This window comes from Polistes fuscatus, unplaced genomic scaffold, assembly GCF_010416935.1.
Source record: "Polistes fuscatus isolate 324 unplaced genomic scaffold, CU_Pfus_HIC Scaffold91, whole genome shotgun sequence".
NCBI lineage: Eukaryota > Metazoa > Arthropoda > Insecta > Hymenoptera > Vespidae > Polistes > Polistes fuscatus.
The window spans coordinates 620-72,708 of NW_025113175.1; the positions used below are offsets into that span (position 1 = coordinate 620).

At 30.7% G+C, this 72,089-nt stretch overlaps 4 protein-coding genes and 1 pseudogene across 4 annotated transcripts; all 5 read left to right on the forward strand.

Moving 5' to 3' along the window:
• The first annotated feature begins 12,231 nt into the window (after window positions 1–12,231).
• Window positions 12,232–13,677, forward strand: LOC122525839 (fatty acid synthase-like). Its single transcript, XM_043648827.1, has 5 exons — window positions 12,232–12,387; window positions 12,619–12,784; window positions 12,869–13,122; window positions 13,203–13,434; window positions 13,607–13,677. Exons 1-5 carry the CDS (start codon window positions 12,232–12,234, stop codon window positions 13,675–13,677), a joined length of 879 nt encoding a protein of 292 aa, XP_043504762.1.
• Window positions 13,678–14,448: 771 nt separating this feature from the next.
• Window positions 14,449–15,682, forward strand: LOC122525840 (annotated as a pseudogene).
• A 14,722-nt stretch (window positions 15,683–30,404) lies between these two features.
• On the forward strand, window positions 30,405–34,534 carry LOC122525841 (fatty acid synthase-like). Its single transcript, XM_043648828.1, has 5 exons — window positions 30,405–30,470; window positions 30,647–30,873; window positions 31,422–31,545; window positions 31,949–32,332; window positions 32,895–34,534. Exons 2-5 carry the CDS (start codon window positions 30,670–30,672, stop codon window positions 34,532–34,534), a joined length of 2,352 nt encoding a protein of 783 aa, XP_043504763.1. The 5' UTR covers window positions 30,405–30,470; window positions 30,647–30,669.
• A 26-nt stretch (window positions 34,535–34,560) lies between these two features.
• LOC122525838 (fatty acid synthase-like) lies at window positions 34,561–36,024 on the forward strand. Its single transcript, XM_043648826.1, has 3 exons — window positions 34,561–34,727; window positions 34,807–35,544; window positions 35,731–36,024. The coding sequence occupies exons 1-3, from the start codon at window positions 34,617–34,619 to the stop codon at window positions 35,797–35,799; spliced, it is 918 nt and encodes a 305-aa protein (XP_043504761.1). The 5' UTR covers window positions 34,561–34,616; the 3' UTR covers window positions 35,800–36,024.
• Window positions 36,025–63,135: 27,111 nt separating this feature from the next.
• On the forward strand, window positions 63,136–65,786 carry LOC122525842 (cytochrome P450 4C1-like). The gene is made up of 12 exons (XM_043648829.1): window positions 63,136–63,286; window positions 63,378–63,490; window positions 63,606–63,696; window positions 63,767–63,958; window positions 64,031–64,124; window positions 64,214–64,316; window positions 64,404–64,518; window positions 64,590–64,705; window positions 64,955–65,023; window positions 65,118–65,286; window positions 65,359–65,538; window positions 65,601–65,786. Exons 1-12 carry the CDS (start codon window positions 63,136–63,138, stop codon window positions 65,759–65,761), a joined length of 1,554 nt encoding a protein of 517 aa, XP_043504764.1. The 3' UTR covers window positions 65,762–65,786.
• Window positions 65,787–72,089: the final 6,303 nt, after the last annotated feature.

Genomic DNA, 72,089 nt, shown 5'->3' on the forward strand with positions numbered 1-72,089 from the left:
GCGGAGATTTAATTTTTGGCAAAAGCAAAATTATTGATTGCTTCCACTGTTGAGGAATTGAAATAACAATATTGAATTATTGAATAAGTCTCAATTGAGGGCACATAATAATTAGTAAAAGCTTGTAATATTTAATAGATAAACCATTTGGACCCACAGCAGTAGTAATAATCATTTTTAAGTTCCGTCTAATATCAGCCTCATTTATTTAACCAGTTTTTATATACATATCTTCCTGTGACGTCCTAGAAGAGGACTGCCAATGAGTAAAAACAATTTTATAATTCTCCGATCCGATACCGACTTTCTTGCTGTCTTCTCGGCAAAGAGAATAAATGCCCTATTTTGGGTCAGCCTGTAGAGCCAGTACTTTACCCGGGATCTGGGCCGGAAGTGGAACTTAACCGTTGTAATAGTAAGAGATGATAGGTATACGGAATCAGGTGTGGAAAGGAGCTTCGTTGGTTGATTCGAAAACAATTCACTGAAAGTAACAAATGAAAATAAAACTTTTATAAATGTAATGATTAAGAACAATTATCGAAAATTAACAAAAACTCGGTTACAAACGAAGCAAACTTAGTAATAGATGTCGAACTAAAAAAAAAGTATTGAGGTGGACTAAGCAAAATTTTCCGGTAGACTAACTTCTATTTTATCTTTTTTCTCTGTTCCTCTTGTAATTCCTCTCTATATTTTTTTTAGTTCAAAGTACTTATATTAGATATTGTAGTTAGCTACAGATCACGTGAGCGACGTGCGATCACGTACTTTGCATGATTGGATCAGGTGATCGACGTGCGATCACGTACTTTGCACGCTTGTATCACGTGATCGGGGTGTTCTCTTTTATTTTCTTATATTACTCTTATAATTTATATGTATTATATATGTTACAATGAGAGTTGAGAACACCTACATATCACCCGTTCGACGCGCGATCACGTGCTCTGCATGCTTGGATCACGTGATCGACGTGTTTACGACTACGTACGCAACGGAAATGGATCACATGATCGGCGTGTTTACAAGTACATAGCGCAAAAAGAATGTATCACGTGATCAGCGTGTTCTCTTTTATTTTCTTATATTAGTCTTAAAATATATATATTTTTATTTGTTACAATGAAAGTTGAGAACACTTGCCTATCGAACAAAGTCGTCGTTAAGACGTAATACAGGTTTATTCACGAACGACTATCGCTTAATTACTACTTTATTAAAATTTATTTTTATACAATTATTAACATATATAATACTAAATTATTTATATATATTATTATTTTATTATTATTTTATTATTCTTTATTAATATTAAAACGATGATCGTTCCTGGAAATGCTTATAAAGTTTACAAATCGGGTAAAAGTCGTCACTAGGACGTGACACCTCCCCCCTTACAGAGAAGCAGGGAATTTTGTTTTTGTTAATTATCGGAAAACATTTTCGTTTATTCCCGTAATTGTTTGCTAATTAATTCAGTGTAAAGAAATATTTTTATAAATTTGTCTAAATTTTATTCGAAAAGTTTGTGACGAGAAAAAAAAAATTTATAAAATAAACATTCTTATGTTTCGACATCAATATGTCAAGTATATATTTATAAAATAGTACGAACTTCTCGATTTATTAATCCAAGTAATCCCTCGAATTGCTGATAGACGCATTTCTTTTATATATTATTAATCAATATTATTATATTAATGTAATAATCTTATACGATATATAACTATTATTTAAAGATATTTATGAATATTATGTAAGATAAAACATGTCACACACACACATTTATATATATAAGAATATTTATAAAAATTAACAAAAGCAAAATGTACTGATATATTATTAGTCGATTATAAGTATATGCTAGAACTTATGTAATAAAGTATAATATAATTATAGAATTATACAATAGTAAACGAAAAACTCAAATATTATTGTTCTTTATTATCAATAGAAACTTTTAAACGAAATATATATCGCAATATGATTCACAATGAAATAGTATAGCATTAATAATAAATACTACTTGCCAATTTCTTTAATATGCATGATTCGCTACGAAAAGTGCAGCACCGCCGGCAGCACATGTGACACCTCCCGCGTACTTGCTAAGTGCCGATTCGCTGTTGGCCTTAGTCCTCTTGATAAGTTCTTCCTGTCCTGCTGTTACTTGATAGGTTTTGCCTGCCCAAGCGCGAAGAACGAAAGCCTGAAGAGCACGACTGTAACTAAAGGTCAATGACCAAGGTTTCTTATCTAGGAACTTGTTGACAACGAGCAAGATCGTGATCACCATCGGGAAGGATTTCGGGCTCAGCAATTGGTACGATTCTTGCGCTCTGAGAAATTGAAGCGTAACGAGCGAGAAAATTTGCGTTTTCTAAAATAGCGAGCTTGCTAGGCGTATCCTTTGTAATTTTAAGAACTCATCTCCACTTAGCGAGATTGCAGCCATCCTTTTTGTATTAGATGCAACGTGCTTGGAGGTCGTCTAATCCCTGAGTCGTAAATTCATCGTTTGTAGCAAAGAGTAGCACGACACCCTTATCAACTTTGATGCCAGGAATGATGTTCCGTTGTTTCAAAAATTCCACGAATGGCGTACCGTCATTAGCCTTCTGATATAGAGAGATTTGTATTTATAGAATGTAAAGCATAGCGGATAATGTAGTTTTTAATGTAAAAAATATTTAAAAAAAAATTGACTTTTATTTCTGCAGAAACTCAATGCAGTTATATTTAATAAAATATAAATCCTTATTAAAACCGTATGAAAAATATATCTTAAATATATATGTTACCGTCAAAGCCGGAAATCCGCCATTGGTAGCATTTCCTAGGCACAGGCAACAATGCAAAGCGCTTTTAGACAAAGTCGGAAACCTGAGAATTGTTACAGCTTTTCCACAGCATTGAACATAATATTTTGGTATTCTATAGAATATCAAATTACTATTTAAGCAACGTTAAAAAGAATGCATTATCGGTTACAGGCACAGCAACATACGGAAAAAACAACCCATTACTCGCACCCATACACACCACCACAGAGGCGATCGGCTGATAAAGCGAGCTAAAAGGAAGTATTATAAAGGGAGCTACTTCTATTGATTTTTTGGCTTGTAAGCCAGTCAAAAAGGTCCAAATTTCTGAATTTTAGGTAAGAATTCGAAAATTTGATCTAAGGGTAAATAGACGACGCTTAACCGAACGGTGCTTATTCTTTTGCAATAAAATGTGTAGTTTCTGAAAAAATGGTAAAAAAGGGTAAAAATGGCCTATTTTTTAGAATCTAAGAATTTAATCGAAAAAAAATTTAAACAAAAGTTGTAGAGAATTAACATATACATAAAAAATGTTCTAAAGGTTATTTTCGTATCTGCAAAAATAAGCGAGAAATATAAAAAAAATAATTGTAGAGTGGTGCGCAAAGTCCCGCCTTTCCGATGACTTTTACACGCGAGGGGGCTAGTGTGCGTGCGAGCGTCCGTGTGTACTAATACACAAACGAAGGATCTTCAGTAATCTTTGGGTCTTTCGGCCTTAAATGCAAGTGCGACTGAAAGAAGAAACCGATGTTTCTCCCTTTCTATATGTTTAGGCGATAGCGAGTATTTTTGTCTTAGCCGTCGATTGTTGAGCGTTCTGTATACGAGTGCGAGTTAGACAAAATACCGATATTTCTCTCTTTTTATTTTTTTTTCTCTGTAGCGAGCATTTTACGTTTTAGCCATCGAGTGTAGAGCGTTCTATATATCTATATATATCGGCGTATAAGCGTGGCGTTTTTAAATCGAATCTTAATGCTTATGGCACGCTGTTTCTTTATTTATTGTCAAAATAATGAACCTTAAATAAAAAAAACAATAATTTATTTTAACAGAAACTACTATTATTTAGTCGAGAGTAAGAATAATGAATTAATTTGTGTCTCGACACATTAAATTAAATAAAATAATTATTTCTTATAAATATTTTGCCTCACAAAAATTAATTTGTATATCAAAATAAATACGTATTTTTTTAGACGGAATTTAAAATTTAAATTTTTTTCTTAATAAATTATGTATTTTATAAATTTTAAATTACTGATTTTTTGTTTTGTAAAAATTTATTTGTGTATTAAATTGATTACATATTTGAAAAACAAGAATTTTATATCTACACATAAAATTAATTCAAGATATACAGGAAAAGATATTCTAAAAACATGGAATTTTTTTTGGGCTAGACATTTTAATTTTTAATTCATTTTTATTGTTCTAAGAAAACAGTAATGCATTCTTACTCATCTTCAAAGTCTTAAGAATTGTACGAAAAAAATTGGATACTCGTCCCGTGGTGCACTAGCGTATTATTATTATATTATCGTATTATTTTCGCTAGTTATTATCGTTCGATTCTTCGTAGGGTAGTTATATTTTGTATAAATTTTTCTATCCTTAACAAGGAGACGGTCAGTGGGTCCTGCCTCAGATTTTTTTCAAATTTTGTGCTAACGATATAAATTTTATTAAGAAGTCAACATTATTACGAGAGTAATAAAATTACTAATTAGACATTAAATAATATCCAATAAATAACAAAAATTAATTTTTAACGTGCCAAAACGATACATTTTTTAGGATGATGTTTACAAAATGAATTTTTAATTTAAGTAATAAATCTTCCTTTATTTGTGCAAGATGTGAAAAAATTTATTGTTTTTAATTTTTTTGTAATTACTTAAATTTTGTGTGTGTATATAATTGGAAATTAGGAAATGAAAAATTATTTATATAACCTAAGGATGGAAAAAACTTAAAAAAAAAAACTCCCCTACGAAGAATCGAACGTTAATAACCGGCACGAGAATCCAGGAAGATAAACTTACGTTAGCGTACCACTTGACGAGTATTCAATTTTTTTCGTACAATTCTTATAACTTAGAAGCTGAAAAAATATGCATTGTTGTTTTCATAGAACATACTAAAAATGAATTAAAATTATATATGTCTAGCCAAAAAACAAAAATTCTATGTTTTTAGAATATTCTTTCTTGTATATTTTGAGTTAATTATATGTGTAGATGTAAGATTCTTTCTTTTCAAATATGTATTCAATATGATAAACTAATAAATTTTGACGAAACTAAAAATCAGTATTTTAAAATTTATATAGGAATAATTAAATAGGAAAAATATTTAAATTGTAAATTTCGTTTTAAAGACAGTACGTATTCAATTTGATATACAAATAAATTTTTGTAAGGCAAAAAATTTATATTAATAAATTCTTATAAATTTTATTTATTATCATTATTAATTTTTTTTGAAGTTATACTTATTTTGGCGCGTTAGGGAAAATGTAATGGGGAGTGATTAGGTTTTGAGCGTCTGGAAAAACGACACCATGAAGTTTGTCGGTATTTACGACGCGCGGCAAAACGATTTTAAGTTTACGGCATGAAGTTGTCTCTCTTCTTCTTCCCCTTTTCTTCTCAAGCGGGTCACCCTTCCAAATACTAATCGTACTCAGCGCTGCTTTACTTAAATGATCGAGCGAGAACTAATGCTGTAACTGCGTTATGGCCGTTGACGCATAAAGTAATTCGATATATCTCCCTTATATTTAATGTGGACTGATTTTTATATTTTTATATTTTTGAAGTTATTCTTTTTATTCTTTCTTATATATAATATATCAATCGATTTAAAATATTATTCATTTCTTTTTTAAAGTTATTTAGTTAACTTAATAGAAAAAAATAATTAGTAGCTTATCTACTCATATTTTCAATCCTCCTCCTTTTTACCTGGTCACGCTATAAATATATATATATTTATATAAAAAATATAAATAACTTTAATAAATAAATGAGAATAAAAATATAAAAGTAAAAGAAAAATAATCTTCTTTCATTAAAAAATATTATCGATCATCAAGCAGAGAAGAGGAACATGTTTCTTTATCAACTATATTCTATGTAAAAATAAAATTAATAATAATAATACTAATAATTTAATAATAATAACATTAATTAATAAACTAGAAAAATTAAAAACTAACAAGGAAAATTAATAATGATAATAATAATAATAATATGTTATCATTGTGATATGTAATCTGTAATTAATTATAAAAATATGGAGAATTTAGCATGAAATAATGGATACGTATTGGGCAACATGAATTTATTTTAATGTTTCTAAGTTATACTTCTTTTTCAATACTAAATAACGAGCGTAGCCTGACGAGGATTTCCTTCAGAATTCGAGAGACACTCAACGTAATTACAATTTATGTACTATTTATAAAGATTATAGATTCTTAGCGTATATTCGAAATACGCGGCGCAATCATTTCGAAAATATTGAAAATAAGGAAATTTTCTTAACGTCCCTCCCAACTTTTTAAACCGTTGCTAAGCACTCCCTGCAGGGCCTATTAAACAAAGCACTCGTCCCATTCTTCCACTGGACGCCTAAGACGACACGTCTTAGATAAGCAGCAAAGAAATTACAAAGAAAGCGACGAACAAATCGATTTAAGCTAGAAGCGAAATAAGAAAAGTATAAGTATTCCTTATACTTATATAAACGAGGTGAACCTTTTTGTTGAATCCGTATACAGGCGAAGCGAGCAAGAGGTGAAATACGTTTTTAATTTTTTGTTTAAACTGCAACTTCTTATTATATTTAATTTATCAAACAGAGCTTTTATACTACTAGGCTTGTTGCCTGATGAGCTAATATAGTATTATACTATGCATTGATTTACCCAGTATTTTTCTTTTTTCTTATTTGTTGTTATATTTTAATATTTTTTTAATAATTGTATTTTATTTAAATTGTATTTAATATCTCTATTTTGTTAAAGTTTTTATTGAAGTTATATTTTATGTTATTTACAAATGTAGAGTATATATTGGCATTAGGGAAAATTGTAGTTATTTCATATTAAATACAATGAAGATGAAGAAGTAAATGTTGTGTGGCTTCAGTTTCCAGATTCACTAAAGATTTTCCAGAAAATCGTACAAAAAGTTGCAGGACACGTTGCGATTTAAATTAATAAAACAATAGTGCTGATCGGACGTAGATCTTCAACTATTCTCCTTAGCAACAATAAAAAAATTAAGATTAAGCGTTCACATTTATCTATAGTTTAAATTATATTATTTATTATTAATTATTGAAAATTTATTTATTTTTTTTTTATTATTTTTATTATTTTATTTTTGAAGTTATTATTAAACTATAATCTCTTGCAGCTTTTTATTGACCAGGATCAGTATACATTTAAATTTCTATTTTAGTTTTTAATATGCCTGAAACTAATGCAGAGAAATGTAGAGATTATCGTCTTCGTAGGAAAAGGAATAAGGAAAATAAGAAAAATAATAAGGAAAATAAGGAAAACATAATGCACGCTAATGCCAAACGTTGTAGGGTTCTTGGCTGCGAAGAAAAATTATTCAAAAAGGTTATGAATTGCCTGCGAATGAAATTTTATGTACTCCGTTAACTTCTAATTTACTTTGCGAACCATCGGCTAAGCCTGTGATTACCGGTAAAAATCTAAATAATTTAAATGTCCCAGAAAAAACAAATATTATTGCTAATTATTTATTTTTTTTGTTTGGTTTTTAAGTTTTAAAGTTATTTGAAGTTACTTACATTTATTTTATTTAACATTTATTTTACATTTATTTCTTCAAGAAATCCAATTGTCTGCGAATGGAACATTATGTACCCCATCGACTTGGAATTTATTAAAGACTTCTTAACCATTGGCTCAGCCTATGATTAACGGTACAAATTTATACAATTTAAAATTCACAGCAATAACTAATAGTACTGCTAATTATTATTTTTGAACTTATACTTTTTTCTGGTACGTTTGGGAATTTGGTCTTAATTTTTTACTTTTACTTCTTCAAGATGCATCGTTGTCTACTGCAAAAGATTACTATCACAACTATATTACTGTGCAAGCTGATGTGCATATGGAAAATTCTTCTTTGCCGTGTCATCATCGTATAACATCAAAAAAAATTACATTGACCAGTTAAGTGCGTTCGACGTGTATACACGTCCTGGCGGGATTTAGTATATGCGGCAACGAGCTTTCGAGTTCCCAACACCACTTAGAAATAATACCACATACATTTTAATTGGTAAAGTATTTTAACTAAAAAGCATATTGCTATTTTACTTACTATTGCATGTTACAATAGCAGGATAAATAGATTGATTGAAATTCATCTTTATTCTTAGATTAAAATCAGCAAATTGTTCCAATTGAACGCGTTACTGATGTCCAGCGAAACCAGGACATCAGCACGACGCCTCTCTGCGCACTCTAGTATATAGTTCTTCACTATCACATAAGCGCTTACCGTCGAACGACGAACACGGATTCGATGGTCTTGACCAAAGTCCTCTTAGCCTCCCGCAGTGCCTCAAGTTATAGGTCGATCCTTGGTTTTTTCCCACTGAACCTAGCTCTAAGATAGAGCCTTCAAGCCGCGGTAGCCATAGCCTTCAACATCGCGACATCGCGTGACCACCAATCTACCCTGAAATTCCTGTCCTGGGATTGTTTACCGCAATTAATCTTTTGATAAAATACCTAAAACTTTTTAGGCGTTTTGTTCGCGATTATGTAACTGTCTTCTAAATGTCTAACAGGATTCACCACCGCTTTTGTCAGGACCCGCACAATTTCAGCAAGCTGCCTCAGGTCCTACTCTTCGTCACACGTAGCTAGCGCTAGTCGCTGCTCAATGCACGACCTTGCCTGGCTTGCTGAAATCTTCCTAGCCGTGAAAGTTGTAGAAGTAGTGGTATTTAAGAGAGGAGGGTTTCTCGCTCTCTTTCATATCTTCTTTCTGAGAAGCGCAATCTCTTTTAAAAGGCTTTTATTCTTCCCTGCGATGCTTCTATTTTCAGCCCGAAGCTGGGCTATAGCCTCCGCACTCTTAGCGTCTCCGAAACCTCTAGCCCCAAGGTGCTCGTACAGGACTTTCATCACCTCGAAAACCTCGAAGTGATAACGCTTCATACGACCTGAGATCTCCCTTTTGAGTTTAGCCGATCGCCCTCTTTCGGACTCGGCAACCAGCGTATATTCCCTGGCCCGTTCGAGTAGCCTGCTTATTTCCATGCCCATGCATGAGTCTTCTCAAAGCCTTGTTTCTCCGGGCTCGTTAAGTCCACAACCTCTCTCTCTAAAGAATAGGTTGGGCCTCGCCCACTTAAATAACCTCCCCAAAATTGGTGAAGCCGAGCCGCAGAGCTTTACTCTCTCTGCGGCCCTGGCAACCCTTTGCCACTTCTTCAGGTGACGTTCTTCTCTTCCTGTCGCATTTGTTACATCGCAGGCCAGGTTGCCTACCTACGATCTATTGCCTGTAGCATTTACCAGAGCCGAGGCAAGGTCACTTACCCCAAGCTCATGACAGTTTCTTGCTGTCGACGATTGCACCTACCACCAATTAAAACCGTCGTGGCGTGGCTTTCCCTCTCGCGTTAACTCTAATCTGGAATGCATTTTTTAAATAATAAGAAAATGCTATTCTCCAAATTTTATTTTTCTTGGCACTTTCTATAGTGAATGCCATAACCTCAAAACCGTCACAATTGTCTGCAATTATTTCTTTTATAATAATAATAGTAAATAATAAAATATCCAGACGACAGCCTTGGTAAAATGCTCATAACGTTGGTCTAAATTTTGTACTTATGTTACCTAAGTGACTATACATGGACTGTCGCCAAACTTAATTAGTTTCCCTCTAATTTTTACCAGGTATGAGAGATTGACTCAATGAAATTTGGATTTTTGTAAATTACATGCAATTTGCTGACCACTCGCTCTCAGACTATTACAATTTTATGTAACAATAATTTTCTAACGAATTTCTATTGAATCATAATCACACAAGATAGTGTAATAAAAGAAGTAATAGAAACTGTTTGGGAATAAGCGTTCCCAATGGACGGCGACACCCGACAGTTGTCGCGCGATGAAGACACGCCTCGTTCCCTAGCGACTATTGAAGACTCGCCGTAACGCCGGCTTCTCCGGAAGCCATTGCAATCGAAGTTTTTTTACGCGTACAACGTGCACACCTGAAAGGAATCTCAGTTTGCTCATTGTCGATCTTATACCATTTGTTTGACCACTTAAGTGATTAATACAGTCTCTCAAAGCCTTACTCAGGAGATTATTACAATCCAGAACTTCTCTTAAGCTTTCTCACTTACGGTAACACGTGACAACTACCTGTTTTTAACGAAAATATTTAAAATTAAACCTGCCTATTGTAAAGTGCTCGGCGTCCATATCACTTTTCTTTTTATTTTCACAACAAAAATATATAACATATATAAATCCTACGAGAGAAACACGTGCGATTAAAAAATTTGTCTAACACTGTTTGCAGAATATAAGACTTAAACAATTTGAAATTAACGTCGTGAGTTCGGTTAAATTAATGTACGAATGAGTGAGATAGGAAAGGATAGATAAATCAATCAACACAATTTTACGCGATATAAAACACTTGCCTAGGCATAAAAACTCTCACGGAGTTGAGAGAAAAGCCAGGGCAAGCAAAGGCTTTATTCAAACAAATAGTACAATGTAAATAGTACTCTGTTGACAAGTTAAAGAAAGAATACAAGCACTAATTTCGTTGCGAAGGACCTCTTTTTTTCTTTACGCTAGAGATCTCTCTTACCTTTGTTTCCACCGCAACTATTCATGATACCCCACTATCTACTTAGACACGTTATCAGTCTTACAAAGGCGCGTCATCCTCGTCGCCAACAACCTCAACTTGCGTGTAGCCCGTACCGATGCAACTCTATCCTACACTGGTAGACCGGCAAGCACTGTAAAGAGAAACCACTACTCGCGGTAAAAAGAAATGTTTTGTCCGTGCATAACCCTTGAATCTTAGTAAATAGCACTGTTGTGTCCTTGCACAAGACCTTCAAACTTAGTAAAGAGCGCGGTTGTTTCCATGCACAACCGCTTCAAACTTGGTAAATAGCGCGGTTGTGACCATGCACTACCCTTTCAAACTTACACGTCGGTAGCTCGGAAGCCAACCACAAAGAACAACACAGCTCTCACTTATAAAAGGCCAATATGGCGTCACTTTCCTTTTCCAGAAACGAAAACTTACTCTCGCTATCCAGATCTGGTCTGTCGGGTGCGCCCTCGAGACCAAGGCTCCACGCACAAATCTCCCCTCCAACATATTGCAAGACGCATTCGCATGTACCTGTCATGCTAAGGCGGTCCTACATGTATCTCATAACTCAACTAAGGCAGTCGTGACCGATCCTATTTAGGGTGTAATTCTAACCAATTTAATATCTCAACGCCGTCGCTATATAACCTATTCGGCGCGCAATACAAATCGGTCAAATGCAATAATTTCACCGAACAAGCACAATAATTTAATATTTCAATAAGATAAGAAAAAATTGTATTTCATCTTGAATAATTAAAATTTATCGAAACGCTTATATAATAATGCAAAATAAAGTTATTTCAATCTTACCTGTAATCGAAAAACTTCTTGCTTTTCATTTATGTATCTCGTTTATGTAGTAATTATTTATTAACATAAACAAAGTCAAATAGTGGGAAGGGATAAAAACAAGATTTCTTTAAAAAGAAACTATGTTAATAATATCGATTAACTTCTTCTAATTTAAAAAACTATATAGATTGCGACTATGCAAAATAATAATATTACGCACGGAATAAATAAATAGATAACATACAGGTTTTTGTTTAATTTTGTCTACACGTGTTGAAAGTATCCTTGACAACTGGATAAAGTATGATCTCGATCTTGCTTAAATAGGTTCCCCGTCTGATGATTCTTTCCTAGTTTCTGTTAAATCACGAAAGATACAAGAAGTCGCTGCGAAGTGTTAACTTAATATCACTTCCTGGCTTACAAGATAGGACCCAGCCATATTTTAAAACTATTTTAGCTTGTTTTATAGTTTTGTATATGTTTATAATAACATGGTGTATATAAATAAAGTTAGTACTTCAACAGCAATAATAATAATGTAATTCTATGGTTTTAAATATATAATAAATAAATTTCGTGAGTATAACATGGCAAAAAATTTTTCAGGACCTAAAGCTTACCTTTTGATTAGAAACCTGAATATTTTCCTTGGTGATTTAAAAGGTACATTTTTATTTCACTGTATAATGTCTATATTTATGCAATCTCTATTGGAAGAATTTGTCTTACAATTAGATATAACTCATAACATAACGAAATTATTCGCAAACTATTTTTCGCCGTGGCTATTGTGGCTAGGCCCTAAATTAGTACTAATCTTCGATGATCCTGAAAGTATTGAGGTAAGATTTATCAAATTTACTGCACTTTATAAACGATTTTCCTGTATAAAATTTTCTTTTAATTCTCCTTTTTTTATATAAATTTTTTGTTTCTTTTTTATTTTTTATCAAAAATTTATTTAAAATTACATAAAATTTTTTTTATCCATTAAAAGTAAAAAACATTTTGTATTATTTTTTAGGGAAGCGATAGTGAAGCTAATACACTTTCATTTTTATTTTTAATTTTAGCCACGTTTTCAGATATTCAACGATAGTGGGATATTGGACGATAGTGCAGTGGTCATCTCTGGAATATCAGGAAAATTTCCAAAGAGTAACAATATCAATGATTTAAGGGAAAATCTAATAAATGGAGAAGATTGCGTATCTGCGGATCATACAAGATTTAAATTATGTAAGAATATTCTTAATTTGTTTTTACAGAAATAAAATGTAATAATGTGCGTTATTTTTGATTTATTAAATTATTATTTATTAGGTCATTCGTGCAAAGTATCATCGCGTTTAGGACTCATTTCTAATTTAACGAAATTCGATAACTTTTTTTTTGGAATTAGTGCAATTCAAGCAAAATTTATGGCGCCAGAAATAAAAATGGCATTGGAAGTTACGTTTGAAGCGATCATTGATGCTGGAATAAATCCTGTAGAGTTACGGAACAAGAAAACCAATGTTTACGGAATATTGAGTTTATATGAGTCAGATTGTTATGCAATAAAAGATAAAACTCAAGTAAGTAAATTGAATTATCTAATGGATTTCATTTAAAGGTAAAATCATTCTATGTGCAATTGTTTTTATTTTCATTATAGGAGAATGGATATAGTCTACTGGGATATTGTCGTGGTTTGCTAGCAAACCGGATATCGTTTTGTATGGGTCTAACTGGCTCAAGCTGCACTATCGATTCAACCAGCACATCAAGTTCATTAGCAATTCAAAAAGCGTACGATGCTATAAAAGCTGGAGATTGCGATTACGCGATTGTTAGTGGGGGAATCATAAGTTTACTTCCCCAAACATCTTACCAACTGTATGATTTAGGTAAAATAAGAGTATATTAGGTATAATTAATTCCAATTCTTGCCTGTAAAGAATAAAAGGCAGTTTTTTTTATATTTTTTTCTTTCAATGATAATTAAAATTCCTAGAACATCAAGATAAATATTTTCGTAATGTATAAATAATTTTCTGTTTTATGCATTCCATTATTTAGGTTTATTGTCAACAGACGGGGTAAGTAGATCTTTTGATAAGAAAGCGTCTGGATTCACGAGAAGCGACTAGATAGAACAATTTTCCTTCAAAGAGCCGAAAATGCAAAGCGAGTTTATGCCGAGGTCGTTAATCTTTCTGTTAAGTACACTAAAGCAATTCCAAGAAACAAGTGTCTATTTCCCACAGCCGAATCTCAGGCTCAAATAATGAAACAGAATTCAAACACTGCGGCCTAGAACCAAGCGACGTAACTTACATCGAGGCCGATGGTACAGCAATGAAATCGATGGATCTCGAAGAATTAAAGGCAATAGATCTTGTTTATGGTCAAGATCGAAGTCTTTCTAATCCTCTTTTAATAGGATATGTTAGGTCAAACATTGGTAACGCCCATAATAATAATGCAATAAATTCGATAATCAAGGTAAATTTACTGAAAATACAAAATTAAATATAAAACAACGCAAATTTGGTTTAATATTTTACATTTGTTTATTTTTTATTTCTAGGTACTAATTGCTATGGAGACTGAAGTTATACCTCCGAATCTTCATTATTCTGAGCCTCCAGAAGAGGCCCAATGCCTTCAGGATGGACGCGTAAAAGTAATTACAGAACCAACACCTTGGATGGGTTGTTACGCTGCAGTTAACACAGCCGCTTTAAACGGTTCCTTCTCTCACATTATCCTAAAATGTCATTCAAAAAAGAAGCAAAGGAGAAAACTTTCCCCATATAATATGCCACGACTTTTTTGTAGCTTCTTGTCAAACTCAGGAAATGATATCGTCGATCTTTGATATTGTAAGATATTTATTTTACGACGAACTGATTAGCAAAATGATCGTGAATAATTCTATTTGTGTTTAGTTAAATTCGAGAGGAGCTGATGAATTGCTCAATTAATTACTGATATTACTGAGAAACCATTTTCCAATTCTCTGTATTCTGGGTATACAGTAATTCCAGATTTTGAAGCAGCTGATTAAGAGGAATCGATAGAATGGTTCAAGCTAATTTGTCAGTTCAATCTCGAAGATCTGGTTCGTTTTTTCGGGGATGGGATCACAATGGACCGGAATGGGTACTACAAATTTTACATTTAAATAATTAAAAAAATGTTACATCTCTCTCTCTCTCTCCCTCTCTCTCTCTCTCGTATATATTAAATGTAAAATTCTCTTTTAGGTGAATCATTAATGAAAATACCAATCTTTGCCGAAGCAATAAAAAAATGTGATGTAGTTTTAAGACCTCGAGGTTACGATATTGTGCATATTATATGCGATAAAAATCCAACAATATACGATAATGTTATAAATTGCTTTCTGGGAATAGCAGCAATAAAAGTAATAATATTTCTAATGTTTCCCCTTTAGCAGTGTTTATTGTTTCATTTTTTAAAATTAATAATTTCGATAATTGTTACGTAGATTGGTCTGGTAGATACTCTATATGCTGTTGGTGTGAAACAGAATTACATGATCGGGCATTCTGTTGGTGAGCTGGGTTGTTCTTACGCAGATGGTTGCTTTACTGCTGAGGAAATGATTTTAAGCGCTCTTTCTCGTGGTTTGGCTTCAGTAGAAAGTGATTTGATACACGGAACGATGGCCGCAGTAGGTCTCGGTTACAAACAGTTACGACATTTCTGTCCTGAAAGACATTGATATTGCTTGTCATAATGGATCCGACAGTTCTACTATAAGTGGACCTACCGAGTCCATGAAAGCTTTTGTAAAAGAATTGCAGGTAATGCTTAGAATATATTTTGATAGACATTAAATATATTAAAATTTTGAAACTATACTTATTTTTTCTTTAGAGTAAAGGAATATTTGCTAAAACCGTGCCGACTAGTAATGTTGCTTTTCATAGTCGGTACATTTCTCCAGCTGGTCCAAAGTTGTTAAAATATTTAAATAAAGTCATCTCTCAACCAAAAAATCGCAGTAAACGTTGGCTATGCACGTCTATTTCGAAAAATGAGTGGCATTTAATGAAAGCTCACTTTTCTTCACCAGAATATCATACGAATAATCTCCTTCTCCTGTCTTACTCGAAGAATTATTAACAATGTTACCAAAAAACGCTATAACGATTGAAGTTTATCCCCATGGAATTTTACAGATTTATTTGTTGGAATTAATATTTTAATACCGTTTTTTTAAATTAAATAACCTAATACTTTTCATTTATTAGGCAATTCTAAGAAAATCATTGGACAGCGGTTGCATTAATTTATCATTAACAAAACGAGGCCATAAGGACAATGCACTTTTATTTTATCCACATTAGGAAATCTTTATAATCTTGGATTTCTAATTACGCCAAGAAAAACTCTATCCGAGAGTTCCTTATCCTGTTTCCAGAGAAACCCCATCTATTTCTCCTCTTGTTCGATGGGAACACAGCTCTGATTGGTAAGTACAAAATAGACTTTTTTCAAATGGATTCTATAAACTATTATTGTGTATGTTTGACAGGCACGTGGAAAGTGGTAAATTTTGGGAAACTCAACAAATAGAAGAACTGGTAGATTTGGAATCAGATAAATACAAGTTTTTACGAAATTTAAAATAAACGGCAATGTTATCATTTCTTTAGCTGTCTATTTAAAGTTGGTTGTGAATATGTACTCGAATTTAATAGTGAATAAGGCTAATAACTCTTTTATACTCGAGAACATTATTATAAACAATAAATTACTAGATGTACCTAGAAATTGCAAAATTCATTTAATTATTATGATATTTAAAGGAATAAACAGCAGTCCGGTAAATATAATATTTTAAAACAATTTTGAAATAATGTAAATTTTCAGGTTCAGGAAAATTTGAAGTAAAAACTAAAGAAGAAATTATGATAGCTTCTGGAACTATTCGCTTGACAGAAACACAGAAGGAAGATATTCCAGAAATTATTTTACTAAAAGAAGAAACGAAAATTTTAGACGAAGAAAATATTTACTCTAATCTACTTTTACATGGTTACCAGTATGAAGAATCTTACAATATTATTAGCGGACTTTCTACATCGTGTTCCAATGGAACGCTTAAATGGAGCAGAGACTGGAGGTTATTACTAGAAGGATTAGTTCAAGTCCATATTATTAGCAGTAGGAATAAAAATATGTTGGTACCGAGTAGGATACAGAAACTCGTCATCGACATGGAACAATTAACAGAAAAAATGAAAGAAAACTATGGTAAGAATTTGAAACTTAATATTAACTTACTCGTGATTAATAAGATACAATATAGACTAAAATACTCTTCAAATTCTTTACCACGTAAATAAAAACTGAATAAAATGTGTATAATCTTAAGAGAATTTTTTGACTAAAAATAAATAAATTTTAATTTTCTTTATTTACAATCAAAGAATAAAAAATTAAAATTATTATTATTTATTCAATTATGCTTTGATAATACATTATTTATGACTGTATCTTTAAAAATAATAATCTGCAGCAATTTTTTAACGTATAAGTACTAACATTTACAATTAGGAAATGTTACAATTATAATATGCTCGAACATCAAACTTGTTTTATTATTAAAAATCATTTTAATGATCACTTATTTAAATATCGTGATTATAAATTATTTGACAAAAAATAATGTATTGTATCATAGTTTAACAAACTATATGAACTATACTGATTTTTTTTCGTAGCTTTACCGATGAAGTTTGAAAAACGGGCAAACGTAATTGCTTGCCCCGGAATTGCTATGAGTGGAATCCAATTTAAAAAATAAAATTTAAAAACTGGAATTGGAAAATTGTCGCGGATGAACTTCGGTTTATCCAGAATATCAATAAAACAAAGATGGATATCGACGACGTATTAAACGCAGTACTAGGATTAATTTCCAAAAATATTAGCATCAACAGTGAAGAAAAGATATTGTTAACGAATGAGTCAAAAAAGAAAATGAGAATATTTTGGATTTTCTCGAGAATATCATAAAAAGGACGAGGACCAATTTCAATATAAATTAACTGCTAGAGAGTTGCTTTATAAGACAATTCATGAAAATTATATTTTAACGATTATAAATAACGCGCATTATACCGATGTAAGAAGATTTATTAGTACTCTCGGTAAAGAATCATTTTTATTGACAATCATTGAAACAAAAGAGGAAGATAATGCGATTTCTGTATTAACAAGTGTGGGATTAAACATCGTCCTGAAAATAAAAATTGCTCTCTGTCGTACAGCTCTTCTTTTACATAAAGAAAGAAATTTGGGAAAAACTGTTGTCGTTAATAACCACGAAAACTGTTTAGATCGGTTAAAAATCTGCTTACAAGACAAAAATATGACAATGTTATATTTGTGGTAAACACTATTATCGATAATGATATATTTGAGATACTTCGAGATATAAAAGGAGAACCTGCGTATAAAAAACTTCAAATTTTTGATCTACAAGATGCTAAGGCACCGAAATTCTCACTTCAAACTGAATTCTATGAATCACAAATAAAACTTAATCTTCGTGAAAATGTATTAGCCCCAAACGGGGTATGGGGCACATACAGATGGATGTTATTGCGAATAAAATCTACTTCTTCTATGCGTTGGCAAGCGAAAATTAATAAATCAGGATTATTAGTATGGATGGAAAAATTATCATTTATTAAAGAAAAACATAATAGGATGGTGAAGGTAAAATGTTCTGCATTTGACTTAGGTGCATACGAATATTGGTTAAAAAATGATGTCAGCCTAGAATCACAGATATCTATTACAGAATATTCAGGGACAGATGAGAAAGGTCCTAGAGTAATGGGACTACTTGATAATTTCACTATAAGTAATAAAATTTCAGCCGATCCAGATTTTACTTTGATTATTCCAGACACTTGGAGCTTCGAAGATGATTCAACAATTCCCCAAGCCTATTTGGCAGCTTTCTGCATTTTGCATTCGGATACTTGGAGGTTTAAACGAATTAAAACTGTATTAGTACATTATGGTGCTAGCGACGTAGGACAGGCTCTCATAAATTTATCCTTATCTTATAATTTTGATGTTTACACTACTTACGAAACGGAAGCAGAAAAACGAGTTATCGAGTCGATGCGACCACGTTTACCACAGTCTAATATTATGAAAGTTAAAGACTATAGAATTAATATTATGAATATTACGAAAGGCAAAGGTTTTGATTTTGTAGTTGCAAACAATTCCATCTTAGACGATATGGAAAGTTGTTTTGACATTGTTAAAAATATAAAACATTTGGTAATTATTTACAATTTTAAAGAGCCTAATTACAATCCATTACCACTATCTAATTTAATACGGTTCATAAATGTATATAGTTACTGTTTACAAGAACTTATCAAGTTATTACAAAAAAAAGCATCAGCGGAATTGATGATAAAAGCTCTACAGGCGGGTACAATAAAACCAATTATATCACGAAGAATTATGATTCAGGGTGCAACAGAAGAAAGAAAAATTGAGGCTTGTGAACGTTACGGAAAAGTAATTAAATATATATAAAGTTTATGAAATATTACGTTCGATTTGTTGACAATTATGATAAGAATGTATTTTTTTACAGGTTTTGGTCAACTTGCAAGAAGAAAAAATATTCTCTAATTTCATTCCGCAACTTTCCTTTCATAGCGATAAATGCTACCTTATTATCGACGGTCTTAATATCTTTGGTAAAGTACTGATCGAATGGATGATCGAACAAGGAGTTAGAAAATTAATCATTGTTTCTAATATGTCAATAGAAGGTCACGAAAACTCGGTCCTTAAATGGCAAGAAAATGGCGAAACAATCATTGTCCGACATGAAGTGAACTTAAGCAAAGCCGCAAGCTATGACAAATTACTGCAAGAAGCTTTGACAATAGGTGTACTCGATTGTATATTCGATTTATTGAGAACGAAAATAAATTTGTCAAGTTCTTCGTCAAAGTATTTCAAAGTTACTGAATTACTCGATAAACATAGCAGAAAGCTATGTCCATCACATGTGAAATTCTTTATTTTCTCTTCGCTCAACTTGGACGAAGATAGCTTAAGAGACTATAATATAGAAAAATTATGCACAAAAAGAAAAGAATCTTTTCTTCATGGATTATTTATTTTATTGCCTTATTTTGTAGAAAATACACTAACTGAGACTAAACTCAAAAATGTATATTACACAAAAATGTCATTGTTATTAAAACGACTAAATGCTATACTGTGCTCAGACTCTTTACTAATCGCTGTTCGCCATATAATAGCAGATAATTCCGTAAATGGCAAAGAGAAAAATATTCTCGCTGAGGAAACCGACAAGGAGGTAATTTCTAAATTATTTTTATTTCATTAATCTCATTATCAAATTTTTATTCTGATTAGCTTACGATAGTATTAATATTATAATAACTATAATTAATACTATTACTATTATTATTATTATTTTTATTATGCGTAAGTTTTATATGTCATTAATCATGATTGTGTTTAAAATTATTTAGCAACGCATTGATGAAGGAGATCAACAAGAAGAGAAAATACGCCAGTTCGAAAAATATCTTTATAATTACGAATAAAAAATTACTTAAAATTTTATAGGAATTTTGTAAGTTGCGTTAAGTATATCTTTCCTACGTTTAATCAGTCTCTTCCTTGTTTGTTATTTATATATATTTTGAAATTTATTTTGTAGAAGGATACTAAAAGGATTTACTTACTGTTAAATGAACGATATAGGAGTACTTTCAAGATTAACGAAAAAAATTAATTTGTTTTTCGACGTTCATTGCTCTTTTTGCCCCTTTCTTGACTTAAATTGTTCACTTTTTTCACGAAATACATTTTCCACTGACTTATACGTATATACTTACAACAATGTTTAAATCCAAACAGATTATTAGAGATTAATTACTCTCGAAATGCAGAAGAGAAAATTCAGTCACGCAACATAATACTATGAAAGATGCCTCTAAACATTATATCTACAATTATTGATCAGTTTGATTATTTTCATACTTTTACATTCTTACTTTCAAGGTCGTTTTTTTTTATTTGCTACGCTCAATATTCTATTCATCAAATAAGAAAGGTTTATTATTAAAACTAAATGACTAGATCAAAAACATCTTCCAGACCTGCTTAACACTCTCGCCTAAGAGTATAAAAATAGTTAACATAACCTAAACATCCTCGAAATCATGTTTTTCCTATTTCTTTCTAAAAATATAAATTGTTAAACAAAGGATCAGTTCTCTCATAAACAAATGCAGACTCTAAAAATTCTTAGACTTAATTTTCATCTTAACTAAACTTTCGAAAAATGTTTTCAACCTCTTTTTTTAATTTTGAAACAAACGAGCATTGTATACGTAATGTATCAGTTTAGAGAAAAATATAGTTTACATACTCTAAAAACTTATTCATTATTATATAAAAAAGTAACTGGTCTAGGAAAAAGAAGTTAGAATAAGTCTAGAAGAAAGATCAAGAAACGAAGCGAGTAACTTTTAATTTTCTGTTGAATTCTGTACTTCAGTTTTTGTCTTATGTTTGTTAATAAAATAGTTAATACGTAAATATGCTGCAATTTGTATAATTAATAAAGACGTCATAAAGATTGATCGTTACCGGGAAAAAATAAATTGGAAAATAAATAATCAAAGAATGTATATTATAATAAAATTAGTTATTACCTGTGACTAGTATTGTTTTCATATTCTAATAAATTTTCTACTTTAAATACCCTTTTACCATCCTAGTTTTCCCTATTTTAAGTCCTATACCTCACTAACATATAATTATTTATTTCACTTAATTGTGAAGGCATAAGAGTCTGAACAAAAACTAATCTCGTACTATTTATTACGCAACAGAAAGTAACAATACTTTTTGAAGTTATACTTTTTTCGACGCGTTTAGAAAAAATTAATAAAGAGAGGTATTTATTATTATTTATTATTTTTTTAAAGCTAACTGAGTTATACAGATTAATATAATTATGTTTTATTTTCTTCTCTAAGATAGTCACCAATTAAAGTTAAAAAACTAATATGTGTACTTATGTACGCACGTAAGAAATTATACTTCATTGGCGTACAAAAACGAATATAACCTATATAACCTTAAAAATAACTTCAAAAAAAATTAACAAAAAAAATAACCTAAAAAAAATAATGATAATAATAATAATTATTATTATTATAATCATTATTAATTTTCCTTGTTACTTTTGAATTTTCCTTGTCTATTTTTAAATAATGTTATGACCATTATATTATTATTATTATTATAAATTTTCTTTTTACATAGAATATATTGATATAGAAACCTCTTTCTCCACCCCCCTAATTCTTTGATGATCGATAATATTCGCTAATTTAGGCCGATTATTTTTCTTTTATTGTCAAATTTTTGTCAATTTTTTTCTTTATATAATTTTATAAATATATATACAGCGTGACTTGGTAAAAAGGGAAGGATTGTAAGTGTGAGAAGATAAGCAACTAATTATTATTATTTAATTAATTAACAAAAAAAAAGGAAGGAAACATATTTTTAATCGATCGATATATATACATAAGAAAGAATAAAAAAATATCAAAATATAGATATCAGTCCGCATGACTGACAGAGTGGAAACTAGTGCTATCACAGTGCCGTAGCCGTTTCCGTATGAAGTAATTCGATTTATCTCCCTTACAATTAATGTGGACTCCTATCTATATTTTGATATTTTTACATTCTTTATTATATATATATATATATATATATATATATATATATATATATATATGTATATCGATAGATTAAAAATACGTTTTCTTTTTTTTTTTGTAAAATATATAAATAATAATAATTAGTAGCTTATCTTCTCATACTTCCAATCCTCCCCCATTTAACCTGGTCACGCTATACATATATTTATAAAAATAAGTAAATAAATAAATTAATAAAAATATAATAATAAATGAAAAATAATCTGCTTACATTAGCGAATATTATCGATCATAAAGCAGGGAGAGGGGAACAGGTTTCTTTATCAACTATTTTCTAGGTAAAAATAATAATAATAATATTAATAATAATAATATAATAATAATAACATTATTTAAAAAATAAACAAGTAAAATTAGAAAGTCTTCTTCTTCTTCTTTCTTTAGTTTAGGCAAATTGCCTGTTTCGTAAAAGACGTTTTTCTGCCTATTGCACTGTTAAATTGTCGCACCATCGTTTTCGTGGGCGTCCCGTGCTTCTGCGGCCTACAGGTGACTTATCCCGTGCAATTCTGACAATTCTTCCGTTGTCCATTCTGTTAATATGTTCGTTCCATTCTTTTTTCTTTTTAGTATCCATTCGTTGATGTTTTCCACTTTGCATGTTCTTCTTATATCTTCACTCCTCTCTCGATCCAGTAGTGTTTTCCCAGCTATTCTGCGAAGAATTCTCATTTCGGTTGTCTCTAGTAACTGTTTCGTTTTCGCCGTGTCTGGTCGAGTTTCTGCGGTATGTGACATAATAGGTCTTACCATTGCCTTGTAGATTCTTGCTTTGGTCTCTATGTCAATGTTTTTGTTTCGCCATATTGTGTCATTCAAACAACCCGCTATTCTGGATGCCTTCATTGTCTGTTCTCTTACCTCTGCTTCAACATCACCATATCCTGAGATTTCTATTCCTAGGTACTTAAATCTCATTTCCTGCTGAATAACCTTCCTTCAATTTCCAGTTTGCATCTTAACGGCGTCTTTGATGTTGTCATGCATTTAGTTTTCTGGGCCGATATTTTCATGTTGAATGATTTGGCTATGCAATTAAATCGGTGTAGTAGACGTTGTAGATCATCCTCATTTTCGGCCACTAATACAGCGTCATCAGCATAGCATAGGATGGTTATTTCTTCGCTGCCCATTTTATATCCTTTTAGCAATCTTACGTTTCTTATTATTTCGTCCATAATGATGTTAAAAAGCAGGGGACTTAAGGAATCCCCTTGTCGGATACCGCGACCTGCATCAATCGGTTCAGTCAAGGCGCAATTTATCTTTGCTTGGATCTTATTGTTTCTATAGATGTCCTCTATGGTCTTGATAAGATTGTTCGGAATTTGCCGGTTATAGAGGAGGTGTATAACATCCTTTAACTGCACTCGGTCGAATGCCTTTTCCAAATCAATGAAACACATATATGCTGGTCTGTTGTATTCAATTGATTTTTCTGTTATCTGTCTTATGATGAAAACCGCGTCTGTGCATGATCTACCTGATCTGAATCCCTGCTGTTCGTCTTCTAGATTCGTTAAGCTGTTAATTTTATTCGTTATGACTTTTGTTGTTAGTTTCAATGAAGTATTTAAAAGATTTATTCCCCTGTAATTTGTAGGTAGTTTTTTGTCTCCTTTTTTAAACATAACTATAGTTGTGCTGATTCGCCATTCATCAGGTATTTTATGTTGGCATAGTATTTTTTGGATTAGGAATGTTAACTGTTGTGTGAGACGTTGGCCACCATATTTTAGTAATTCGTTTGGGATGCCATCTTGCCCTGAGCTCTTCCTATTCTTTAGTTTTCGAATAGCTGTTTCTACATCACTGGACTCAATTTGTATGTCGTTTTTAGTTACTATTTCTGGCGTATTTAGTTCCACTTGAGGTTCTTCTGATTTATAGAGTTCTGTTAAGTAACTAATCCAGGTTTCTCTTGTGATCTGATTTGTTTCGATCATTTCGTTGACCTCCTTTCTTTGATTTCTAATAAATCGCCAGATTTGTTTTTGTAGTCCATAGAAGTCACTCTCCATTCTCTTCGAAAAAATCTCCCAATGATGTTGTTTTGTTTGCCTTACTAATGTCGCTGCTTGATTCCGGATTCGTCTATACATTTCGTATGATTCAGGTGTTCGTAATGTCCTATAGTTAAGGTATGCCATTTTCTTTTTTTTGCATATTTCCTTAATCTCTGGGCGGAACCAAGGAGTCTTGATCATTCTAGCCCGGTTTTTTACAGTTCGTGTTCCCAGGGCTTCGTATGCAGCTTCTAAATGTTGGTTCTTAGTTTCTTCCAGGCTATGTTTATGTTATCTTCTTCTTTTATTGGGTCTTTTTCGATTTTTTCTTTCAACCTGTTCTCGTATAGTTGTTTGGTTGGTAAGTTCCATAGTGACTCGATGTTTATTTTCGATTCTTGAGTTGCTCGTGCAAGATTCCTTTGGGTTTAAACTTCATTCTTATTTTTGCTAATAGCAGGCTATGATCGCTTCCTACATTCGCGGAGTTTAATGTCCTAACATCTAGTATTTGGTTTGGTTGGACGTATCTGTTAGTAACAATGTAATCAATTGTAGACCTGAACCTCTGGTGTTGCTATATGTGAATTTGTGTGCTCTTTGTGGTTATAAAATGTATTGTTAATCCTTAGCTCGTTAAATGTGCACAATTGTGTCATAAGTTCTCCATTATCATTTAACACATTTTCGTTGAACCTTTGTTTAATTCCAGGTATTATTTCGTTTCCGATGCGGGCGTTAAAATCTCCAAGGATTATTATTTGTTGATTACTTGGTAATGATCCGACTAAGTTTTGTAGTTGGTCGTAGAAGGCTTCTCTTTCTTCCTTCGATTTGTTATCTTCGGGTGCATTTCGGGTGCAAAATTAGAAAGTAACAGGGAAAATTAATAATGATAATAATAATAATAATTATTATTATTTTTTTATTTTAAGTACTTTTTTTGAAGGTATTTTGAGGTTATTCAGTTTATATTCGTCTCGGTACGCCAGAGAATTACAAATTCTTACGTGCTTTCATAAGTACACACACTGGTTTTTATTTTTATGTCTTTAAAATGAAAATTGATTCATTTTATTTTCTTATAAAAAAACGCCTTCCAAAAAAGATATAACAATCGACTTAAGTTACAAGAATACAACCTTAAAAAATTTAATCATTCATTAAAAATTTTTAATAAATATTATTAATAGAGTTATATTAGATGGAAATATGATTCTTTTTTTGTCGGCTTTACAGATTTATTAGTTGTAGTAAAAATTTTCCCACCTAGCAACTATTTCATAGTCCTGGATTCAAAAAAACAAAATAGGTCGAATCGTTTCTCTATACATCGTTTAAAAACTATATTTTTCTAGAAAAAAAAATTTGATTTCAAACGACATCGCTAGCTTATTTATAACATATTTTCAAAAGAAATGTACAATAACAATGCATCATATATTGAAACATTTAAAGTGCTAAATAAATATTTCTAATAAATGTATTTCCGCAATTTAAAAGAAAAACATATTTAATAAATATATTTATAGTTACCTAATGTACTTTGGCAAAATAATTTTATCCTGTTCATTTTTGAATTTTCTATAAACTGACTGTTATTTTTACTCTTAAAAAATCTCATAAATTTTCTAAACAGTACTACTGCATCATTGCTCTATACATTCTAATTGAATGCTTGTTAATTGTACTTTAGATTGCAATACTTAAAACTGGAGATTTGTTTTCTAGGTTTAACTATTTGATTAAACTAATGATTTTTTAAATTTTAATAGAGGTTATAATTAAAACTTTTTATTTGTATTATTTGCGATTTATTTCTCTTCAATATATAATAAAATGTTTTAATTCCCAAGTAGAATATTCACAAATTTTGGTCATCCATTATAAATGTTCAATAAGTATTATAAAAAGAGTTATATTAAAGGGGAATATATTCCCTTTTACGTCGGTATTACGGATTTATAGGATCTTGAAAAAATTTTTCCACCTTGTCACTGTTCCAAGTTCCATGATTAGAAAGATCAAAAAAGGTCGAATGATTTCCTTATACATTGCATGCAAATTTAATTTGTATAGACAAAAACATTATTAATTCACACGTCATCGCTAGCTTATTTATAAATATTTCAAAAGAAATGTACAATAACAATGCATCATATATTGAAACATTTAAAGTGCTAAATAAATATTTCCAATAAATGTATTTCCGCAATTTAAAAGAAAAACATATTTAATGAATATATTTATAGTTACCTAATGTACTTTGGCAAAATAATTTTATCTTGTTCATTTTTTAAATTTTCTTAAACTGACTGTTATTGTTACTCTTAAAAAATCTCATAAATTTTCTAAACAGTACTACTGCATCATTGTTCTATACATTCTAATTGAATGCTTGTTAATTGTACTTTAGAGTGCAATACTTAAAACTGGAGATTTGTTTTCTAGGTTTAACTATTTGATTAAACTAATGATTTTGTTAAATTTTAATAGAGGTTATAATTAAAACTTTTTATTTGTATTATTTGCGATTTATTTCTCTTCAATATATAAAATGTTTTAATTCCCAAGTAGAATATTCACAAATTTTGGTCATCTATTATAAATGTTCAATGAGTATTATAAAAAGAGTTATATTAAAGGGGAATATATTCCCTTTTACGTCGGTATTACGGATTTATAGGATCTTGAAAAAATTTTTCCACCTTGTCACTGTTCCAAGTTCCATGATTAGAAAGATCAAAAAAGGTCGAATGATTTCCTTATACATTGCATGCAAATTTAATTTGTCTAGACAAAAACATTATTAATTCACACGTCATCGCTAGCTTATTTATAAATATATTCAAAAGAAATGTACAATAACAATGCATCATATATTGAAACATTTAAAGTGCTAAATAAATATTCCAATAAATGTATTTCCGCAATTTAAAAGAAAAACATATTTAATGAATATATTTATAGTTACCTAATGTACTTTGGAAAATAATTTTATCTTGTTCATTTTTTAAATTTTCTCTAAACTGACTGTTATTGTTACTCTTAAAAAATCTCATAAATTTTCTAAATAGTACTACTGCATCATTGTTCTATACATTCTAATTGAATGCTTGTTAATTGTACTTTAGAGTGCAATACTTAAAACTGGAGATTTGTTTTCTAGGTTTAACTATTTGATTAAACTAATGATTTTGTTCAATTTTAATAGAGGTTATAATTAAAACTTTTTATTTGTATTATTTGCGATTTATTTCTCTTCAATATATAATAAATGTTTTAATTCCCAAGTAGAATATTACAAATTTGGTCATCCATTATAAATGTTCAATGAGTATTATAAAAAGAGTTATATTAAAGGGGAATATATTCCCTTTTACGTCGGTATTACGGATTTATAGGATCTTGAAAAAATTTTTCCACCTTGTCATGTTCCAAGTTCCATGATTAGAAAGATCAAAAAGGTCGAATGATTTCCTTATACATTGCATGCAAATTTATTTGTATAGACAAAAACAATTATAATTCACACGTCATCGTCAGTCTATTTATTACATATTTTTTTGTAAAAGGTACAATAACAATGCATCCTATGCAAAAGCATTTAAATTTAAAGCAAATTTTATACGTAACCATTTTAATTACACTCATCCGTAAGGATATATAAGTAGCAGCAACACTGAATAGTTTTATTGGACAAACGAATGTTTAGCTAATAGTTTTGCTCGTATAGGTACATTTAGCAAATATGAAACTTGAAGGTTTAGAAGAAAATTCTGTGGTTATTTCTGGAATATCAGGAAAATTTCCAAAGAGTGAAAATATCAATGATTTAAGGGAAAATCTATTAAATGGAGAAGATTGCGTATCTGAGACTTGTGAAAGATGGAAATTCGGTAAAAATATATTCAATTATATTTCGTACAGAAATAAAATGTAATAATGTGCGTTATTTTTGATTGATTATATTATTATTTTTTAGGTTTTTCGTCTAAAGTACCATTGCGTTTAGGAAAAGTTTCTAATTTATCTAAATTCGATAACTATTTTTTTGGAATTAATGCAATACAGGCACAAGTAATAGCACCAGAAATGAGAATGGCAATGGAAGTTACGTATGAAGCTGTAATTGATGCTGGAATTAATCCTTTAGAGCTACGGAACAAAAAACCAATGTTTACGGGATATTAAGTTTATTTGAGGGAGATAGTTATCTCGTGGACAGAATAAGTCAGGTAAGTTAACAGATTAATCTAATAGCTTCCATGTAAAGGTAAAATCATTCGATGTGCAAATATTTCAATTTTTATTTTAGTCATATGGATATAGTCTACTTGGGTCTAGCCGTGGTTTGCTTTCAAACCGGATCTCGTATTGTTTGGGTTTAACAGGCTCAAGCTGCACTGTCGATTCAACCAGCACATCAAGTTCATTAGCAATTCAAAAAGCGTACGAATCTATAAAAGCTGGAGATTGCGATTATGCGATTGTTAGTGGTGGTATATTAAGCTTACTTCCCCAAACAACTACCAACTGTATGATTTAGGTAAAATAAAAGTCTAATAGGTATAATAATTCCTGTTCTTGCATGTAAAAACAAAGAGCCAATTTTTCTTATTTTTTTTTCATTTCAATGATAATTAAATGTCTTAGAACAGAAAATTGAATTTTTACGAAATTTATAAATAATTTTTTTTTGTGCAATCTATTTAGGTTTGTTGTCAACGGACGGGGTAAATAGATCTTTTGATAAAAAAGCGTCAGGATTTTCGAGAAGCGACTCGATTGGATCAATTTTCCTTCAAAGAGCAAAAAATGCAAAGCGAGTTTATGCCGAGGTCGTTAATCTCTGTGTTATGCACACTGAAGCAATCCCGAGAAACACTTGTCTATTTCCCACAGCTAATCTCAGGTTCAAATAATGAAACAGACATTGAAACACTGCGGTCTAAAACCAAGCGACGTAACTTACATCGAGGCTGATGGTACAGCAATCAAATCAATGGATCTCGAAGAATTAAAGGCAATAGATCTTGTTTATGGTCAAGATCGAAGTCTTTCTAATCCTCTTTTAATAGGATCTGTTAAGTCAAACATTGGTAACGCTTATAATAATAATGCAATAAATTCGATAATCAAGGTAAATTTACTGAAAAAACAAAATTAAATATAAAACAACGCAAATTTGGTTTAATATTTCACATTTGTTTATTTTTTATTTCTAGGTACTAATTGCTATGGAGACCGAGTTATACCTCCGAATCTTCATTATTCCGAGCCTCCAGAAGAGGCCCAATGTCTTCGGGATGGACGCGTAAAAGTAATTACAGAACCAACACCTTGGACGGATTGCTACGCTGCTGTTAACACAGCTGCTTTAAACGGTTCCTTCTCTCACATTATCCTAAAACGTCATTCAAAAAAGAAGCAAAGGAGAAAACTTTCACCATTTAATATGCCACGACTTTTTGTAGCTTCTTGTCGAACTCAGGAAATGATATCGTCGATCTTTGATATTGTAAGATATTTATTTTACGACCGAATTGATTAGGCAAAATGATCGTGAATTATATTCTATTTGTGTTTAGTTAAATTCGAATAGAGGAGATGATGAATTGGCTCAATTAATTACTGATATTACTGAGAAACCATTTTCCAATTCTCTGTATTCTGGGTATACAGTAATTCCAGATTTTGAAGCAGCTGATTCAGAGCAATCGATAGAAATGGTTCAAGCTAATTTGTCAGTTCAATCTCGAGAGATCTGGTTTGTTTTTTCGGGGATGGGATCACAATGGACCGGAATGGGTACTACAAATATTATATTTAAATAATTAAAAAAATGTTACATCTCTCTCTCTCTCTCTCTCTCTCTCTCTCTCTCTCTCTCTTATATATTAAATGTAAAATTCTCTTTTAGGTGAATCACTAATGAAAATACCAATCTTTGCCGAAGCAATAAAAAAATGTGATGTAGTTTTAAGACCTCGAGGTTACGATATTGTGCATATTATATGCGATAAAAATCCAACAATATACGATAATATTATAAATTGCTTTCTGGGAATAGCAGCAATACAAGTAATAATATATCTAATGTTTCCCCTTCAGCGCAGTGTTTATTTTTTTTTTTTTAAATGAATAATTTCGAATAATTGTTACATAGATCGGTCTGGTGGATACTCTATATGCTGTTGGCGTGAAACCGAATTACATGATCGGGCATTCTGTTGGTGAGCTGGGTTGTTCTTACGCAGATGGTTGCTTTACTGCTGAGGAAATGATTTTAAGCGCTCTTTCTCGTGGTTTGGCTTCAGTAGAAAGTGATTTGATACACGGAACGATGGCCGCAGTAGGTCTCGGTTACAAACAGTTGCGACATTTCTGTCCTGAAGACATTGATATTGCTTGTCATAATGGACCCGACAGTTCTACCATAAGTGGACCTACCGAGTCCATAAAAGCTTTTGTAAAAGAATTACAGGTAATGCTTAGGAGATATTTTTTCATAGACATTTAAAATATTAAAATTTTGAAACTGTAATTATATTTTCTTTAGAGTAAAGGAATATTTGCTAAAACCGTGCCGACTGGTAATATTGCTTTTCATAGTCGGTACATTTCTCCAGCTGGTCCAAAGTTGTTAGAATATTTAAAAAAAGTCATCTCTCAACCAAAAAATCGCAGTAAACGTTGGCTATGCACGTCTATTCCGAAAAATGAGTGGCATTTAATGAAAGCTCACCTTTCTTCACCAGAATATCATACGAATAATCTGCTTTCTCCTGTCTTATTCGAAGAAATATTAACAATGTTACCAAAAAACGCTATAACGATTGAAGTTTCTCCCCATGGACTTTTACAGGTTTATTTGTTGGAATATATTTTAATACAATTTTTTTAAATTAAATAACCTAATACTTTTCATTTATTAGGCAATTCTAAGAAAATCATTGGACAGTGGTTGCATTAATTTATCATTAACGAAACGAGGCCATAAGGACAATGCAACTTTTATTTTATCCACATTAGGAAAGCTTTATAATCTTGGATTTCCAATTACGCCAGGAAAGCTCTATCAGAGAGTTCCTTATCCTGTTTCCAGAGAAACCCCATCTATTTCTCCTCTTGTTCGATGGGAACACAGTTCTGATTGGTAAGTACAAAATAGACTTTTTTCAAATGGATGCTATAAACTATTATTGTGTATGTTTGACAGGCACGTGGCAAGTGATAAATTTTTGGAAACTCAACAAATAGAAGAACTGGTAGATTTGGAATCAGATAAATACAAGTTTTTACGAAATTTTAAAATAAACGGCAATGTTATCATTTCTTCAGCTGTTTATTTAAAGTTGGTTGTGAATATGTACTCGAATTTAATACCGAATAAGGCTAATAACTCTTTTATACTCGAGAACATTATTATTCACAATAAATTACTAGAAATACCTAGAAATGGCAAAATTCATTTAATTATTATGATATTTAAAGGTATAAATAGCAATCCTATAAATATAATATTTTAAAACAATATTTGAAATAATGCAAATTTTCAGGTTCAGGAAAATTTGAAGTAAAAACTAAAGATGAAATTATGATAGCTTCTGGAACTATTCGCTTAGCAGAAACACAGAAGGAAGATATTCCAGAAATCATTTTACTAAAAGAAGAAACGAAAATTTTAGACGAAGAAAATATTTACTCTAATCTACTTTTACATGGTTACCAGTATGAAGAATCTTACAATATTATTAGCGGACTTTCTACATCGTGTTCCAATGGAACGCTTAAATGGAGCAGAGACTGGAGGTTATTACTAGAAGGATTAGTTCAAGTCCATATTATCAGCAATAGGAATAAAAATATGTTGGTACCGAGTAGGATACAAAAACTCGTCATCGACATGGAACAATTAACAGAAAAAATGAAAGAAAACAATGGTAAGAATTTGAAACCTAATATTAATTTACTCGTGATTATTAAGATACAATATAGACCAAAAGTTCTAAAACTCTTCAAATTCTTTACCACGTAAATAAAAACTAAAATAAATGTGTAGAATCTTAAGAGCATTTTTGGACTAAAAATAAATAAATTTTAATTTTCTTTATTTACAATCAAAGAATAGAAAATTAAAATTAATATTATTCATTAAATTATGCTTTGATAATACATTATTTATGACTGTTCTTTAACAAAAATAATCGGCAGCAATTTTTTAACGTATAAGTACTAACATTTACAATTAGGAAATATTAGAATAGACAATTTGTTAAAACAAAAACGACTAGTATGCAAGAAAGCAATACGTATATTTTTTTTCAAACGACATAAAAATAGTTTTTACACCAAATATGCTCGTACATCAAACTTGTTATATTATTAAAAAACATTTTTCTGATCACTTATTTAAATATCGTGTTTATAAATGTTTCGACAAAAAATAATGTAATGTATCATAGTTTAACAAACTATATGAACTATATTGATTTTTTTTCGTAGCTTTACCGATGAAGTTTGAAAAACGGGCAAACGTAATTGCTTGCCCCGGAATTGCAATGAGTGGAATCCAATTTAAAGAAATAATATTTAAAAACAGAAATTTGAAAATTGTCACGGATGAACTTCGGTTTATCCAGAATATCAATAAAACAAAGATGGATATCGACGACGTATTAAACGCAGTACTAGGATTAATTTCAAAAAATATTAGCATGAGCAGTGAAGAAAAGATATTGTTAACGAATGAGTCAAAAAAGAATACTGAGAATATTTTGGAATTTCTCGAGAATACCATAAAAAGGACGAGGAAAAACTTCAACATAAAATTAATTGCTAGAGAGTTGCTTTATAAAACAATTCATGAGAATTTTATTTTAACGATTATAAATAACGCGCATTATACCGATGTAAGAAGACTTATTAGTACTCTCGGTAAAGAATCATTTTTATTGACAATCATTGAAACAAAAGAGGAAGATGATGCGATTTCTGTATTGACAAGTGTGGGATTAAACGTCGTCCTGAAAATAAAAATTGCTCTCTGTCGTACAGCTCTTCTTTTACATAGAGAAAGAAATTTAGGAAAAACTGTTGTCGTTAATAACCACGAAAACTGTTTAGATCGGTTAAAAATCTGCCTACAAGACTCAAAATATGACAATGTTATATTTGTGGTTAACACTATTATCGATAATGATATATTTGAGATACTTCGAGATATAAAAGGAGAACCGGGGTATAAAAAACTTCAAATTTTTGATTTACAAGATGCTAAGGCACCGAAATTCTCCCTTCAAAATGAATTCTATAAATCACAAATAAAACTTAATCTTCGTGAAAATGTATTAGCCCCAAACGGGGTATGGGGCACATACAGATGGATGCCATTGCGAGTAAAGTCTACTTCTTCTATGCATTGGCAAGCGAAAATTAATAAATCAGGCTCATTAGTATGGATGGAAAAATTACCATTGATTAAAGAAAAAAATAATAGGATGGTGAAGGTAAAATGTTCTGCATTTGACTTAGGTGCATACGAATATTGGTTAAAAAATGATGTCAGCCTAGAATCACAGATATCTATTACAGAATATTCAGGGACAGATGAGAAAGGTCGTAGAGTAATGGGACTAGTTGATAATTTTACTATAAGTAATGAAATTTTAGCCGATCCAGATTTTACTTGGATTATTCCAGACACTATGAGCTTCGAAGATGCTTCAACAATTCCCCAAGCATATTTGGCAGCTTTCTGCATTTTGCATTCGGATACTTGGAGGTTTAAAAAAATTAAAACTGTGTTAGTACATTATGGTGCTAGCGACGTAGGACAGGCTCTCATAAATTTATCCTTATCTTATAATTTTGATGTTTACACTACTTACGAAACGGATGCAGAAAAACGGGTGATCGAGTCGTTGCGACCAAGTTTACCAAAGTCTAATATTATCAAAGTTGAAGACTATACAATTAATATTATGAATATTACGAAAGGCAAAGGTTTTGATTTTGTAGTTGCAAACTATTCCATCTTAGACGATATGGAAAGTTGTTTGGACATTGTTAAAAATATGAAACATTTGGTAATGATTTACGATTCTAAAGGCCTAATTGTAATCCATTACCACTATTTAATTTAATCGTTCCATAAGTGTATATAGTTACTGTTTACAAGACCTTATTAAGTTACCACAAAAAAGAAAGAGAGAATTAGAAGAATTGATGAGAAAAGCTCTACAAACGGGTATAATAAAACCAATTATATCACGAAGAATTATGATTCAGGGAGCAACAGAAGAAAGAAAAATTAAGGCTTGTGAACGTTACGGAAAGGTAATTAATTATGTATAAACTTTATGAAATAATACGTTCGATTTGTTGACAATTTTGATACGAATGTATTTTTTTACAGGTTTTGGTCAACTTGCAAGAAGAAAAAAAATTCTCTAACTTAATTCCTCAACTTTTCTTTCATAGCGATAAATGCTACCTCGTTATCGACGGTTTTAATATCTTTGGAAAAGTACTGATCGAATGGATGATCGAACAAGGAGCTAGAAAATTTATCATTGTTTCTAATATGTCAAAACAAAGTAACGAAAATTTGGTCCTTAAATGGCGCGAATATGGAGCAACGATCATTGTTCGACAAGAGGTTGACTTAAACAATGCCACAAGCTTTGACAAAATATTTAAAGAAGCTTTAACTATAGGTCAACTCGATGGTATATTCGATTTACAGAGAACGAAGATAGATTCGTCAATTTCTTCGTTAAAGTATTTTAAAGTTACTGAAATACTCGATAAATATAGCAGAAAGCACTGTCCATCACACGTAAAATTCTTCATTTTCTCCTCGCTCGACCTGGACGAAGATAGCTTAAGAGACACTAATGTGGAAAAATTATGCAAAAAAAGAAAAGAATCTTCCCTTCATGGGTTATTTATATTATTGCCTAATTTTGTGGAAAATACACTAACTGAGACTAAATTTCAAAATTTATATAACACAAAAATGTCATGGTTTTTAAAACGACTAAATGCTATATTTTGCGCAGACTCTTCAGTAATCGCTGTTCGTCAAATATTAACAGATAATTCCCCAGATGACGACGAGAAAAATATCTTCGTTGGGGAGACCGACGAAGAGGTAATTCATTTTATTTTTATGTCAATAATGACATTATCTATTTTTTGTTTCGATTAACTCTTTTACGATATTATTATTATTATAATTATTATAATTATTACTGCGTTATTATAAATATATATTACTATTATTATTATATGTAAGCTTTATATCTCATTAATTTTGACTGTGTTTAAAATTATTTAGCAACAAATTGATGAAGGGAATCCACAAGACGAGGAAATACGGCAGTTCGAACAATATCTCTATAACTAAGATTAAAAAATTGTGTAAAATTATACAAGAATTATGTAAGTTTCGTTAAGTATACATTTACCTACTTTTAATCAGTCTTCTCGTTGTTTCCTCTTTATATACGCAAATTTTGTAACTTATTTTAGAAAAAGATAATGATATCGTATATGAAACGAAATATGAAATGAAATGTATTGAAATATGAAAAGTTAAAAGTGTACTTTAAAGATTAAACGAGTAAAATTACATTGTTTCTCGACGTTTATTACTCTTTTCGCCTCTTTTTGACTTAAGTTATTCACTTGTTTCACGAAACACATTTTCCACTAACGTATACGTATATACACATAGTTTTGTCCAGAAACAGAAGAGTTTTCAGCGACTGATTACTCTCGAAATGCAGAAAGGACAATTCAGTCATGCGTCATAATGCTATGAAGGGATTTCCTTAAAAATTAATCTAAAACTATAGTTTATTATATCTATAATGTAATAAATATATTATTATATCTAAACTATATGTTATTTGATCATTCTCAAGCTTTCTTGAAACTCTAATATTGTTTCGTCCAAAAACATTTTTTTATCTGCTACACTTAATATTTTCCTCATCAAATAGTCACGTAATCAAGGTAAGGTTCATTATTAACACAGAAAAACCAAAAAAAAACACGGATGTGTGTATTTATGTACGCGAGGAAGAAGTTATACTCCTATGCATTATATCCTAAACATAATAACAAATAATTATATTTAAAAAATTTAAAAAAATACTCAGTATTCAATGTGAATATAAATAGTATAGAAAATTAAAGGTTTTATTTAAGCAGATAGCAGACATATTTTAAATGAAAAAAATACTCATAATAAAAATATAATTTTATAAATCGTTTAAAACACGCACGTGTTTGAAATTCTCCTATCTAAATACGTACTTAATTTAAATTAAATTTTTTCTTAGGTTATTAAAATTTTTCATAGGTTTGGAAATCCGCCTAGTTTATACCTAGGTGGTCAAAAGCCCAGACTATATATATATATATAAAGAGGAGGATCGGAGCGTGAGGCTAGAAACCTACCCTCGGTAAAAAAAAACAAAATAGTCAAATATGAAGGAAACGCACTAACAGAGGAAAAGTACTCTGTTTAATAAAACATTAAACACAAAAAAAGTGCAAGTGCATGCCAATGGAAAGAGATCATAACAATACTCATATTCAATAAAGAGACAAAGAAATAAACCAAGAATTACCGCGGAATTAGCTTTCTAAGTGTAGTACAGAAGTTGATGACGAAAATCCTGGTGTAGGAAATAGAACAGACAGAAAAAAGCGAAGAATAGCAAGGCTTTCAACAGAACAGATCCACGGTGGACGTAATAATATTCATATTACGACAAATAGCCGAAAAATCAATAGAATTGAATAAACCAATATTCATATGCTTCGTTGACCTCCAGCAAACGTTCGAAAAAGTGATGCTTAGGGACGGCTACTTATTAAGAATTGATCGTTTATATAATTCATCCAGGTGCAAAGCTTTTTCCTGACGAGCCAAATAAAGTGTACTTTTGAGTCCTGGCTGGGCTCAAAAATATATCTGATTTATTTGTAACTTATAATCCTATTCTTATTCCCACCAAATATACAACTTTTGATAGTTACACGTGACGGCATTTTCAAGTGATGATAAAAACACTGGAGTACTGATTAAGGCATTGGTCGTTCACCAAAAATAATAATAATAATAATAAGAATAATAATAAGAATAATAATAAGAAGAAGAAGATCTTACCTAATTGTACGGAAAAGTTATGTCTCGAGGAAAAAGCATTAGCTTATCTCTACTAATAAATCGAAACTCGTGAGTAAAGATTTTTAATCTTTCTCTGTCGAGCAAAAATGATAATTTTTCCAAGCCTGAAATTATAAATTTAAACGACTATTAAGAACGAAACTTAATTTTATTTTTGGAAGCACTTATTGGTTATTTCTATATATTTTAATACAGAGACTACCTAAAAATTGGGTAATATACCAAAGATCTAAACAATAAAAATTTACTTTTAATAGTGTCATAGTTTGTTTCCTAATCAAAGTCTAACGAATATGTTCGACACCCATTAAGGACGGCTTAAATATGCGAGTTCATTCTGCAATAATAAATTGTTCGCATTATTTTTATATGATACGGATTCCCATGCGCGGTTTTATAGTTCTTTACCTTTAAGATTCTTACGTAAGACTCGTACTGGCTGGACGTAGTGGAGGGGAGATCTCTCTCTATTGTTTCTAGCAGTGATCACGTGTTGATCACTAGGTTCAATGCTGATCCGACGCAGTCGTAGCTTACCAAAGTCCAAGAAATGTTACCGTTCTCATTAGATAGGTGGAAGTAATACACGTTCTTATCATTATTTAATCGTTTGATAAAAACTGGCTAATCAAAAAATGATTTTATAACGATAAGTCATTACAAATTTTGGTATCACTAGAATTTTATATGCAAATATATATAGTAAATAGATATCTTATAACTAATATAATTTAAACAACTTTTCTGTAAAACAGATAACTGAGATTTAATGTTCCCAAAGCAAGTTTAACGAATGTATTATAATATATATGTATCAGTATTTAAGGAATTTATATACTTTTCCCGTTTTTAGTATTAGGCTAATATATTTATTCTATACACATATATGTTTCTTAAGCATATTAATGTAATGCATAAACACTTAGATTTGTTTGGGGTATTTTAGCCATTCTAGGGAATTTATAATTTGCGCTGATTGGTTTTTGCAGATGCGTCGTCAATAGAGTTGCAAAGGAGTGCAAGGCCATACGAGGTGCATACGAGAGCCCCTTGACACGCATGGTGGGGGATATAGTGCGTTGGGCGATGTGCATCGGAAGAAAACGTAACCACTTCAGATCTAGATATCTTACGATACAGTTCGTAAACGGTCTAATATAGTTTTCTTTCCTCGTGCAAGTTTATCAAATATATAGATACAAATTGAATGTTATTGAAATATGCGTGAACCTGGTAAGAATAATCATGAAAGGAAGGAAAGAACAATAAAGAAAAAAAGATTAGAATTCTGAGAATGAGTATAAAGAAAGGTGAGACTAGCAACCTACCTGCGGTAAGAACAATAAATCGCTCCTAAAAATAGCAACAAAAAAGCTGTTATAACAGGACGAAGTCCTAATAAAAAAAAAGGAGAAAAAGAGGAAGTATAAAGAAAGAAAAGTTCCTGTATGAATGTCAAAAAATACGCATTGTTAGGATAAATTAGAATCAAACATTGGTACATTAGATTATTTTCACTATAGAAGTTTTTTAAAAATTACTGTGGGACAATGAATTTAGGCCATTCTTACAGATATCAGGAATAGAATGACGAGTCTTAAAAAAGCATTAAAAATCTATACAAATAGAGATATAAGATATATGCATAAATATACATATTTATGTTACGATAACAAAAAACACACAGAAGTGCATTCATTTGCTTTCAAAAAATATGTCCTAAAAAATTTCATCTTTGTTCAGATTATTTATTGAACCTTGCGACAGGAAAATCCGTAAAAAGGCGCACCTAGACGTCACACGGCTAGATATTATGAAATATAACTGATAGATTACTAACTATGTATCTACATTGTCATAGGTAGTGCCTGTTCGTATCCCCTAGATAACGACGAATTCGACAACCGACGACTAGGAGAGGCTAACGAAGTCGAAACTAGAAAATAAGAGCAAGCGATTCGTAAATTAGGAAAGAATTGCGGTGGCAACGTCGAACATTGTTGCCAAAGATGGAAAACTCTTTGTTAGGAAGGAAAAGATTGACACTCTTCCGCTAGCCGTCTGATAGCTCGGTTTAGTTGAAACTCTATACGAACTTATTTGAACTGTTAACTTGTACATTTCTTTAATGGTAAGAAGCGATATCGTCAGTGTTTTTGATATTAGATTCTCTAGCAGTCTACTTTATATATTTGATTTTGTTGTAATATTCTTTATTTGACTTCTTGTCTTATCTTTTGTATTATATTTTATTGTATAGCTTTAATTGCGTTTATTCTTCTTCTTCTTCTTCTTCTTCTTCTTATTATTATTATTATTATTATTATTATTATTATTATTATTAGTTATATGTAATTTAATTTATCATTTTTTTATCATTTATCACATTTTATCATTTTTTAATTTATTACTTTTATATTATTTTATATTATTATTTTTCTTACATTATTTACTCTCGAATTACTTTTGACTAAATGCGAGCTCAACAGAGAGTATGAGTGTATTTCATTTTGTAATATAAATAGAGTTAATTGTTAAATCAGTGATCAGTGTTTTCTGCATCAGTCACGTAAGTTTCTTTCTTTCAGTCTTTGTTCATTCTTTTCTGAAATTTCGCAATATTTTGGGTCACCAAACGACACCCGCCTGTGTTTGTTTCCTAAAATTAATAAATTTTATATTGTCTGAACTCAGAGCTCTGGGAGCCACATGACCCAGGCCTCGCCAGGTGAAGGATTAAATTCTTCAGTAATGAAAAGAAATAACTCCTATCTCAACCTCAATTTATCTGGGTCATTTGTTCATCGATTAATAAGGTTAATTAAGGTTTTATTGCAAATATTCATCCGTAAATTTCATTTTTATGAATTCTAAAATCGCAGGATAATTACAAACTTTATATAAACTTTGCATGTAAGAACATGTGTTCATATTTACATATATACATTCATTATACACGAATACTTTTCTACAAAATGCCAAATTTTTCTAGAGTAAAACGTAATATCGTAGAGAAAATGTTTTCTGCAGATTCTTAACATGACGAAATTGTTGTATCTCGAAGTAAATTTTCCTTTGATGTATAAATTGCAGAAATATGTTCGCTTTTCAGAATCGTATTAAAATGTATCTTATCGTAAAAGAAAGTAAACAATATCATAATATAAATCAGCAAAAGTTTATTATCACGTTTTTATTTCTATTTTTAGTTAATAGACATCGCAAATAACTGACTAAAAAAGTAAAAAAATAAAAAGCAAAGTACAGATAATTTGTTTATCGAGCAATTTTTACGCAAACGGTTTTTCTTTCAAAAGAAAGTGGTTTCCGAGTATGCGAAGCATCAAGCACGAGAAAGTGTACAGACGATAAAATGAAGGCTGCCTTTGAATACAACAGTAAACTAGTTCATAGGTAAAAATTTGATTTAAAAAAAATCTCGTTTCTTGAAATAAAGCTCATTCATTCTGTTTGATTTTGCAATTATGGTCATTTAAAAGTTTAAAAAATTAGCCTTAATATAACTTTATAAACAAGCTTTAATTCAGCTAAAAATTATCAGTAGTGTTAGTTGAAGTACTTAGCTTAATAAATATTCGACTAATTGAGTCTCATCAATTTCCATGGATATATACCACTCATAATTTCACGAATTTCCTGCAGTTACGAATAAGTAATAAATCTATATAAAAACTGGATAATATTCAAGATAAGTATTTTCCTTTAAAAAAAAAAGAACTTTTCATATTTGCATATGTTATTGTAGAAAGGACGACCATTACTGCAACGAAAGTCAAATTAAATTAACAATAAGATCTGTACTCATTATATGTGAAGTTTGTTGCAAAATTAGGGGTTTTCTCTCTACTTTGTTTTTCGTTTACGAGATTTCTTATATAGAAAATAATTTGTCCTTATAAGAAAAATTTCAAAGATTCAGCATGCATGCTTTTAATTTTCTGTAGCAGGAAGAGACATTTAGAAAGAAAAGGAAAGAGAAAAAAACCAACGGTTATTTAATAGTTTCTAGATGACTGTAATAAATTATATACAAAGTGTCTTAAAAATCTTTTTAGCGAACTGAAAAATTTCAATTATTTCTTACTAGGTACTTATAATACATACTTGTTAAAAAATACTGTAACTGGAAATTCATACCTCGAAATGAAAAGCAAAATATTGGAATTCTATTGTTACACAAATATCTATTTATTTTTTTTGTTTTTATTTTTTTTATGAAGTAATTCTTGGGACACTCTGTATATTTACATTTTATTGTTTAATTACAGTAAAGAAAATAACTAAGTGTACTACTTATCTATTGCAATGTATAAAGCATTCGTTATATAAAACGGTAGCGAATGTTACAAAATTTCTCGATAAATATAAATACGTATTAATGCTATTTTCGCTGAAGCTCACTTGCCTTTTCGATAGATCTTAAAAAACAACGGTAAAGTATTTTTTAATTTGTAGAGAACTTTTGAATTGTTAAGTTTTTTCAATAGAGAGAGAGATCCTTCAGAGATAGATTATCGAGATAGAATATTATTTTTAACTATTTAAATATAATAGCAATCAACCTTTTTTTATTTCTCAAATTACATATATAAGGTATATTCTATACGGTTCTTATAAGGATTTAAAACCTTGGAAATATAACTTCTTTGAGTTTCTGAAATAAGAGTCTCTCTCTCTCTCTCTCTCTCTCTCTCTCTATCTTGATTATTTTATTAATATTATTTACACTAAACTACATTATCTGCATTGCTTTACATTGTATAAATACAAATTACACTTAAAACTACACTATGTACATTAGTTACATTACCTGCAAATAAGAGAAAACACATTTACAGCTAATATTCATTCTTGTTTTTTTGTCTTATTACTGACTTCGCAATTCGAACTCTAACCGTCTCTGCTTAGCAAACTCCTAAACGTTTTTATATCTTTTGTCCTGTTATTAACGTTCCCGAATCTTTCTAAGCCTAATACGCTTGCGCGTCTTAACTGTAAGATGCCAGTCAGTTTAAATCATTAGTAAAGGTGACGAAATATAAATAGTAATATTTCGTTAAATATATGTAATTTGATTTTATGATCGTATAATTATTTTATACACTATTGACGAAATATTTATATTTTCTTAAGGATAAACAGTTGTACTAACACTATTCAGGAGCTTACCCAAGTTTTGGGTAGTTTTCGCCATTTATTTGCCATTTTGTCTTAAACATGCTCTTTGTTTCTACCTCTATTTAAATAAATAAATTAAATGAATTTTGGTTTTATTTATTTTGTTTAAAATTTAAATTTTATGTCGTATTTATACTCATTTTTTGTTTTTTTACTACGAGGGGGGATCCATTGATTAAATAGGAAAGACTATACCGAAATATGTCCCTGGTAGCAATATTTTGAAAATTCTTTTTTTGCAAAATACTTTTTAGAAAACAAAACAAAAATAGAATTTATATGAAATATTAAATATTGTGATATCAAGCGCACCACCATGCTAAATACATAAAAACGTATTCGTGAGAGGGTTGATCCGTATGCCCAGGATAAATTTATGGATAGAGCAGTTGCCCGGAAAACGAAAGATCCATGGTTCGAATGGTGGTCTAGTCAGTAAAGCTGCCCAATTATTTCTAAATTTCAAAATATATTTGATTTTTCTTATAAAGAAGTAAAAATATGTTCAATATAATCTCATGAACATAGTCATTTTCTTTCCTTATAGATGAAACTTACAAGAATATATTGTAGACTAGTATTAACTAATGTCTTTTTAGTAGAGATTCCATTTAAATTATTATGCAAATAGAATGCAGCTGCAGTTACGAGATATAATCAAGACCAGAATCTATTAGATGGTAAAAATAAAAACCTTGTATAAAGAAGAAACAAATAATATAATTTTTTTAAAAAATATTTATTCTAAGCATTAATATACTGATTGATTCTTTCAGTAAAAGTGTCAAATCATTTATCATGAAAAAGAACACGTTAATTTTAACAATGGTAAGTATGGTCCGACAAAATTATCATTATGAGAGATTCTGCAAGACCGTGTCAATGCTTATTTACACTTGAAAGGAAGCACAAACATAAGTATCCTATCAAAAAATTCAATGAAAAAATGCAATCTAATAATTAGAAATTTTAAAATCAAATTGGAAATACATTCTATTACAAAAGTTCTTTTCTTTTACAAAATGTATAGCATAGCCTCGTTCCAGGTAATGAAAGACATTACTGTTCATTGATTGACAGGAAAAAATTAAAGATTATTATTAACTAATTTCTCCTTTGTACAGATTAAAAATGAAATTCTAGTGCGAAAATAATGTACTTACATTAACAAGCAATAATCAAGACCAAAATATGTTAAAAAGTAAAAATAATAATCTTGTACTTTTAGAACACAAAAATTTTATTACCCTTGAAAAATATATATTCACAGAATTAATAAACTTATTCTTCCTGGATAGGTTTTCAATCATTTTACTGGAAGAGAAAGCACACTACTTTCTACAACGATAAGAAGTTTCTGACAATTCCACCACCATTAAAGATTTTGGAAGACACTGCCCTCATTTTACTTACACTGAGAATATCCTTATGCAGTAGTATTCTATTAAAAGAATTGAAGAAGAAGTGCATCCAAGTAATTGCCTATTTAAATAACAAATGGGAAATACATTATACTAGAAACTTTTTTATTGACGCAAAATGTATCTTCGAGCGTCAAAGCAGGTATTGAAAGACATTATTGTTTAGTAACTTACAAGAAAATATTGTAAACTTGTATTAACTAATAAAATCTTCGTAGAGATTCCATTTAAATTATTATGCCAATAGAATGCAGCTGCAGTTACAAGGAACAAGCAAGACATGTATCTGTTAAAAGGTATAAATAAAAATTTTGCTTCTGAAAAGAACAAATATTATAATTTTCTTGTTTTTATTTATAGCAATAATAAACTTATTCTTTCTTCATAGGTTTTCAATTATTTTACTGGAAAAGAGAGCATATAACTTTCCACAACGATAAGAAAAAGCTGACAACACTGCAATCTTGATAGATTTTGGAAGATACTGCCTTCTTTTTACGTATAATGGGAGAAAATTAAATCTATTAATATTCTATCAAAGGAAGTGAAGAAAGAATGCATCTTACAATTAGATAAGCAGCGAAGAATTTACAAAGAAAGCGACGAACAAAGCGATTTAAGTTAGAAACGAAATAAGAAAAGTATAAGTATTCCTTATACTTCCATAAACGAGGTGAACCTTTTTGTTGAATCCGTATACAAGCGAAGCGAGCAAGAGGTGAGATACGTGTTTAATCTTTTGTTTAAACTGCAATTCCTTATTATATTTAATTTAACAACCAAAGCTTTTATGCTACAAGGCTTTTTCCTGACGAGCTAATATAATATTATACTTTGTATTGATTTAACCAAGTGTTATTCTTTTTTCTTATTTGTTGTTTTATTTTATTAATTTTTTTAATAATTGTATTTTATTTAAATTGTATTTAATATCTTTATTATATTAAAGTTTTTATTAAAGTTATATTTTATTTTATTTGCAAACGTAGAGTATATATTGGCATTCGGGAAAATTGTAGTTATTTCATATTGAATACAATGAAGATGGAGAAGTAAATGTTGTGTGGCTTAAATTTTCAGATTCACTAAAGATTGGCCAGAAAATCGTACAGAAGGTTGCTGAGCACGTTGCGATTTAAATTAATAAAACAATAGTGCCGATCGGACGTAGATCTTCAACTATTCTCCTTCGCAACAATATAAAAATTAAGATTAAGCGTTCACATTTATCTATAGTTTAAATTTAATTATTTTAATTATTTTAATTTTGAAGTTATTATTAAATTATAATCTCTTGCAGCTTTCTTATTGACCAGGATCAGTATAATTTAAATTTATGTTTTAGTTTTCAATATGCCTAAAACTAATGCAGAGAAATGTAGAGATTATTGTCTTCGTAGGAAAAGGAATAAGGAAAATAAGGAAAATAATGAGGAAAATAAGGAAAACATAATGCACGCTAATGCCAAACGTTGTAGGGTTCTTGGCTGTGAAGAAAAATTATTCAAAAAGGTTATGAATTGCCTGCGAATGAAATTTTATGTACTCCGTCAACTTCTAATTTACTTTGCGAACCATCATCTAAGCCTATGATTACCGGTACAAATTTAAATAATTTAAATGTCCCAGCAATAACTAATATTATTGCTAATTATTTATTTTTTTTGTTTGGTCTTTATGTTTTGAAGCTATTTGAAGTTACTTATATTTATTTTATTTAACATTTATTTACATTTATTTCTTCAGGAAATCCAATTGTCTGCGAATGGAACTTTATGTGCCCCATCGACTTCGAATTTACTAGTGACTTCTGAACCATTGGCTCAGCCTATGATTACCGGTACAAATTTATACAATTTAAAATTCACAGCAATAACTAATAGTACTGCTAATTATTATTTTTGAACTTATACTTCTTTTGGTACGTTTGGGAATTTGGTCTTTATTTTTTACTTTTACTTCTTCAAGATTTGTCTACTGCAAAAGATGACTATCACAACTATATTACTGTGCAAGTTGATGTGCATATGGAAAATTCTTCTATGCCGTGTCATCATCGTATAACATCAAAAAACATTACATTAACAAACATGGAGCAAAGTTCACGATCTCAGCACGAATAATAATATTTAGCTGATGCTTCGATTATACATGTATGTCTAATCAAGACATCGTACCGGATGAAAAACGCAATTCGTTAAACCAAGACACAATCATGGATCAGGAATTACCTCAATCAGATGTACCCTCTATTTATTCTAACTCTTCAGACCAGTTAGTAATTAATCATTCCACTGGCGAGCAAATTGATATGGATTTAGATCCTTCTTTACCATATAACAATTATCATCAATTTAAACGAGCTCATAAGGAATTAAAATAAAATTCTTGGGCAATTCATTTGTACATCCATGCTCAGTATGTGACAGATTGTGGTTTAAAAAGGATTTAAAAGAGCCATCTAATGAACATAAGGATATTCTAACACAAATTATACCTAATGTACCTATGAAAAATACTAAGCTTTATACATGCATACAAGCTTTAAACAAGAAGAATATTCCTTTAATATCAACATATAACGGCTTCAAATATCCAGATGTACCTCAGCATCTACCACCTTTAGATTTAGTTTCTGAAAGATTAATTTCGCCTCGTATTTCTTTTATGCAGATCAGACGTCTGAGACATGTGAATGGTAAATACGCCATTTATGGTCAAGTAATTAACGTGCCTGTTTCAGTTAATACAATGGTCAAATTTCTTCAAAGAAATATTGATTACGATTATTGTATAAATGTACATATTAAACGTAAGAAAATTCACAAATCTAGTTCCTTAGAGGGCATTGTTAACAAGCGTACAATTAAAGCTTAGCTACAAATTTTAATACCTTCTCCATTGTATAGAATGTACGATATTAAAATTGATGATTCATTTTTTAATGATAATCAAATTCACGACAAAGTTGAACAAAATGATGTCAGCGAACACATTCCTTTAGAAGAGAGTCTTACTGCGTATCAACAGACATTAATGTGGGATGAAAAACAATATTTATGTATTGCACCTGGCGAAGAAAATGTACCTCAAAGTTATTAATTGATGAATTTTTTTATTTCTTATTTCTTGTTTCATTTTTTATTTTATTTTTTATTTCTTATTTTATTTCTTATTTAATTAAACCCTTTTTCTTCTTCATGTATAAATAAATAAGATTATACTTATTTTTTTGAAGTTATTTTTGAGGTTGTTGATGCTATATTCATTTTGGTACGCCAAGGAAGTATAACTTCTTACGTGCGTACATAAGTACACACACCAGTTTTTTTTCTATCTGTTTTTAAACCTTTTTTCATATTTCTTAATTTTTAAATATATACAGGAAAGAGAAAATTATTTATTACAAAAAATTAGGAACAATAAATTTGTTAACATCTCGCGCAATTAATAAAAGATGACTTACTACATAAACAACGATTTTTTAAAAGATCGGTTAGAAAACAAACCAGATTGACGTTTAAATATTTCTCTTTCATTTGATTTTAATAATTTCGAAGCGTACCATGCATATCGAATCATTTTATGAAAATTTTTTATGACAATTGATGATGGACTATTGAATGCTTTTACGATAATTATCACTCTGGAATCTTCGTTTAATAAATATAAATGTACAATAAATGTTAAAACTCCTGGATATAAAAAATTATATATGAAATTATTAATGATTAAAATATATGATTGTTATTTTGTTAGTATATTGAAGATTTATTTATTTTATATACCTGGTAAAAATAAAATGTTAACTGTAATTCAAGGATAAAATTTTCCTTTATTATTTTCGCGAGATGTGAAAAAATTTATTATTTAAAATTTTTTTGTAATCAATAATTTGCTCTTTCCTGTATATATTTAAAAATTAAGAAATATGAAAAAAAGATTTGAAAACAGATGGAAAAAATTATTAAAAAAACTTCCTACATGAAGGATCGAATACTAACTAGCGGCACGAGAAGCAAGAACGCTATTACTGACGCTAGCGAGCCACTTGATAGACGGTCGAAATTAAGATAGTATAAATACATATATAACAAAAATCAAAACTTCAAACCTTTTTTCTCAAAATTGGCTGGGCATTTTGAAAAAACCCTTTACTACGATAACACCGTAAAAGTACCACTAATATACCAAAGCTCGTTAAAATCCGTGTGTATCTCAGTGTAAGATCCCCTTGTTAGTTCGCCTTTGGAGTATGTACAATCGGGGTTGGTGCATTATCAATCTGCTAGTTCAAATTCTTTTGTCATAAATAGTATTAACTTCTGCATTATACATCCTGCAGTACATTAGATAGTATTACGAGAAGTTACAGTATAACGTCAGTAATAAATAGTTGTATTTTAAGATCAAATAATTAAATTTTACCATCAAAAAATCGTAATCTAAAATCGAACGAATATAATAAATTAACAGGTAATTATAATTTGCTGATCGGCAGGAAATTACATTTACATCTTATAACAAATTATTAATATGCAAAACAATAATGTAAACAGTCGAATAATGATAGAGTGTTTTACGGTGAGACAAAGATCGAATACAGGAGAAAAAGATCTAAGAATACGGTCAGCGTCTAATAATCAAGCAGCGAATACGTCTTACTGTATTATTTTAATATTATTTTTGTAATTTATTTATCAGAATATATTACATTTCCGTGAAGAGATCTTTCCTTCCATAACGAACCTATCATCAACAGTTATCAGAATTCCTATTATTTTGTTCGTCAAATATCCTTTTGGAAGACTGACTAGTGAGAGGAGATCCCACATAGATTTAGTTTACACAAACTAAACTTAGCTATTGCGTTACGTTATTGAGTGTATTCACGTCCACTTCATTGTAATTCCCTATACTAGGTGCTAGTATTGTGATAGGAAAAATTCAGGAGTGAACAATAAGTAGCAGTATACACTTTTTAGATTTTCTTCTCGCCTTTCCCCTTCTCCGAAAGACCTTTCCTGGCTACACAACGGACCATCTTTCGCACCACTCTTTGACCTCTTGCTTACACCCAATCCAATAGAATCTTTTTTGCGAAATTTCTATCCGGGTCTTGTTTGCATTTCGAAAGTGTTTCCCAGTCGAGCTGTCATGTGAGTTTTCTCCAAGACCTCGGTAGTCGGAGCGCGTTGATACAATCCCTTGCAAAATGAACTCATTTGTAGTCGGATGCCTCCCCCCCCCCCCCCCCCCCCCCCACCCCCCCCACACACACCCACCCACCACCCACCACTCAAAAAAAAAAAAGGAACCCCCCCCACCCAAACACACACACACACCCCCCCCCCCCCCCACCCCCCCCCACACCCCCCCCCCCCCAAAAAAAAAAACCCCCACCCCCCCCCCCCCCCTCCCCCCCCCCCACACACACCACCCCCAACACACCCCCCCCAACAACAAAACACCACCCCGCTCCCTCGCCCTTGAGAGAGAAAAGACCCGTTTCTTCACTTGTTAGTCTCGTCTACCCTTAAGATGATCCTCTTTAACGCTTTTTCTTCAAGCTTTCTTCTCCGCTTTTTCCCCGCTTTGCGCAATAGAGCACCCGGGTTTTTTGCAAGTACGTCTGGACGTACATCCGCGTTTCCATGGGTCTTCCCTTTCTTGTGAAGGATCTCAAAGTTTATACCGTTGCAAACGCTCGAATCATCGAGCCCAGCTGTCCGTCAAACTCCTTGAATGAAACGAGCTACTGATAGAAGCGTGATCCGTCCGCAAAATAAACTTACGGCTTGGAGACAGCACTCTTCCTAGCCGTGCTCTGAAGCATCCACGTCTAAACGAATTGGTTCACTGCCTCAAGGAAGATCAGAACCGGGGCGAGATGAGAGACTTCTTCAATTCGTCGAAAGACCGTTGACATTCTGCATTCCAGGAGAATTTCCTTTCTTTCTCCGTCAGTGTATACAGAAGCTTGGCTATCATCGAGAACCCTTTTCACGAATTTCTTGTAATAAGAACAATGCTCAAGGAAGCTCCTCACTTACTTTTTGTTTCGGTGTACCGGGCAATCTCTTGACCATATTTATCCTGCCCATCTTCTAATTTAACTCTCTACTTTCTTTATTTTACTTCAAAGTTTAACAGCGACTGCTCCTTTGGCTTTATGCCTGTATTACTTCTCGTATTCAAATTTCCATTCGTTTTTTCCGGCCATTATAGTAGGTTTTCAACGATAAGACAGAAATCTGTGTTACTGACTATAAATCAGATGGTAAACAAGAGATCCCCTTTGCCGACTTCACTTGCTACACTAGACGTCTGGTTTATCAGTTACCGGATTTTAAGGAATCTTTCTTATCTACTTTTATCTTTATCTTCTTTATCTATCTTTTTCAATTTGCCGCTCTAGACACTTTTATATTCTATTCTAACCTCGGCTTTTTCTTTCACCCGTCACTGCTCTTTTTTACTTTTTTTACTTATTTTAACACGTTTAATCACTGATTTTTTAAGTATTATAAAGTTGACATGGAACCTCAACAGCTAAAAAAAATGAATAAGTTCATTTTATTGCTAACTTTTTTAATTAATTATTTAATTAGTTATTGATAATTGAAAATGTGAAAACTTTTTTTTTATTTCTAAGTAAAGCAACGTAGTTTAAAAAACAGGAAAAAATGAATAAGTGCGCTAAATTGCTAACAAAATTATTTAAATCTATAATTGCTAACTTTATTAATTAATTATTTAATAGTTATTAATAGTTACAAATGTGGAATGAATCTTGATTTAGCTCGTTTCCCATCATTGAGGTTGGAGTTTAAGTTTCATTATCAGAATTGGTATTGATTCTTAAAACTATGTCAATTTCATGTTTGATGTCCAATGACTTGAATAACTGAGAAACATTTAAAATTTAGTTTCCATTGATTTACAAGTCTAAAAAATTTCCTTTACATCGTGAACAATTATCTGAAATATAATTTTTAATATAGATACTATATCTACATGCTACTTCGAAAAATGTTGACTATAGGGGACTAATGTTTTAGCAGATGAAAAATTTGTATTACACCATACCTTTCGGAGAGTTTCATGTTGTGGGAACCTACAAGAAAAAGTAGCTACAGACTTATAAAAATTAACTAATATTATAAATATAATAATTTCTTTCTTTCTTTAACTTTGATTTCAACCATTGATATAATATGTACAAAAGATCTTAATCTAAGCAAAGAAATAGACATAATTTACGGTTATGTACTTATACTTGCAAAAAAAATATTATTTTCGTATGTATTTAGCATATTTATATAAGTAGTATATAAAAACATTATACTGATTGTGAATAGAAAAGATCAAGTTTTGATTTACACCAATCTTTCAATATTCCAACGAGCGTTGATCCGAATAAACACAATCTCTCTTTTCCTCTTTATATCTATCTACGTATCCCTAATATTTCCTCGGTTAAAGTTTATACGATATATTTATTATATTTAAGTCCAAAACATGAAGTAGGTACGTCGAAAAACAGCAGCAGCAGCATGTAGAGGTGTAAATGGTAGAAAAAAGCGATTGTTAACGAAGAAAAATTCAACGGCAGCGGTGATAGCATCGAGAGTAATTCAAGTAACGAACAAACGCGAATGTAAACGAAAATATTTCAAAAATTTTAAGAGCTTTTGTCCTAATCCTATTAACAATAAGTAGAATGTAAACAGCAGAATAAAGATTTCTTACAAGTTTTGTTTGAATGTATGTGTGCTTATTTGCACGCACGTCTTTCATTGAATTGTTCTTTGTTTTTTCTTTCAATTTACAACCGTAAATACGTTAAAATTTTAAAGACGAGATTATTTCGATTTCTTCCTTTCGTACGAATGATTAATTTTCTTTTAATTCTAATTGAAATAGCCCACACACATGTTCAATATTATTGAATAATATCTTTATTATATTATGCGTGATTATTTATTATTTACTATAATAGATATATTATATTATAATCTTAATAAATTATAGAAATAAATAGATTTAATATCTTCCAGTCTAAAAAAAGGAGAGATAGTATAAGAATATTATGTTATAATATATAGGTATAATATATGTATTGTGTTTACTAATATATAATAATAATACAAATTATATTACATATGTATGAAATTAATAATTAATTTATAATTTTTGTTTATAATATATAATGTTGATTGATGATATTCATCGAGTATGGGCCGTCTTTAATAGTATTTCGTTTAAATGATATTATATACTGGATTATATAAAATATTTGTGATGATTTTAGCCGATCGAACATAAGTGTACGTGTCGATGTATTTTATTAATGCATTATGAATTAATTGAAGTTTTCCGTGTATACTTCATGTATATATTTCACTGTATGCTCACGCAACAGTTAAAAAATGTTTTGAATTGTTCATCCTCACTCTACTAACCTTCTCCTCTTTCTTTCCACCATTCGGGATGGAACGTAATTCTTTATAATAATTCCAATGTGATAAAAAATTAAATTTTTACGTGACAAACATTTACGAATTGGCATTACAAATCGTTTTGAAATTTCATTTTCCTTCTGTATGTACCATATATATATTCCGTATATATGTATACCATATACACATTTCATTCGTAAATACATTCTACATTATATTCGCTGGCTGATGTGGATATAAAAATAGTAGATGTAATTGTGACAAATTTCTGTCGGAAAATTATCGATTTTCAATCGATATCCTTCTTTCCGTATAGTTCATTGACCAAGTAGTTAAAACGAATAGATAAAGGTAACCCCCGAAGAACACGATTATTTTGTTCCGTGTTCTTTGAAACCGTGTTGTTCGAGACTACAAAAAACGGGATTCCGTTTCAAGTGTAAAAATAAAAACAGCGTAACGTTTAAAATTTTCTTCTGTTAAATATAAAAAACTAAAAATTTTTATATTGTTTGAATTCATATTGGCAAAATCTTCTAAAAAATCTTGTATTACTTAATTAAAATTAATCTTTTAATTAGTTTTGTAAAAACGTTTTATCTTAAATTCTTAATATCAAAATAAAAGTGTCGTATCCATCTAAGATACTATATAAAATATTTATTATTAAACATTTTTAAATAACATACTTACATATACATTTGTAAGTAATGTGTATGTAATGTGTATTTATTTAACACGTTCACGCCGGCGGCATATTTCTTGTTTCTTTCCCACAGGACGGCTATAATTAAAGTTTTTCTCTCCATCGGACGGCAGCTAATCCAGAGCGTAAAATGAAATTTAATAAAAAAAAGATTGTTTTCAATGAATATACGTTAAATTTTCATTATTTTGATTTTCAACTATATGGAAATTATTTCTACTTACTTAAGGCACTAAATATTTCATCGTTTATTTGCATCGTTTAATAGCACAAACAATGCGTACCACCGGAGGTACGCGCCGGCGTGTAAATGTGTCAACATGGTAAATTAAAATTGAATAAAATTGAGAAGTCGAAGAAGTGATTTTTCAAATTTCGCGATGAAAGTTATAATTCCCTTATAATTCTGAAGAATTTTGCCTTTGATCATAAGTCTCTCTTTTATCAAACAAATGACATATATGGAAATATTTTTTATATCAAATAATATATATTTTATTCTGTTTTAAAAAATTACTCGAAAATCGAGTAGTTTGAAACCGTGTAATTCGGGAAAAGATATTCGTATTCTTAAAGTACCGTGTTTTTCGGGGATTACCTGTATTTACCATAAACGTTTACGCTTACACATTACAATAATAAAAGCTCAGCCAGATGGCAACTCGTATTATTGCATGATTTAATATCAATTACAATCGGTGTAACATTGTTTTCGTCCATTACCCAGGAAGACCTGAGATGGATGACGTAATTCCAAAATCCTGTGATAGAATTCTACCACTTTCAAAAACATTCTCAGCAAATTATGAACCATCCAGTGTTTCTTTTAAAATCTTTTAGGACAATTTCGAATTTTGTTCCGGCTTCATTACGCAAGTATGTTTTCCAGAATAGAAAGAGATTTTACGTTACTCCAAATTATGCCTGGAATGGAGTTATAGTTTTTTCTGAGAAGACTGTCTCAAGGACTCGGCGTATCTCTGAACACTTAATAAGCTTAGAGCCTCATGGAATTGATTTTATTGAATGACCGAAACTTATGTTAAGGACATTGCGTACACATTTTGAATTTGGTGATTTTCAGATTTCAAAGTATTCGCAAAATATTTGTCATCTACGAAAAAAGATGCACTGATTAGATTGTTGACATTCAATAGTTTAATTACGTTTGTTATTGTTGAAAGTTGGACAATTATACGCATCAGTAGGATGTTCTCATGCGTGTGTATGAATGTTCATACGAATATGCGGGAGGGGATGAAGATTAGTAGAAGACTAGAAAAAATTAGTAGTCGTTTTTTTCTGCGGTAGAACATGTGCCCCTGTATGTAGATTATTCCGTTGAAATGATATGTGATATAACTTGTGTTTACTTTTGTCTTTTGTAGTTGAATAAACGGTTAATTTTTTTATTACCTATTTCCTTTCTATTTTATTGCTCCTAACGTCAAACTCTCACCATTTATGTATTTATTAATTAATTTAATAATAAACTTTCTAATTCTATGTATATTTGCTGTCTTATAAATGTTTACATTGCAATATTGTTTTTTATAATTTGATTGTTTAGTTCTAAAAATTTATAGGCTTGATCTCAAGCATTTTTTTTTAAATAGTCTAATATACTCTATGTGATGTTTGTTGATCTATAGCTATAATTTTTAATTGGCGTAATTAATGCTTGATAGCATAATATTTTTATAAGTTTGTTAAGGTAATTGTATTTGAAAAAATTGATACACATTTTCAAGACAATATAAGATATCAAAAGTTAAGTTTATTATCGAAATAAATGCCTAGATATTTTACAATTTTTTTATGTGTGATATTGATTCCGGAGTCATTTTTCTTTTCATTCAAAGCAACGTTTTCCAATTTTGTTTTACATTTTGGTAACAAGTAGATATTAATGGTGTGAATAGTATGGTCTCACATATTTGCCTTGGTTTATTTTTAGTTTCCAGATACAGTAAAATTCATAAATCTTGTTAAATAAATTTGGAAGATTAGACTTTTTACATTTGTAAACGTTATCGTTTAAGTCACTGGGCTACTTGGAAGATGACGGAACTTATAAAAATATAAACAGACCAACAAAACGTTAAAGGATTTTTCTCGGAATTGGCTAGCCATTGGCCGGATTTATGTTAACGGGAGGAATACTCTGATGATATACTACTGATATATCAAGTTACATTCTCAAACTGTATTTTCCAAGTGTAGATACCTCCTTGCATTCCTCCTTCTGGAAAATATTGATTTTTTTTGTCGACAGAAATTATTACTAGCTATTTATAAAAATATGTTACAAATGGTTTCGGATCGATATTCGAAGCATAATAATGAAGCTGACTTGAACGGAGCTATTTCTTATGTTTCGTCAGATTAAAAAATGAAAATGCGTTTTTATTTAATGCGTGGTTATTTGAAACTCTCTTATATCGAAATTAAGAGACAATCTTTTAATATACACGATGTTTAAAAGTACGGACGATATTTTTAAAGTGTTTAAAAATTATTCTTTTCATTGAAACTCATGTAATAATATTATGATCTATAAGATATCTTTCCCTTCAAATAAACATAGTTTTTAGAAATACTTATATTCCCTAAACCAGCCAATTATTATCATAGTTTCTTATACATTGATCGTGACAAAATTTCCTTTTTTTGTTACAAAAAAAATTATTTTACAAAAAGGATGCATACGAAAATTTTCCTTAATTAAAAAAAATGTAATTTAAGACAATTATTTTAAAACTGTTATTATACTTAAAAAAAATGTATAATATTGATTTTTGCTCTTAAATAAATTATTCATAAAAGTATATATTTTCTTTCTTTTGTAAAAAGAATTATTCATTATTCCTTTAAAAATTCCTAGAACTTTATATTAGTTTAAAGCCTTAAGGCTCGCGTTACTTCTCAAGAATACTTAAGAAAAAAAATGGAGTTATATTGATATGGTAAATTATTCTTCTTAAAAACACTGGGACATACATATGCGTACGCTGAGTTTTTTGTTATATTAAAATTTTTCAATGAAAAAAAGGTTTCAATTATTTTCGCATATGTTCATTGATTTTAAATTAATTTCGTCGTCTTACAATCTTATTTTTTTTTAAATAAGTAAAATAAAAAATAGAAAATAATTTTAATCATTTTGTTTTCGCTTTAGAAAATGCTTCGCTCAGTAAGTTAAGATGATTTATTATAATATAATGAAGAATACCCTATTCGGATATTTATTCTTCTGAATTCAAATAAAGAGGTTTCATCTACCCTTATTATTCTCTTCAAAGATGTTTTTTATGTTTATTTAAAGATTCAAATAATACACGATGAGACGATAAAAGAAATTGTTTTCTCTCTAATAAAGTTTAGTCCATCCTACGAAAGTATGGACGTAGCCAAGATATTCCATATAACAATATACAGTTGCACTGCTAACTTTTAAAGCATCCCTAAAATGAGCAGTCGTCCAGGAAGGATTCGTTGTTATTAATTCCGATAAAAATCCTATACAATCACTGCTAGTTAAGGTATTTAATGGATACACATTAGGGTAATAAATATCATATTCAATAAAAATATTAAACCAGAATTCAATTGTCGCTAAACATACGTCAGGAAACTGATAATAATCCAACGACAGAACTTCTTCTGCAGTATTGTTAACACTTATGCCTTTTCTAAAATTTACCCATAATATGTGCAACACCACTTTCAATTTCCAATTCATTTTTAAAAGTATTCAACAGTGACCGAAAACTCATCATTAGAAGCGAATCTTAATATGCAAGTATTCAAATAACTCTCTATATTAATGTTAATCTTTGATTATTTATTAATCTCGTTGTACTCTGTTGCGATCGTAGATAACTTTAAAATATTTCAAATTGGAATAAGTATAATAGTTGTACTGCTGTGTTGAATTGATTTGATAATAGGTATCATTGTTAATAGCACTAATTAGAATTTCTCGAAATACATGAACAATAATATCTTATAAAAATATACGACTTTATCGTTAGTGATGGAATTTTATAAATGATTTCATTGTCGTTATTCTGACTGAATGTCCTTGTGCCGGCTAGTGTTGATAAACATGGTTTTCAATATTATTATAGAAACTGTCACAAGTTCATTGCGTATCGGAGCGTAACCGTTTACTTCTATTAGTTTTTTATTACTAGACTGCGGATGTTAAAGCAAATGTTTATTTTAGATGGAAGAAAATAAAGATTTTGAATTTGGACAGAAGTTTATTACATCATTTATATTTATCGAAAATGTGTTTGTTATTTTGCATAATTTCCGTATAATGCATATGCGTTAATTTTATTACATATTCCGTACATATGTAACAGCATATGCATGTCACTGTGTACATCTCAGAAAATACGTTCTATCCATCATTGAGCTCTTACACGATAACGGAGATCTAAAGTCACATCCATTCCTAAACTATCCTTGGGAAACGTATATACAAAATGTTCCGGAGTAGCGTGATTCGCACCACCATTGAAGGGACAACACAACGTGAATTGTACCCCTCAGAATCTATAATGTTCTAGAGACAAAATTTAAAATGTAAATTATAAAAGGGAATACAATGTCTGAAGAAAAAAACTTCTAGGTTTAAGCGGGAGCGTATAAAAGAACTTAAAGCTTGAGGGCTGGTAAAATACGTTTTTATATCTTCGCGACTTAAAATGAACTTTTCGAAAATTTTCAGGCTAGCACATACACACTCTTGTCCGTGATATTTAATTAAAGAAAAAAGAACGAGCAGCCTTAATGATAGAGTTATAGGCTACACCAGTGATGACAAACTTTTTTGGATGCATGGGTCAAATTCGGCTTATCGTCGATTGCAGCGCTAATTCGTGGGTCAGTATTTAATAAGCGAGGTGACCTTGGAAATGGGAGGGAAGAGGCGAATCAACTTTGGGAACTGAGAATCAAAAAAAGGCCATAAGTTCGGAATAAAATTATAGTAATCTTATTGAGAAACCTTCTGTTGTTTATGTTCGGATAGTTTTTTAATATCAGGTTTATACAGTGGTCTTCCTCTAAGATATCAGTCAGTAAGATATTACTTTCCCTCAATTTACTCTACTTCTCTATTCATTTTTCCCACTCTTGACGCAAAATAGTATCTTTTAGCATGCGCCTACGCCAACATATGTATCCCTTCTTTCTTTCTGTATTCCTTCTTCTTTTATAGCCTCATCTCTTTCGAAGGGAAAGGGGTCCCTCTTACTCTGTGAAATATTTTTCTCGGAACCAGAGCCACGAGCTTGATATATCAGGGGGGACCACTGTATTGCGCATTCATTAGTTTTTCACATTCCCAAGCTTATTTCTTTTCGTCGATTTTACAAAATTCATTTACAAGAATAATTTTTCACAGAAATACGTTCATTCAAATATCGTTAAAAGAGCAAGTGTCTTAATTGATTTAAAATTATTTGATAAACATTCCCATATATTTAATAGAATATTAAAAATGTTTAATATTGGTTGATTATCTACGCGTGGATCAGCATCTGACTCGCGGGTCATAGGTTTGCCACTCGTGGACAAGGCCGTTCAACGGAACCTGTATCGGTCTGCAAACGATATCTTGAATAAACATACGTACATTAAGTATTTGACTGTATCTTTGGTTGATATAGCTGCTCCATTTATGGTCATAGGAGGACATGTGCGTTTACGCAGCGTAATGGTTATATGCGCCGATTTACTTTTATTTATATTTACACGCCATTTTTGTGACATCAACTTTCTATTATTCGCATATGACGTTGAAGCATATCAGTCGCGTTGAAGAGATCGCAGTCCGATGATAATAAAGCTGTATAGTCCGCAAATATTGCCGTAGTTACTTCCTCTGAGGTAGGTAAATCTGCAGCGTAGATTGCATATAGTATGTGTATTGTGTATAGATTTCTCCAACATGGAGTTCTGTATCACAATGGCGATTGTGATAAGCTAACGATGAGGAAGAAAAAGGGTTAAATTAAAATAAAACACTTGTTTGAGCCAATAGAAAGTGTAATACTTTATTGGCTTGTCAGAAGAAAACTTTGCGGCTTAAAAACCCTGGTTGATGGATTCGATACAATAAGAAATGGCGTCCACCAAAGATTGAACACGCGGCTCTTCTCTCGCTCGCTTCGTTTGTATATAGATACATAATAAATCTCACCACTCGCTCGTCTATGGAAATGTAAAGAGTTCTTTTACACTTCGCTTACTCTCTTTTACGTCGGTTTGCCAATTTTGCAGTGATATACCTCTCGCTCGTAAGTGGAAGTATAAGGGATACTTATACCTCGCTTGTTCGGCTTTCTCTCGATTTGCCTGTATGTATCGTCTTCCCGTCACTCAAAATCTGTCCTCGTTTGCGTCAAGCGGAAGAATAAAACGAGTGTCTTTACTAATGGACCTAGTACGGCATGCTTAGCTGCGGTTGGAAGAGTGGGGAGGCTCGAATAACAGCACCGCGATAATCGCTTAATATCTAAAGCCATGAACATATTACCATTTCGATATACCTTAAATGATCGAGGCGCGTATTTGGAATATACGCTAAGAATCTACGATCTTTACGAATTGTACAACGTGGGTGAGGGTAGTGCCTTGGGTCTTGCCACGCGTAAGACACGGGGTCAATCGAGTTTGGAACTGCTCGCGAGTAAGATCGATTGTACGTAGATACAGCCACCCTGTGTGTAGCTTTGTTCTAAGTGTCGCTACAACAACAAATGGAAAATATTCGTAATCGCAAAGAATTTAAATTGCTAATCCAATAAGTAGGTAAAAATGCAATTTATTCCGAAAATTTAATATCGCGGTCAAAATAGATGACATTATAATGAAAATTTGTATACCCTTTTACATAGAAATGTGCATATTAAATAAATCTAAATTACGTTTATAAAAGATTCATTACGATTACATGATCCCTTGCTTACCGGAAAAATGTAAAATTATCTATACCGATACGGACAGCCCAATCTACGAATTAAAATGCGAGGATGCTTATGAAACTATCAATATGAGATTTCGCGCGCGAATTAGAAAAAAATAGGTTCGATTAAAGAAGAAAATAATCGTAAATTACGGCTGAATTCGTTTGATTAAGAGCTAAAATATACGCTATTCGCTTAGATAATGTAATTATTAAAAAAATTAAAGCATAAGTAGAAACGCTGTTGCGAAAAATATACAGTTCAAAGACTATCTCGATTGTTTAAACAAAAAAGTAGAAAAAAAGTTCCTAAAAATAAAATCACATCCGATAATAACAAAATTTATAAATTATAAGCCACTCAAAGTGACTCTTAATGTTACTATGATAAGAGATACTTTATACCAGATTTGATGAGCACGCTGCCATTGAAACTTTACTTCATCAAAACGAAACGAAAATAAAAAACACAAATTTTATTACCTCGTTACGATAAAATAAATTCCATCTTTCAATTTATGAATGTCTTACAAACAAAGACTTCCTTAATATCGTCGAATAACTATTACTAAATACCTTATTAATTATAATAAGTATATTATACAAGACTTACCAACACCTTATTAACATTGAATAGAGTTACGAATCTGTAAATTAAATAAGTAAAGTTTCATGCAAATCAAAATATATATATACTAAAAAATTTATGATTTATTTCTTAAAAACGTAAAGATTGCTGATGCCAATATAGTATTTGTACAAATAACTTGGAAGTCTTTAATATTTAGTAGTACTAATTAATTTTTAAATTGTACCATTGTTTTTGTAAAGGTTTGAAGAAAATAATGACATATAGAACATGCAATAATAATTTTATTAATACAAGGAAAATATGCATGACATGTAACGACATTTTTTCTGTACGCAATTATTTAATAAAATGATAACTTCATTTTCAGAACATTTCATTAAATACATCGCTAACTTTATTCTAAAATCGGTAATTAAAATATTTTTTCAGTTACTTGTTTGTTGTAACTGATAATCAGACAAATGGCCCATAGCGCCTCAGGGGTCATTGGTGATCCCCACCACAAATAATGAGCTAAACACAATTATACAACTCCCTTTATCTGCAGTAAAAAAAGTTTAACATCATATGCAACCTTTAATAAAAAGTTTATATTGGCGCTACTGGCAAATCTTATATCTAACCTTAATCTTTAAGGAATTATTCACGTATTGCGTTTCAGATAGAAAAAGGGAAAAGTCTTGGTAAATCCTAACCGAAATCCTAACTTAAACTTGTTTATCATTTGTCTATTTTAATAACTGTAAGTATCCTTTCATAAGATAATAAAAAGTTTTAATATATACATACATATATATATACATATATATATAAGTCTAGTGTATATGGTATCAGTAAAGTAAATGCCGGCATTCTACAGATTGCCTAGTCATTGTATATAATACCTAGGCATTCTATTGAAAAATAAATGCTACTTAAGCAATGTTGAGAAAAATACATCATTGGGCAACATGCATACACACACAAACACGATCAAGCGAGCCAGATGGAAAAACGAAAAAGGGGAGCTTCTTCTGTTGATTTTTGGCCTTCCTCGAAAAGATAAGGCCAAATAAGAGACCGGCAAGGCTACCGATACCAAACCGATTTCTTAATAACGGACCGCCGACCAGTACACTACGTATCACTACATATTCTCTTCGTCTTTCACATTATTTCGCATAATTTGTATTCAGTATACTTAGTAGTATACTTTTACAGTAGTACTTTTGCTCTCCACCAGTCAATCAATCATATAAAAATAGCATCACAATGTAATTATCCAAATTATCACTTATATTGGTTACACCACCTATAGCATTTACAGTTCAACAGTCACAAGCATACGCTGAATCTACGACATCAGTTCGTGATGCTTTTGTTGCTGAATATCAAACAAAAAATGGATAAATAATAATTATTATTAGCGTTTATATCTCTCCGAATCAGAAAGTTGACGATATCATCTATTTTATACAACATCATTATTACATGTATACAATCGTGATGATTCAATAAAGAAGTCTCAATTACAAAACCCGTAAGGAGTTGCCCGCACTTTTTTTTTATTTCGTAGTCTGTAAGCTCGACTGCGTTCCACGGTTGTACTTTTGTTTTTATTGGCACTGTCACTCCTTGCTGTGAAAGTTTAGCTGCATATTTAGCTTCTTCCAAACTCCAGCTAACTCCAACAAATTTCAGCATTGGTCTTTGGCATCGCAGAAACTGAAGTGTAGAAACAAGTATAATTATTAATTTTTTTAAGAATTAATAATTAATAAAATTTTAAATATTTTTGTAATTTTCATATATGTATCAATTACCAGTTCCATAAATTTGTAAATGCAATTTTTAATTAATATCGGAAATTTTCATGTCTCTAAACTTTAATATTATTCTTTGCGTGTTTAGACGCGTTTCGTCTAAAATTTTCTCTTCGCAATTTTTTTCAGTTTCGTCTTATGTTAGATCAACGCCAAAGATAAAAAAATAGTCTATATAATACTAGTAACAATGAATACAATCGTCAGTTTTTTAGCTTCTTCGTAAATCTGATGAATATTATATTTATATTTGTTAACTCTTCTTTATTTTTACGTATGCTAAAAAACATAAAAAATACATGTTTTCTTTTAGTCTTCGTGCAGACTTTTACTATCTATTTAAAAGACATTTATTACAATTATTTTATTTATTTTTCAGATATGATGTTCCTAACGATCTTCTTAAGCTCAATTCTATTACTATTTGTTTTGCACTGCAAAATAAGATATGGAAGAATTGGAAGAATACTTAACAGTCTTCCAGGACCAAAATCATATCCCATAATTGGAAATGTGCTTCATTTAAAGGATTGTAAGCTTTAATAGAAGTAAAACTCTTTTAAATGAATAATTTTCTACCAAATTCTATATTTATATAATACGAACATTTTTTTTTTCTATAGCACATTATGTGATTCAAAAAATGTGGGAACTAAATAATAAAAATTTTCCTATTTACAAAATCTGGACCCTTATATATTCTGTAGTATTTCTACTTCATCCAGATGATATTAAGGTAAAATGATTACATGACAGAAGAAAGCTAAATTTTTTCTTCCATTTTCGCTATGATCCCTATACATAAACCAATAGCGAAATTTTGTCGAACAAAAAAAAAATTTTCTTGACAGGTTCTGATGACGAGCACGGAAAATATTGATAAAGAAGATGTTTATTACATGTTGAGGCCTTGGTTATCTTATGGATTGCTGACAAGTACAGGTGATAGTTCAAGAAAATCATGAAAACTTCACATATTTCTTCATATATAATGATTTGTATCATTTGTAAGGTAAGAAATGGCAAAAACGGAGGAAAATGTTGACACCCGCATTCCACTTTAAAATTCTGGAACATAGTGTTACTACTTTCAACAAAGAGGCACACTGCCTAGTTGAATCCCTCAAACAAGAAGGACAAGGAGACGCTATTGTTAAAAATTTACAAACATTCATTACGCAACATACACTAAACATAATATGTGGTAAGTCGAGAAGTATCTCTTTATTTGTTGATATTTAAAGAAGAAACATAATTTATGCAAGCTCACTTGTAGAAACTGCTCTCGGTACCTCTTTAAAGGAAAAAAAAGAAATTGAGTCTAAGTATCGTGAAGCTGTTCACACTTTCGGAGAAATCGTTAAATACAGGTAATTAATATTTCGGTTACTATAGAGTGTACTATATAGTCGATTAGGAGAAGGAATGTGATGAAAGGGAAATACTTTTGTTTTGACAGAATATTAAGACCTTGGTACTATATACCATGTATATTTGGACTTTCTTCAGTTGGTCGACTTCACAGAAAAGTATTAAACACATTACACAGTTTTTCAAAAGACGTAAGTTAGTCCCTCAAATCCGCAAAAAACTCAAACTACAATTACATGAATTCTTTAAAATTTTTCAAATTGCTACACTTATTATAGATAATTGCTGAAAGAAAACGATTTCACGAAAAAACTAATGGAAAATATTTACACCAATTTGAAGAAATGGATAATTTCGACACTTCCTTTCAAAACTCGGAAGAAACAAATACAAGTATTTTATTTATCGTAATATAATATATGCTTATTTTACGAAAAATTATTATTCATAAATTCTTTTCACAGATTCGATACATAAAAAGAGACTCTCTATGCTCGATTTACTCATAGCCGCTTCTCTAAATGGTAATCAAATTGATGACGAAGGAATTCAAGAGGAAGTAGATACTTTTATGTTTGAGGTAAGCTTCATTATTTAATTCAAATAATAAAAGATAATTAGAAAATAACATATCTCGCTTCATTTCCAATCGACTGCAAAATCTCTTATGAGTCAAAGGAACATTTATGTGTTAGGATTAGGTCCCTTTGGACAATGTTTAAACTACAAGAAACATTAAACGTTATCGTTGAAACTTTTAGAATCGGTACCCTATAGTAGCAAGGAGCAGAAATTTAGTTTTTAACCTAATGTGAGAAATTTGTTTTAGGGTCACGATACAACGGCAATGGCATTAATGTTTGCTTTGAGTCTCTTTGCAAAACACCAAGATGTCCAGGTATTCCTTCCAATTCAATAAATAATTAAAACATTGATCGGCAAACATTCGCGTAGTATCTGTATTGTGTAATTGATAGAATATTTATTCGTAGCAACGTATAAGGAACGAAGTGAACACAATTATGATTGAAGATAATTACAATCTGACGATCGCAGATCTTCAAGAATTTTCGTACTTGGATAGGTGTATAAAGGAATCACTCCGTTTATATCCAAGCGTTCATAGTATATTTCGTACTTTAACTCATGATTTGCCACTAAGTACGTAATATAGTTACATTTTACGTGGATTTTAACTTTATCATTCCAATGAAATAATTAATTCCTTTTTAGATAATTATTTAGTCCCATCGGGAGCGATATGCGCTGTTCACATATATAGCGTACACAGAAATCCAAGATTTTGGCCAGATCCCAATGTTTTCGATCCCGATAGATTTTTACCAGAAAATGTTAAAGGACATTATCCTTACTCATATATTCCATTCAGCGCAGGCCCAAGAAACTGTATTGGTATATGTCGTAATTACAGCTAACAAATGTAACTTCCTATTTACGTGTTTATTTTATTACAGGTCAAAAATATGCAATGCTAGAGCTCAAACTGATAGTAGCTCATATAGTGCGAAATTTCTACTTGGAATCAGTCGATAGCATTGATGATGTTGAAATAGCATCAGGTTTAACTTTAAACTCTATCAAACCACTTCGAGTAAAATTTATTCCCGTTAAGTAATTATAATTTTGCATTATATTTTCCCTAAAAGCATGTATTTATATTGGAACACAACTATAGATAATCTAATTGCGATTGTTAGTTTCTTTTTGTTAAGGTTTTAATATTGCGATAGTTAAAGACATCGTTAAAAAGAATCTTAGAGAGCAGTTAAAAAATCTGAATTCACACCACGAACGCTAGCTTACTAATATTTTATAATAATTCTATTATTATTTTTAATCGTATAAATTAGTTTGATAAATAATACATTTTTTTTAATAATCCTCATGTTTAGTATAATAGTATACACTATTGGATAAAAGTTTAAAATAATAACGTATTTTAAATGAAAATAAACAAGATCTAATTTCTAACAAGAGAGTAATTCTAACAAGAGAGCTATTTTTACATTTTGTTTTCTTTTTTAAGAAACTGCGATATTTAGTTTTTCGTGTGTTTCTAATTTAATACTTGTTGATGATTTTTGTAGAAATTGTACGAGTTGTTCGAATAAAAAAGTTCACTTGGAAAATTGCCTTAAACTGGATATAAAAAAATGCTTAAATATCTTAAAAACTAATTCAATTTGTTAATATCTTATTTGATTTAATAACAATAAATTAATTCAGAATCTATGGATACATTCGATATTCACGAAAATTATTAAGTGATATTAAGCTTTTTACTTGCTAAGCTTTTAAGCTTAACCAAAATAATTACGAAACGGAAAGTATATAAAAATAATATAAATTACCTTTAAATATATACATATATATATATATTTTTCCTAACTCCTTTTAGCAAACCTTCAGAAAATACTTATTAAAACTAATTGTAATGTCTGATGTATTTATCATTAGATAATATATTAAATGAATATGATATTTAAAAAACATCACTACATTTAACCTTGAGTTTATGCATTTTAATTGTAGTATACATTTATTTCATGTGTCTTTCTTTAAAACAGAAATTATAATAATATAAGAACTATTAGCTTCAGAAATGTTATACACATGTATATTATTTAGTATATATTATTATGTATTATTATTATACATATATTATTTATATATTTAATTGTTTGTAACTTTGGTTGGAATGTAAATAATCGCCAGCAATTTTATAATGTTTAAGGGGGTATTCTGATCTAGAAATTTGAAAAAATCGATTTTTTTTGTTGTTTTATATTTTCAAAGCTTAATCCTTTAAGAATGTGTCTTTAAGAGGATTTTTCAAAATTCAAATTATTTTCGAAGAAATAGCTGTTTTAGTGACCCGGTATCCAAACCGGGTCGGCCGGAACGAATCTGACAAAAGACGTTAGGGACTATCCGTCTACCTGTGATCGTTTCCTCGTAAAACCTTTTGTGCTTTTATATCAAGAAGGGCGGGGGGAACAGGTTTCTTTATCAACTATATTCTATGTAAAAATAAAATTAATAATAATAATACTAATCATGTAATAATAATACCATTAATTAAAAAATAAACTAGGAAAATTAAAAAGTAACAAGGAAAATAAATAATGATAATAATAATAATAATAATAATAATAATAATAATAATAATAATAATAATAATAATAATATTTAATCATTGTGATAGGTAATCTGTAATTAATTATAAAAATATGAAGAGTAGCATAAAAGACTGGAAACGTATTGTGCAATGTGAATTTATTGTGATTGTTTTGAAGTTATACTTCTTTTTCAATACTAAATAACGAGCGTAGCCTGACGAGGATTTCCTTCAGAATTCGTGAGGCACTCAACGTAATAAGGATTTATGTACCATTTATAAAGATTATAGATTCTTAGCGTATATTCGAAATACGCGGCTCAATCATTTCGAAAATATTGAAAATATCGAAATTTTGTTATCGTCTCTCCCCACTCTTTAAACCGTTGCTAATCACGCCTTGCTGGGCCTATTAAACAAAGAAACTCATCCTATTCTTCCTCTGGACGCCTACGACGACACGTTTTAAATAAACAGCGAAGAATTTACAAAGAAAGCGACGAACAAAGCGATTTAAGTTAGAAGCGAAATAAGAAAAGTATAAGTATTCCTTATACTTCCATAAACGAGGTGAACCTTTTTGTTAAATCCAATACAAGCGCAGCAAGCAAGAGGTGAGATACATGTTTAATCTTTTGTTAAAACCGCAATTCCTTATTATATTTAATTTATCAACCAGAGTTTTTATGCTACAAGGCTTTTCGCCTGACGAGTCAATATAGTATTATACTTTGTATTGATTTAACCAAGAGTTTTTCTTTTGTCTTATTTGTTGTTTTATTATATTAATTTTTTTAATATTTGTATTTTATTTAAATTGTATTTAATATCTTTATTTTATTAAAGTTTTTATTGAAGTTATATTTTATTTTATTTACAAATGTAGAGTATATATTGGCATTCGGAAAAATTGTAGTTATTTCATATTAAATACAATAAAAATGGATAAGTAAATGTTGTGTGGCTTAAGTTTTCAGATTCATTAAAGGTTGGCCAGAAAATCGTACAGATAGTTGCTTCGTTCGTTTGGTACGCCAAAGAAGTATAACTTCTTACGTGCGTACATAAGTACACACACCAGTTTTTTTTTTATGTATTCTTGAAATATTTATAAATATCTGATAAAAAAAATGCATACTAAAAATATTGTTACGTCTGCACTGACGAAAATGGTTCAAGTAGTAAGTGCTAAGCCTGTTTTGGCCACCCTGCATTCACCGAGCTTAGCCGGGACCAGGTAAGTTCGTCTTCCCAAGATTGAATAGCGATAAAAGATGGAAAAAAGCAAAGATGCGAGGTAAATAAAGGTAAAGAAAGGGAAATAAAGCAGGGTGATAAAAATTATAAATTCCCGTAGCTCTGATTCACTCAGATATTTAATTATAAATTCGTTTACTTACAGAAAAATGAAGGCGTAAGATCCTTTAAGTAATTTCAAATCGGTTGCGATTGCTTCAGGAGTGCATGGGCTGGTCATTGGTTAGCTTCTTCCCCGATTAGCACACGTTTGTATAATACTCAAAGTAAAGAATCAAAAGTCGAAACTAAAATCGGAATGCAGCTAATAACTTGAAAACAGATTACAGCTAATTAATGAAAAACTAAAGTCAGAATGTAGGCATGAGGGCAAAGTTCTCCTAGTATTTACAGGGACCAGAGATCCTGTCGTGGAGAGGATGGTCCTTTCCCCACCTTTTTGACGCAAGCCAACCCAAGAATTCCTGATGCATCACCGTTTCTAAAATATTCTTATGAAAGCTTACGTATTTTTCTTAACATTTCGTAGATAATAAATACAGTTTCTTATTCTTAAAATCAAAGTCTTATTTAATATTTCTTTTACATATTTTCATTGTTCGTTTCTATAGCATGCAGTAATTTTCCTTCTTTCAATATTCGAATCTTATTTAATTAATTTCGACGATATTCATATAATAATCCTTTTTTAAATATTCATTAACAATATTTCCATAGTTCCCTTTTTCATTTATTCCTTCATCGTACGAGTATACATTTAGGATTCGTATTTCAACAATTGTTTTAGTACTTCTGGGTTTCGAGAATTCAAATCTAAACTATTCGAGAACCTTTCATATTCTTCCTTTTGAATCGTTCGAGAAAATTCTACGCGTTTTTTTTAAGTCAGAATTGTTTAATGTTTATTCTATCGGTCGGGTGACGATTAGTTTTAATTTGACATTTATAAATGACAGTTAGGAAAACTCGAAGTGTCGGCTCTGGTTTATGTTAGGGTTCGGATATCCCGGCATTGACGGCAGTTTCAATGTCTTTCCTGGCGAGAATTCTAACAGAAAGTTCTTTATTAGGTGAATGGCAATGTATTCATGGCGACAATGGTGTAACGAAGACGATAGTAAAATGTTGGTCTTTTTGATCTTAGATTTCACGTTCTTCGATCCTCCTGGCCACGCGGTCTACAATGTATTATGGTTAGCACGTGTTGAAGGACAAGAATTGATTGTAGGGGCCACGTGGCTTGTCGAATTCTTAGGACATATTCCAGTGATTTACCGTGTTTGCTCTTGTATTGTTAGAAGATGTACGTTTTAATAAAATCAGCGTGGTTTCGAGAACAATTGTTACGCGCTCTTTATAAAGTAGTTTTGATAAGTTAATCCTTTATCAGTACTACTGCTGTAATTGTTTTGGTACTTACTACTAAAAATGATGTCAATTGAATTTGATATAAATCATTGGAATAATGTCTTTATTAAGTAATTTTATTCTACTGTGGAAAATTTAAGGAAGATATGCGTGGCGAGACGTCACAATATTGTTTGCCTTTTTTTTACGGCACTTCAAAAAGTACCTAAAATTCATGCTTCTAGACCAGAATACCCCCTTAACTACTGAAGCTTACAATTAAAAAACATTTGACATGAAATCAATACAAAAACAATTAGTAAACAAGAAGGTAACATATGGCATTGTATACTATTTGCCTTTCAATTAAAGAAAAATGCTTCTGGAGCGGCTGCAATGATATTGTCTGATTTAGGTGAAATTAACACAGAAATCCTGTAAAACATTGTCTTAATAGTTTCGAATTGGCGAGTTTAATCTGATGACAATTTATTTACTAATACCGTTATTTACCGTTATTAATGAAATAAGCTTATTAATTTGTACATCTTGTTATTTGATTAGTATTTCTAATTTACTCAGATTTTCGGAAATACCTGAGTTAGTCTAGAAGATTATCTCCTATGCGGCCCCCTCGGGCGAGACTATTATGCTGGCGCGCAATTCCGCCAACCCCTCTTTTGCATGTTAGTATGTAACATTATCGGAAGGTTTTTTGGTCGGTAGGCAACCAGATCCTGAGGTATATCCTCAGGCAGGCTGAATCCGACACTCCCCTGGGTACCGTACTCAGGGGACCTATGAAGGTTTTTCCTCCTGACAAAACAAACAAAAAAAAGGAATGCTTGGGCTGGTTTATGTGTTGGATCTCCACCAATTGGAACAAATTTATATTGGGATATGGAATCGAAGTGAACTTCATTTCAAAGATACAAAATAACACTTTAAGCAAAAATTATTAAGGTTACTAATTAAGAAAAAGAACAAGGATGGAAGCTAATAACTAAGGAAAAGGAATAAGAATGCAAGCTAATAATTAAAGAAAAAAATGAGAATGTGAAAGCGCGAGGACAATGCCCTCCGAGTTTTTATAGGAACCGAAGATTCTTTGGTGGAGGGGATGGTCCTTGGCCCATTTTTCGACTCGCGACAGCACAAGCCCTCCTGATGCATCATCGTTTCTGAAATATTCTTACACGCAAGTACGCTTGAGTATAAATGATTACATAATTAGTTTTAATATTTCTATAGATGATTAATATAATTTCTTTTCCGTAAAGTCTGGGTCTTACAGAGAGACAATCAGTGAGCCACATTTCAGATTTTTTCAAATTTTGCACACTTGTAGTACTCCATGAGAAAATTCATTGTGCCTTTAAACTTGGCGTAGATATTCAGCTATTTACGAAAAAACGCGGATTGAAATGCTTTAAAAGACAAATACAAAAACCCGGACAAATCTTTAATAGAGGAAGCTGAAGCAGATATTTTAGAAAATTTTATCGAAGGGGCGGACCCAGACACGCGATTAGAATTTCGACATTACGGATTTAACCGACGCGATTATTAGGGCAGCGAGCATTAAACGGCGACAACGTACGATGGACTATGAAAGGCCAAATTATAAAAATTACCGAAATTCAAATCTACGGAGGAATTCACGTGACGGACCTAGATACCCTGACCAAAACCTATAAGAAAACCGATAATACGATCACTATAAAATACAGAATACTGGCAACGACTACAATAGAAATAATAACCGACATAGGAATAACTGTTACGACGACAGGTACACTAAACAGGAAATGGACAGTGAAAATAGATACAATAACGACTCGAGACCGAAATCTTACCAACATTATACCCTCTACCCCTCTCTCCCTATCGAGAAATCCATACACTCGTTACCCCGAAAATCGATATAACAAATATCCTTCGCCAAACAATTACGATTCTAATCGAACTAATAACCAGACAACCCAGCCGAAAACCGAAGTAAAACCAATCCAAGTCCTAACCAACCCTCCCGAACTCCCAGAACCCACCAATGACCTATCAATCCCACTACCATCTGATCCAATAAATTTTTTTAAGTGCGGACCAATTAAGCGATACGAGTCATTCCTACATTCATATACGGATGGTTAAAACAAAGAATCGAATTTTTATTATTGGTAGACACGGGTCTAACGTAAATTTATTAAAGTGTGAGATCCAA

Coding starts and splice junctions, on each gene's coding strand:
- LOC122525839 (XM_043648827.1), top strand. CDS start 12,232: ATGTCTATATTTATGCAATCTCTATTGGAAGAATTTGTCTTACAATTA. Junction 12,388..12,618: donor ATGATCCTGAAAGTATTGAG/GTAAGATTTATC, acceptor TTTTAATTTTAG/CCACGTTTTCAGATATTCAA. Junction 12,785..12,868: donor TCATACAAGATTTAAATTAT/GTAAGAATATTC, acceptor ATTATTTATTAG/GTCATTCGTGCAAAGTATCA.
- LOC122525841 (XM_043648828.1), top strand. CDS start 30,670: ATGATTTTAAGCGCTCTTTCTCGTGGTTTGGCTTCAGTAGAAAGTGAT. Junction 30,874..31,421: donor CTTTTGTAAAAGAATTACAG/GTAATGCTTAGG, acceptor TATCCACATTAG/GAAAGCTTTATAATCTTGGA. Junction 31,546..31,948: donor TGGGAACACAGTTCTGATTG/GTAAGTACAAAA, acceptor GCAAATTTTCAG/GTTCAGGAAAATTTGAAGTA.
- LOC122525838 (XM_043648826.1), top strand. CDS start 34,617: ATGAGAAAAGCTCTACAAACGGGTATAATAAAACCAATTATATCACGA. Junction 34,728..34,806: donor CTTGTGAACGTTACGGAAAG/GTAATTAATTAT, acceptor ATTTTTTTACAG/GTTTTGGTCAACTTGCAAGA. Junction 35,545..35,730: donor TTGGGGAGACCGACGAAGAG/GTAATTCATTTT, acceptor AAAATTATTTAG/CAACAAATTGATGAAGGGAA.
- LOC122525842 (XM_043648829.1), top strand. CDS start 63,136: ATGATGTTCCTAACGATCTTCTTAAGCTCAATTCTATTACTATTTGTT. Junction 63,959..64,030: donor TACACTAAACATAATATGTG/GTAAGTCGAGAA, acceptor GCTCACTTGTAG/AAACTGCTCTCGGTACCTCT. Junction 65,287..65,358: donor AACTCATGATTTGCCACTAA/GTACGTAATATA, acceptor ATTCCTTTTTAG/ATAATTATTTAGTCCCATCG.